General features: G+C 39.1%; 2 protein-coding genes, 2 long non-coding RNA genes and 1 pseudogene across 6 annotated transcripts; 2 read left to right on the top strand and 3 right to left on the bottom strand.

The window, feature by feature from the left end:
* The first annotated feature begins 7,540 nt into the window (after positions 1-7,540).
* Positions 7,541-17,495, top strand: LOC118562154 (annotated as a pseudogene).
* Positions 17,496-20,488: 2,993 nt separating this feature from the next.
* On the top strand, positions 20,489-22,681 carry LOC105925074. Of its 3 annotated transcripts, none has more exons than XR_004930466.1 (4): positions 20,489-20,757; positions 21,246-21,440; positions 21,536-21,606; positions 21,690-22,681. It is a non-coding gene; the product is annotated as an uncharacterized LOC105925074 (long non-coding RNA). The 3 variants fall into 3 exon arrangements; XR_004930467.1 differs by lacking the exon at positions 20,489-20,757 and adding an exon at positions 20,765-20,991; XR_004930465.1 differs by lacking the exon at positions 20,489-20,757 and having other exon boundaries at positions 20,765-21,440; positions 21,690-22,680.
* A 543-nt stretch (positions 22,682-23,224) lies between these two features.
* On the bottom strand, positions 23,225-25,559 carry LOC110368415. The gene is made up of 3 exons (XM_036134399.1): positions 25,341-25,559; positions 24,476-24,492; positions 23,225-24,083 (listed from the first exon to the last, which is right to left on the bottom strand). Exons 1-3 carry the CDS (start codon positions 25,524-25,526, stop codon positions 23,225-23,227), a joined length of 1,062 nt encoding a protein of 353 aa, XP_035990292.1. The 5' UTR covers positions 25,527-25,559.
* A 4,141-nt stretch (positions 25,560-29,700) lies between these two features.
* LOC118562164 lies at positions 29,701-30,909 on the bottom strand. Its single transcript, XR_004930477.1, has 4 exons — positions 30,762-30,909; positions 30,309-30,439; positions 30,046-30,165; positions 29,701-29,781 (listed from the first exon to the last, which is right to left on the bottom strand). It is a non-coding gene; the product is annotated as an uncharacterized LOC118562164 (long non-coding RNA).
* Positions 30,910-55,818: 24,909 nt separating this feature from the next.
* LOC118562144 (G2/M phase-specific E3 ubiquitin-protein ligase-like) lies at positions 55,819-58,956 on the bottom strand. The gene is made up of 5 exons (XM_036134398.1): positions 58,568-58,956; positions 58,259-58,437; positions 57,852-58,024; positions 56,158-56,372; positions 55,819-56,075 (listed from the first exon to the last, which is right to left on the bottom strand). The coding sequence occupies exons 1-5, from the start codon at positions 58,716-58,718 to the stop codon at positions 55,819-55,821; spliced, it is 975 nt and encodes a 324-aa protein (XP_035990291.1). The 5' UTR covers positions 58,719-58,956.
* Between the last annotated feature and the right edge of the window lie 6,494 nt (positions 58,957-65,450).

Below are 65,450 nucleotides of genomic sequence, written 5' to 3'. Positions count from 1 at the left end.
GTCAGATTTGAGCACTGACAGAGACAAAGGTTCAGATCTCATTTAGTTGCATCTGTTCACAAGCACTGATAGAGACAGCGCACAAGTTCAGATCTCATTTAGTTGTCATTTGTTCACAAGCACTGATAGAGACAGCGACACAAAAGTTCAGATCTCATTTAGTTGTATTTGTTCAACAAGCACTGGTAGTAAAAAAAACCATTCGGCAAATGAATTACTGACTTAAGTTCTTTTTTTTAAGCTCAACACATTAGTCATCAATAAATTGGAGACAATTTCAAATGTGAGCAACGTAATTTAAGCAAATATTAGCAATGCCTTATACTTTAAAGACCCTTCTATTCAGCTATAGTTTTGGAACACATACAAAATCAAATGTGCCATTACTTGGTCAGTATCAGGACCAAATGTTAACTATCCGCAATTACTTTAACTTAAATGTCTGAACAATATTTAAAGTTAAAAATACATTTTTTAAACCTCCCAAATATGTCGGTCAGTGTTTGTAATTGCTTCATCACGTAAACATTCAGAACATTGGAAAAAGGTCTTTGAGGTCTTTGCAATTCCACTCCAGTCAAGGGCCGTGGAACCTGAACATCGGGCACTGGCACTCCTTCAGGGTGGTGACCATGTGGACTTCCCAGTTAATGCCATAGTCCATGTCAACCTAAAAGAGATTTGCAAACAGTTTAAGAAGTATGTAACTGTCGATTGAGGGTCATGTTGTCGATAAAGAAGGATAGACAGACAGTGGAGGAAAATACTTTGCCGTTTGGCCTGTTCAGGTAGATCTTATCAAACAATCACTGATAAACCCTTAATTCTAATTGCAAGAACAAACATGTGCAAGTCTAGTGAAATTTAAGGACTAATTTTAACCAATGGTTTAAACAAATTTAAACATTAATCATTGTGCTTTGTAATAGTGCTGCAATGATTAATTCTGAATGATTCTGTGTTTGAGTCATTTTTAAAAAGAAAATTCTCTGATTCCAGCTTATTAAAAATGTGATTTTGGTTTCTTTCTTTTGCCATGACAGTAAAGTGAGTACCTTTCGGCTGTAGACAAAAAAATACATTTCAGGATGTCATCTTGGGCTTAGGGATAGTAAATGATAGATAGAGTATGTATGTCTTGAATGTAGTCTTTGTATGCACAAAGTGCGTACGAAAAAATTTCGTTAGCATACAGCTTGAAAAAATCACATTTATTATAATAATGATCATTACTTACAAGCCTAGTGTTCTGTTTGACACAGTATGTTGGACATCATCTTAATATTGGCCTTAGTCCAAAACTTTAGCAATATATTACATAAGAATATCTTCTTAATGCATTTAACATACTTACTCTTGGAAATTAATATTTAAAAAATCTGGGCCCATATTTATCAAGCTTGTCAGAATTACTCATACGAACACTAATAACAGTTGACTGTTATTAGTGTCAACAAAAAAATAAAATCTTGGCTCAAAGATGTGCTTAAAAGTTATCAACATCATATCCTAATTTGAGTTAAGTGTAGGACTAAATCTTAAGTGTCAGTCTTAGTACTGAGATCATGACACTTTGCTGCACCGCAAACAGGATTTGGATGACGATGTAGCCAAGGAACAATCACTGAACAGATTTCCTTATTTAAAAATATTATCTGATAAATTCCATTTAATGATGAAATAGCTAATAGGAGATAACTATGAAGGTTATTATTTTTCAAATCAGTTTGTGCTTTGTAAGTGTGGTTTTAAAGTTGTAGAGAGAGTTACATTCTAAGTTTTGTATTTGTAGAATAAAAAAGATTTTTTTGTTAAACAATGTTTTGTTAGTTAATAAAATGTTCTGTGTCAGCAAACAATGTAAATGTTCTTAATATTTTTGAACATTTAATGGTTACCTTTTTCTATCTCAGTTTTTTTTCTGGACTTGTTTTATTTTCTGCGCGTGTATATTTAATATGTACTTAGTGTGAAAATGTAAACCTCAGCAATTGAGATATAGAACTTTTTTCTTTTTTTTTTTGTCTTTTGCGGCTCTAGTGGCACACGTTTTATTGACAGTGAGCTGACAGGAAGAGGGTGGAAGAGGGAGGAAGACATGCGGTCGGAGTCGATCCCGGGCCGACCGCCTCGAGAAGTAAAGGCCTCCTAACATGGTTCACACTAACCGCTCCGCCATGGGGGGCGCGGCGTTGTGTTGCTTTTTTTAATTTGTACTTAACACGTAAGGGTTAGTAGCAACATTGACAGCAACTGAGGACAAAGTGACTAAATATGGAGATTTTGAAGGGCCTTTATTTTGAAATTCCACTTCAGGTGTGGATGAATTTGTTGAGCATCCTCTGGAGATGTTACTGCCAGGCTGAAGTGACAGTATCCCCTGAAATCGGACCGTTTAGTAGCAACATCGGCAGCAACTTAAGTGAAATTTACTTAACGTCGATATTTTGGAGGGCTTTAATTTAGAAATTCAACATCATGTAGATGGATTTTAATTAGTAAGATCTTGAGATCTTAATCTGTCGTCTGTAAGGGAAGGTATTCACTTGGAAAAACAAATTGTTTTTGTATCCCTGTGCAGATTTTCAGTTATCATCCAGGTCATTGCAACAGCAAGCCTGTTTAAGCTTTTCCTCCTGTTATTGTTTTAGTAGATATTCAGGCTAAACAGGGACTCTGACCAAAATATTTAGATACATTTCATAAATTCTCAGCACTTAAGACTAAAATGGCACTTGCTAAAGCTTGCTAAATAAACAGATCTGTGTGTGTTGTAAATACAGTTATGGGCCCTATATTTAATGGTTGTTCCAAGTCTAAAGTATAACTAAAGCTAATTTAATACCATGACCAAGATGAACGCAAATGTTGGTGGGTCAGCTCAATGCTCCACATGCCCCTTTAGTTCATGTACCTTGACCATCATTTCAATTAGGCCCTTTGAGTGTTCTGACATAAACCTTGAGATTTGTTTCTACTACAAACCTGGTAGGGATCTTCACACTCATGCTGGCTTTGGCAGGAGGTGTGGTGACTGATTCCTCTCCGTGTGCAGCCAATGGTGGTTCCAGCCATCTTTGAACAACTGCAGATGTCTGTCAAGTTGTGGAAGAAAGGCCCAGTGCAGTGCATACAACTGGATCTCATTGTCCGGTTTGAGTAGACCTTCTGCCTCTACATTGCAGAAGATGTTGTGTAGAACAGATCCCAAACCCCTCCAAAGACATCTCTCTACAATCTCTCTATCCTGGGACAAACAGAAAAATACAAAAACAAGAAATAAAGTCATCAATGACTTGGATGTATACATATTAAATATATGACATAAACATCTGCGCATGATGACCAAAATGGACATAGAAGAATAAAGTTTAGGACAAACTTACACCATTTAATGTCCACAAAATTAATTAAAATTACTGTATAGAACCCTTACCACACACTGATTGCACTGTTCCATCAATGAACGATGTTACAAAGTAATGTAACAGAACTACAACTGAAAAAAATAAGATAACCAAAGCAGAAGTTTTAAAAAGGCCAATAAGGAAAACAAGATTAAAAGTGGAACTTACTACAGTTTTACAAAGGAAATCACCTCTGTTTGTGTTGTGCTTCTTTCTGTGAGATGAGAATTCCTGTTTGGCCTCTGGTGGACACCATGAAATGGGCCACTTGGACATTCTCTCTCTCCTCCTTTATCAGAGCGAACACGTGATAGCACTCCATATACACCGACTGCTTCAAGAAAGCAGTTGCAGACCGTTGGCGCACAGTTATTGGTGGCGGCTTTCAGGTACACAATAAGACGGCTGAAGCCGTCAATGCTCATGAACCACAAATCGCCATCTGCAATATAAAAAAAAATGGAAAGTGTATTGTGATTTCAGAATAACGCAAAGTACTTCATAGTAACCTTCAAGAAACACCATTAATGGAAAAAGAAATTAGTGTGAAATCCGATCTCACAATGAGAAAGTGGCAGCATGAGTGATGATATTAAATAAATAATAGTTTTAATTCCATTGTGTAAACAGGTGAGCCCGCCTTCAAAGACAATCCGATGGTAAAATGTACATGAAACCAATATGCATTATTTTGAATTGTTTTATGATGTGTTATTTTACAACAGCTCATTATGACTTATAAGTTTATGTTTTCCATCGAAACAGAACATCTTCTGCGTCTTGCTGTGTGGAGTTGGACAGTGCGCATAGAAACCCCCTCCTGATCAACACGTCTCATTGACTCTTGCACTCGACTTCCTTGAAAAACAGGTAAATAGTGATTATAGATCACATATTTGTTAGTCTGTGGAGACATTGTCCATAGAACACAAATGAAAATGCTGTGTTAAGCAATGGGCCACATCAAATGTCACAATATGTTTGATAGAACAACTCATTGAAAGAGACTACATTGTGAAGATGATTTTTGTGCTTTAAAAGAAATATTGTACTGCACTTGTGATAAACAACTGTTTGTAATGTGGTCATGATGACCAAGCAGCTGTAATTTCGATATTACGTAATGCCTACAGTGTTATTAATGTTATAACAACACACACACTAGCCTTCTTACTTTGGATTTGTGTTTCTTCTTGAGCATTCAGATGGCCCAGCATCATCTTATATCCTTTATTAGGATGACATCTGAGGATCTCCTGTACCATTGCATCCAACCTCCTCGTTGTAAATGTTGCTGAACAGCAGGTCTGACACCCTTAAAAAAAAGCAATTTGGTCAACTGGAAATTTCGGCGACCACTTATTTATTTATCACTCTATTTCAGACCGGTTCTTACTGTTGTTATTGTCATACTATACTGTATATGTTATGTACTGTATACCAAACCCACCTACCTCATGTACATAACACCGCTCATAATAGTTATTTATTCCAGCATTCTTTGCACTCATCACACTGTGTACATGTATGCTTGTATGGTATGTGCTGTATATCACATCCATCTCTGACATGTACATAATAATAACGGTAATAATAATTAGACTCTCAAACAATAAACTATAATCTGTTTTTCACAGAGCACAATTGTGTAATGTGCAATGTAATCAGTAGCTTAAACTACTGTCAGTCAGCACACCACCAGACTCTCCAGTGTAACATTATAACTAAATAAAACTGTAACATGATCAACAGCCAAGCTGTAATAATTAACGTGATGGCAGCCTGTGGGACGTAGATGATTAGCCTTCATTAATCGATTACCACAAGTTTGGAAAGTCAACAAATGCTTATTCATCTTTTCATAGCGAAGGACAGTGTCAGAGCAAACCTCCCGTAGGTCGTAGCTGAAGCAACAAGCATGCTAACTTAGATAGCCAATGCTGAGCTAAACCTGTTTACTCACCACAGGTTACTAACCTTTTTTGCGTTCAGCCAAAGTTATGATGAATGGCGGAGCAGCTGCTCCTGCACCTCGAGTCCGACTCGAGTCTGAAGTCACTGTGCGCGACTTAACGTTACTTTCTATGCATTCTTGTTCAGTTCCATAACTATGTAAATTAACACAAGCTAGGAAGGGTTTGTCTTTTTCTCCTGTGTCATTCTTGTGAATTGATAACGTTACACCTGGTTCTATTGGCATCACATGTAATGGTACACTCACTATGTCATTCTCTGCCATCCGACGATGTACTGTTGTTTTGTGCTGACTCCAAAAACCTTGCAGTGGCACCAACAGGCAATCCCGCATGTAAAAGTCCTTCCAGGGCATCCAAGGCAGTATATAAGCAGGGCGACCAGCTATCCTAGGTGTTGTGATTAGAGTTAAAAGATGGCCGCTTCCTCCAGATTCTGAAAAACTACATTGTCGACATCTGTGTCCATGTGTGGCGCTAACTGAAACACACGTTCTGTCAGAGCGTCCAAACGAAAAATAATAAAGTCATACTTATAACGTTAGCATTGTTTTCAAAAACATTGCTAAATGTCTGCTCACTGACAACTTCGTCGTAGGTAGTGATAGAGATTGGGTTTACCGCCCTGCTGTTACATGTCTATTGAAAACCCATCTTTCCCAGTTCCGGATTTGGCCGCAAGTGAGAAGACATTAATCAAGAGGTAGAACAGTTTAAATGCATATTTAATTCATGGAAATTAAATATGGAGACAGAGTATACATTTACCAATCAAGATGATTTTTCCAAGATTTTAATTCTCAACAGTTGCCATCTTTGTTGTGACTGAGGCCGGTGCCATGTAGATTTGACGGATGCAGTAAAATGTTAACCAACCAATGGGCAGAAGTTTACCCCTTAAGACCAGCCCCCCCTCCTCATTTGCATAATGAGACAGAAATGCATACAGAAATGTAAAAATGACAGGCAGAAATGTAAATAGGACAGGCAAAATAAATAGCATGGAGGAAATAAATAGGGCAAAAAAATACAAAGAAAGAATAAACCAGACAAAATATTATAACATGCACATAAATAAATAATAAAAAATAAGTAATTAATAAATAAAGTAGCTAATTAAAAGAGATATATACATTTATGTCTGACTGTATAATTTAATTTCTACCTACATTTATTTGTGTATTGTATTTTTGGTGCCAATTAATCATATGCATATTTATTTATTAAGCATTTATTTATTTCTGTGTTTATTTTTAATTATGGAAGACTTGGTCCTCCATACATACATAGATAGATAATCCGTCAAAAAAACACTCCATACCAGTAAGTGGCGGTAATGCTGCTAAAAGTTTGTTGCCAACCGCCATTAAACCCCAGAAGAAGAAGAAGAAGAACACAAGAAGAAGAAGAAGAAGAAGAAGAAGAAGAAGAAAACACGTTACAGAGAAGTCATTCAGATAGTAGACCAGATATTTTAATAGAATCCAACAAACATTGTTCAGAATTCAAATGATGGGAATTACAGTTATATTTTTGTGGGTACCAGCACATATGGTAAAAGGAAATGAAAAGGCAGATAAGGTTGCAAAGGAGGCTACAATTAGAGAAAACATTGATATCTCAATTAAAGTTAGTATGATTGAAGTAAAGAGCATTATTAAACAGAAGATGAAGGAAAGGTGGCAAAAGCAATGGGAGGAAGAGAGGAAAGGACGGTGGCTGTACATGATTCAGAGGAGAGTGGGAGAAATGAGTTGTGCAGGGAGGAGCAGAAGGGAAGAAACAATCATATCAAGACTTAGATTTGGGCACACTGGATTAAATGGAACATTATTCAAAATAGGGAAGCATAACACTGGAAGATGTGAGTATTGTGGGGAACAAGAACAGTTGAGCATATTATGATATACTGTAGAAATATGAAGAAGAAAGAAGGGAAATGGTTAAAAATTTAAAAAGGAAAAGAATAAAATTTGATTTAATAGAAATGCTTAGAAGTAATTCAAGAGATGAGTGTTATGGGATTATGTTTCATTATCTTAGACTAAGTAATTAATTTTGATAGGATTTAATTTTTATTTATTTATTTATTTATTATTTGGGGTGTTTGTTTTATTTTGGTAGGTTGGTTTATTTTTTTAGGTAGTATAAGTCATTCTGATCCACACTCCAAACCAGTTGGTGGCGGTAATGCACCGTTTCGTTGCGTGCCAACCGCCAGAAAAAACCATAAAGAAGAAGAAGAAGAAGAAAACACGAGTTTGATACGTCTGATGAAGTTAACTCGACTCTTCTAATGTTGGTGAATATTTGCAGCCATATTTCGACTTGAATTTCTTTCCCTGATGGTTTTTATGAGATTTCTGGTTTCTGCCGGCTTAGCGAACAACTCCTCAGCTGCCATGTGCTGGCAACAGACAGTGCTAACGCAACCTTTTCGGTCTGGGTTAGCTTTCCTTCTCGGCCACAGGTTCTGATGTTTAAGCTACGGCTGGACCTTTTCTCTTACGTTGATCAAACTCGTGTCAGATACGGGTGGTCCCTAACAGAACAACGTGGCGGGAGATCCTAAGGCCCAGGAGGGAAGGCGGAAGTGAAACCTCGCTACACTCAGATGATCTTTTCGGGTATCGACTTTTCGTGAGAGCTGTCGGTGGAGTTGGAATCGGCGGTTGGCATAAGCTGGTTTGTGACTGGGTCAGAATGGCTATTCGGGAAGTAGAGGAAGACATAAGTTGACCGATCAGGGAGGAGAGCTCTGTGCTTCAGGTGCCTGCGGACGATGATTTGTGCCTTCCTCCGGTTTGTGCTCATGTCTGGCTCGGCCATGATCTCTGTAGCTGTCAGGGTTGTTTTTGATGTCGTGAACCAACAAGTCAGCTGCTCCGGGTTTTACAGTGAAGCATTCCATCAACAGTTGCCTTCATGTTCAGATTGTGCTTTGGGAAAAACTGCTGTATCCGCCTCCAGTTCTGCTGCTTGCTAGAGAACGGCACTCATTTGTGATACGAATGCATTGAAAAGTCTTGGGGGTAATAATGAGAAAAATGGGAAAGAAGGGACTCCATAAAACTGTGTAGATTCTTTGGGTAAAAACGACAGTTCCATTCCTTGGAGCCACTTGATAACTTCTCTGCGCAGCGCTGAGTTAGACATTGTTTCTCAGATGGAGATGAAATTAAATTCTTAAATTCTCCGGTTAATTTCTAAAATTTCCATTGAGTCAGGAAGAGGGTTGTGGAAATACAGCAGGTTAAAACAGTTAACAACATAAGTTATGCAGAAGCAGTGAAGAAAAAGTACAAGGACAAAAAGGATAGGTGGATGCTGACAATGTTATCCAGGTGTCGAGAATAGAACCAGGTCAACAGAGAAAACAAATCCAGAACTGTCAGTGGATAAGGTTATTTTGTTTGTGGCATATGTGATCAACTGTTCTGATCAAGTTAAACACAAAACCGAGAAAATTAAAATAATAGTTAAGGGAGCTGAGATGTTTTTGGGCATAAAAGATATATCATGGGAGCATATCAAAACAAGACTTGAAGCAGATGGAAAAGCTGGAGGCCCAGGGGATAAGGCAAACTGATTATTGTACAATGGAATGCAAGAAGCTTAATAGCAATGGTCAGGAGTTTAAAGGATTTATTAAAGATTAAAAAATAAACCAGGTATTATATGTATTCAAGAAACATGGCTTAAATCAGAGTTAGAGTTTGTTATTATAGGATATGATAGCGTCTAGAGATAAGGGGAGGGTTGTGGAGGAGGATGTATAATATTTATAAAACAAGGAATGCAATATAGAGTTTTAGGGATAGAAAAAGAGTTGGAATATTTAATAATTGAAGTGTGGACTAAAGAAGGAAATATCAAAGTTTTACTTTTATAATCCATGTAAAAAATTGTCATTAGAGTTGCTGGAGCAATTGGTGATACAGTTAGTAGGGAAGGTGATTTGTATGAGATGAGGGAGGGAAAAAAACAGTAAGGGAGAATGAGGAGTTACAAGAAGAAGAAAATTAAAATGACTTATTAAACAACCCTTTTACAATGACAGAACTAAAACGCTCTCTCCAGAAATCCAAGATGTCAGCACCAGGAAACGACCATATTTGTTATGTAATGATAAATAAACTTAGTGAAATTCAAAGGATGTATTACTAGAATTATATAATAAAGTATGGGAGGATGGGAAACTGCCACAGAGCTGGAAGGAGGCTGCGGTGGTGCCAATACGCAAACCAGGAAAAGAATATACAAATCCAGAAATTATTGCTTTAACATCTAACGTATGCAAGATAATGGAGAAAATGATAAATGAAAGGTTAAGGTGCACTGGCAGATGTGAATACTGTGAGCAACAAGACAGTAGAACATGTTATGGTACACTGTATAAAAGAAAGGAGGGAAATTATTTAAAATCTAAAAATGGAAAGAATACAATTTGATTTAATAGAAGTACTTAGAAAAAACTCAAGAGATAAGTGTTACGTAATTGTTTTTATTATCTTAGATTAATTAATGTAATTGAGAGGTTTTGAATCTTTTTTGTTTTTGTTTTTTTTTTATTTGGTTGTGACTTGTTTTTTGTTTAGTATAAATAAGTAGTCATTCTGATCCACACTCCATACCAGTTGGTGGCGGTGATGCACACATTTCGTTGCGTGCCAACCGGCAAAAAAAATCCATAAAGAAGAAGAAGAAAGAACAACCTGGCACCGGCACATTTTCAGCTTCACTCAAATCTGTATTTATTCAGATTAGAAAATCTAGCTTTCCAAGAACGAGCCTGGCGCTCGCATGCTTTTTGTGACATCACACCAGGCGACCGATCCACCGTGTTGTTGTTTTTTTGTGCAATTGTTTCATGCTGGGTTTTTTTTATCTTGTTTTTTACTCCTTTGCATGTTTTTACGTCTAGCCAGTTTACTTGGATTGCTGCAGGACTGCAGCTAAATTTGTGGCAACACTGCACGGATTTTAGGAAAATCTAGCCAGAATAAAATGAATAGAAGCGGTTTGTAAAGAGACCAGGATAGACCGCAATTGCCAAATTTCACTTTCAAAGATCTTCAGAAAATCATTTTGAGCCAAAGATCGTCTAATAGCCATATGGTCTGTGTAAAGACGACTTTGAAAACTGGTTTCAGGCCGGAGGATGCTCACTGTAAAAACAGAAACTAAAGATGAGTAAAATTCCTTAATTTGAGCAAGGTATAAGATTATCTGCCAAGATAATTGGGATCTACTACACTTGAAACAAAATGATGGAGATGAGTTGTTCCTGTTTTAGGTGCAGAAATCTTATTCCATTAGCAGGTAATCTTATTAACCTGCTCAAACCAAGACCAATACAGACTCAAATTAAGGACAAATCTACTAATTTCAAGAAATTTTTACTCACCTTTAGTTTCTTTTTTTGCAGTGATTGGTTGCATAGCTGTCACCCTAAAATGGTAGTCTTTTCCTGATATGAAAGCACTAATGGAAAACAAAAACGAATTTAATGTCCCACAAAATATAAGGGGATAATGGTCTTAATATAAAATTAATAATTAAAGGACTTAACTTTGAGATAAGACCTTGTTGTTAGATGATCAGATGCATATAAGTCATAACAGTTTGATGTTTATCTGCCGTTTTAGTCACTCGTTTAAAGCCATGACGAGGTGGGCGAGGGCCAATATGTACACAAGCCAAACCAGCAGAGCAACTCCCTGGAATCAGCTTCGAGCGCTGGGAGAGAGGAGGCAGGAAGAGATGGCGCTCCCTCTACGGGGCCGTCGCAGCGAGATCAGAGGGACCCTTTGAGAAGGACCTGCGTTCTTCTGGGATAAGCCCACCGCAAAAAGAAAGGAGTACATCAGCGAGGATGTAAATGGATTCCTAGATTATCTGACCAGAGTGGACAGGCCCGTCCTGCTGGGAAGGAAGGAGAGACGGGGACAGAACGGGACCTAGGGACATGGTGGAGGTGGCCATGAAAAAAGACCAAGACGGGAGGACAGGAGGGTGAAGAGGCAGGGGACAAGAAGAATAATATGGTGAGTTACACCGAAGTTGAAGGTTTTGAACCAAATAGTGCGTCTGTACTGTGGCTTGTAAAGTAGTGTGCTGCCTGTAAAACCTTTTCACTTTTTGTCACGTTACAAATGTCAGTGTATTTTGTTGGGATTTTATAGACCAGCACAAAGTGCACAGTTATAAAATAGAAGGAAAACGCTGATCTAATAAGCATGATATGCATTTGTATCAACCGCCTCTGAGGCAATACGTTGTAGGGTTGTCAAATAATGATAATTTATTCCTTCATTGTCCCACAACAATAAAGGAATTTCCCTTTTATTGTTGTGGGGACAATTTACTATTAGACCTCAAAAGCCCACTGAGCATTCAACTTGGGGGAATTTCACTTTCCAAACCTCACCTGTGAGGTTACTTCATCAGGATTGTGAGCTAGCGTTTAGTCAGTCAGACAGTCTGCGCTGCAAAAAGGGAACTAAAAGTCAGTCAGATTTTCTGGAAATGATTGTATTTGTCCTTGATTTGAGCAGGTAAATAAGAGTATTTGCCACTGAACTAAGAATTATGTACTTAAAATATGAACAACTCATCTACATCATATTTCATGTGCAGTAGATCTAATTATCTTATTTTAGGAGTAAAAATACACATTCAATTTAATTCCATTCCATTAAAGCTTTTACCGAGTTTATGGGGAATATTTGCAAGGTGCATTAGGAAAATCTTGGCTCGACGTTTTACCATTTAAAGTTAATTCTAAACTTTTTCACCACAGTTCTGTAATTAGATTGTTTCAGTACTAATGATCACATGGAGCCTTTTCATTTTCCTTGTACACAGAAAACACATTTCCCTAAGACTGACTTTTCATGTAAACCCGAGATGGTGGACTGTGAACTCTCTTACTATTTACAAACTATGAACCACATCTGAAGGGGGGAAAAGGATAAAGGTCACTTCAGCTTCTAGGCACAGACAGGTGCGCTGTATGTAATTCAGATCCCTGGGATTTAGCAAGGAGATCTGGTTAGCAGGTATGTCATATAACCTGTAAAATATTATTACGCTGAGATCAATGTCTGTGGTATTGTCCTTAGAAATGGCCCTTGTCAGGCCCACCATGGCTGAGGAAAAAAGTATACTTACAAAGCTCAATCAATCAATAAAATGTTAAACAGAAGAACAGTTCTCCTTCCTTTTTGCATTCTAGCCTATCATGTAGGTTAATACTACAGTCATTACAGCCTCCCAACCAATCATAAACGTAGACCCAGGAACGCTCCGCCTCCAAGGTCCGCCCCCCTTCAAAGATTTCAGAAATCACGTGTTATTTTTTCTTTTTTTTTAAAATTGCAGTTTTGGTAAAAAGTTGGTTGAATAGAGGGTTTGTTTCAATCCAGTGTACGTATGTTCTGTTTCTAAAAATAGGTCGCTAAGCAACGGCATAAATGGCCACGGCTGCACTTAAAATATGTTTTTAATTCTTTAATTTTCGATTTCGATCAATATGATTTCTATTCTATCGATATGCTTGCTTCTCTAGATTGCCCAGCCCTATGACAGTGGTAAAGACCCAAACCGTTAAACACATAGTAGCAAAACAAGCTGATTCTAATAGAAAATTGGTTATAAAGCAGCACAGGAAGAGCTTTATCAGAAATGGTAAGAAGTTTTATTCAAATAGGGGAATTCAGAGGAGCCCTCGCTGGCCAATTTCATCCGTGCTGACATGGCACAGAACTTTTACAGGAGCACAACTTTGTTAAATGCTATGTTGTTACTGTTTATTATGTCACTGAAAACAGTAAACGCATATATTTTTGGCAGTCTTTCAGAGGTGAGTTTAATGGCCGTATTTATGGGTACAAACAAGAATTATGACTTGTTCCCATCACTTTTAGCGTAAATCAGTTTAAAACAACAACCCACTGTATGTAAAGCAATTGGCTTTTATTTAGTTAAGCAAGTGTTTTTAAACCTTTTATTTGAAAACTATCCCTATGGGCTTTACATTCAGACTGTATTTCTGTTCTTCACATCTTTCTGTGTGCAACGGGGTGAACATACTACATTTTTCTGTCTCTAGCTCTTCTTTTATTTCTGTTTAGCTGCCATGAACACACCAACGATTCTTAATGATTGTTTACAATACTGCGCACAGCCTTTTTGGATGTGTGACATCACCTTTTTCTTCTCTGTTTACTGCAACTCTACTGGTTATGTTGAGTAGCTGCCCTCCTGTGTTTTTAGAGAATACTGCACCTGCATCCATGTCAAGTATAAAAACGTCTACAGCCTTTCCACGGGCTCGTGCCCAGTCTGCACAGTCCCTAGGCGACAACCCAACGTGCAAGTATAACTCAGGCTTTAACAAAAATAAAACATATTAACAATCGAAAGCAAACGGTATATAACATTTAAATATAACAATTAAAAAAACAATCTTAACACTTAAATGTTCGTGCACTTTATGTAGCAGCCTGAGACCGTTGTAGTGTAAATGACCTTCCTGAGAACATCTTCTGTTTGATTTGTATATTACCATATTTGTTTAGATCTAATCTTTTATAACTTGCTCCGGAATATAAGTCGCATCAGTCAAAAATGCGCCAATAAGAGAAAAAAAACATATATGTTGCACCACACTATAAATCACATTTATCTAGACATTTATTTCACAAAATCCAAGACTAAAAACTGACATTTAATCTGATAAGGCAACTTATTCAATTACACAACTGCATTCATAACATGGAGCATACCTGGGAGGTTGGTAATTTTATGCACAATTTTATGACAATTTTTGTAAGTAACTTTGTCCTCCCTCTCTGCTCCTCAGGTGTGCTTTAACTGCAGGAAGCCTGGTCACGGTCTGGCTGACTGTCCCGAAGCCGACAGAGATGAGGAGATGGGCCGAGGTATCTGCTTCCGCTGTGGCTCCACAGAACACGAGATCCATAAATGCAGAGCCAAAGTGGATCCCGCTCTGGGTGAGGCCCTCAGCTGGACTTAGGACGACTTTACATTTGCATGTATAGCTGTTGTAACTGTGCTATCTCCACTCAGGTGAATACCCATACGCCAAGTGCTTCATCTGTGGTCAGACTGGACACCTATCGCGCTCCTGCCCTGACAACCCCAAAGGACTCTATGCACAGGGTACACACACACACAACACACACACACACACACACACATTATTGCTTTGAATACAAAGTGAGGATCTTACCTTGACTTCCATTCAACAAAAGCTGTTGATTTGAATTACTTCTGCATTCCTTGCTGCAACACCTCCCACCCCTTCAATGTCTGTCAATAGAAGGTCCAGATCAACTCACAGCACTATTTTGTTCATGAAAAGATAATTTACTGCTCTGCATTATAATATTTGTATCTGTACATAGAACGGACGTCTTTCAACTGTCCAAAAGTTACAGCACCAAGTTTAACAGGAACACATACTTGCACATGTAAAAATAAGTAAAGAAATTAAACACTTATCATTTATCAGTTGTTGTTTTTTTTTATCTTTGCATGTTTTTGTGTCTGCAAATTGCATCATGCACAATGTGATTGTTACTTTTGGGCACTTGTTAAGATAAATTCTCATTGCCATTACAAGACAAAATAATCAAATGGAGCAATCTTCCAGTTATAGCAGCAATCAATCATACAATAGAAGAGATTCTGCATTTCTAGCTCAATGACCACAGTTTAGGGGTTGGTGATGTGCCTGTCTGCTGATTATGCAGGTATAAGTAGAGATTTTTCACACCTATACACTACATTTTTTACTATTTAGCTAATCGTTACTTCCATGCTGTTTTTTCTGATAAACTGAACTGATGACCTGTGTTTGCAGGAGGCTGTTGTCGGGTGTGTGGTTCGGTGGAACATTTCCAGAAGGACTGTCCAGAGCACCAGGCAGCGAGTGAGTGTGTTTTGCTGTTTAAACGAGCTGATGAACTACATTTAATGTATGAGGCAGCAACTGATCCTGAAAAAGTTTTCAGTCTCTGAAATCATGAGAAAGATTTCTATTTTTTTCCTTTTTCAAATGTTCCTGTAGTACACAGAAGAACAATTAAACACTGCAGAAGTTTTAAAGGCGTTTATTAATAAATACATTGTGTGTTTAAAAAAAGAGCGAGAATTTATTGTGTGGATCCCTCTGGTATGCTGGATATCAGCTTCTGCTCCAAACTCGGACCCATTCTTGTTATCCTAGTGCTTGGAGTTTATCACGGCTCATTGGCTCATTTCTTCTCACGCTTCTGAAGAACTGGGGCCTTGTGTGAAAGAGTATGCAGCTCTCATACTAAAGGTTGACTGTAGGGAGAGAGTTGGGGCACTCCAAAAAATTCTGATGTACAAAAACCGTGTGTAGACTGGTCACCGCATGCGTTGCCTTGATAAATGGACACAACTGCACATGTACCTGGGGCCGCCCTGTCCCCGCCCCTAAGTACATATGCAAATCAGTAAACATACCCACCACACAACCATGGCACCGAAGCTGTCAGCCAGAGACATTTTTAGTGAACGACAGGAAACCATCAGCTTCTTAGGTGAGACGAGGATGTTAAATAAAAATATGAGTCAGCGATCGTGCATGGAGCCTGCTTTTATTTCCTTCCAGACACAACTATAATAATGAGAACAATTTGTAAGTATTATGATAGTATAGTAGAATCCTGATTTGAACAGGGTTGTAGCAATATGAGTGCAGTCTGAGCTCTGATTGTGTTTGGAAATCGGCTCCTTGCTGCAAATTAGAGCCTCGGTTTAGATTAATTTTGTGTTTGAACAACACTAACGTTCTCCCTGGGGGCTGGCTTGGGACGGCTCAGGGATGTAAACTACCCAACCTGTCAGTCAGCTCCCTTTGAGAAGCTCTGGTTGCAAAGACCGCAGCAGAGTTAGAATTTGAAACACCACTGGGCCCAGTTAAAAAATAATTTCCCTGGACAATCTGAACCGGCTAATTAGCCACTCATCATCATCATCATGTACCAGCAGGTCAGCGGGATCTCTATAAACAAGCTCCCTTTGATGTACTCCAGCAGCGTCAACGCTGCCATTGTTCCTCAATTACAAGCTCTATTTATGGACATATGTGATTGTCTCCACTTTAGGAATCAAAACACCCAAATTAAGCTGATCCAACCCAGTGTCCTTCTTCAGTGAGAATGAAAAATCTCTTTAGCTGATTCACAAGCATTTAATGCACCTGGGAGCACAGACCGATGCACATTTACATCTATGTGTGTCAGAAACAGAGGATTATTCAGTTCACATCTGCCTGAAGTTGTTTCTATCATTTCTAGGTGTGTTACGTTATTGTATAAGGCTAAATGTGACTCCATTTCTTTGTACAGATTTATACTATAGAAACTCAAACAAATGAAAAAACATCCAGTTTAATGCTCTTTGGGTTAAATAAAACTGAATAGAGTTATATTTCAGACAAAGTGCTTCATCATGCTGAAAGATCCACAGATCGCCAATCTATACTTGAAGTGTTGATGAAAGAGATCTTTTTTTGAAGTATTGGTGACAAATGTTTTTTCATTCAAAAATCGACGTCATACTATTTAAAACTTTCCTTAAAATTGTTCAGATTCTAATGAGAGTTAAGTCTCCCAAGAAGGGAGACTTCGACGAAGAATTACCTTGAAGTTATAGCAATACTTCTATTCAATTATTTTTTTTATCAGGAAAAAGCATAATATTCTGGGAAATGAGGTCTAATCAGAGCAATATGTCAACAAATGCCTGATTTATTGGCCATTAAGAAATACTTTTGTACAGTAGTGTTCTGCTGCTTTAAAAAATAGCAAATTCATCATGTTGGAATCATGAAAGTCTTCTAGGGTTTGAATGTGTAAAGAATGACACTGTGTCTAATCCTTCATATTTGTCTGTTTGATTCTTCCAGCTAACTCAATGACTCTGGGTTGGTTGTCGAACAACATGAGCGCAGACCTGGAGGACGTTCACATTCCAGTGAAAAAAGCCAAACCCAAGCAGCCCAAAGTGATAACCTTCTGATGGGACCTGGGAGCTCCTTGGAAAGCTGGACTGCATCAGCTGGGAGGACCGCGAAGAAAAGGACATCTGAGCCTTTAGAGGCACTGTAGTTTCTCTGTTTGTATTATGAGACAAGAGAAAGCTTGTTTAAAATGTTTGGCTATGGTGTTAGCTGACATATTGTGCTGGAGATTGATTATCATAAATAAAGCAGTGTCTGAATGCTAGCTGGAGATGTTTTCAACCAAATAATCAAGCACAGGGGTTCAAAGTCTTGGCACTGCGGGGCGTGCTCCGGAGGATTCTGTGTCCCGGAGGTTAGAGTTGTGATTCGCAGCCTGAGGTCCTTGCATCTATCCTATCTAGCTACTATCTATCCTCTCTCTCTCTCTCTCTCTCCTCTCTCTCCAGCCATCTCTCTCGTACTCTCTCTCTTCATCTCCTCTCCTCGTTCTCCTCTCTCTCCTACGTATCGTCCTCATGCGAGTCTCCTCCTCGTGCTCGTCTCTCTCCTCTCTCCGCTGCTTCAATCTCTCGCTCTCTACATCTCTCTATCTCTCATCGCTCTCGTCGCTCAGCGTCGTCGTCTCTGTCTCGTCTGCCTCTCTCTCTCTCTCTGTGTGTGTGAGAGAAAATTATCTGACTGGAGGTGTGTACAGATGGTGTTAATGTACATTTGCAAAGCCACTTACCGTATGCATCAGACTATAAGGCACACTTAAAATCCTTAAATGTTTTTCAAAAATTGATGATGCGGCTTAGAATCCAGTGCGCTATATATATATATATATATATATATATATATATATATTACACTACACTGTAGCGGAACATTACGGTACACTGTGTCGCTACCTGATCGGACCCCTGACCTGTCTACAAGACTGCCTGACTGTAATGTCTAAACTTGAAGTGCATTCATGTAAGGCAGCCACGCCCGGAGTACACCCTAGCAAGTTAATTCAATATAAAAAAAGTTCAGTTTATTTTTTCTTTATGTTAGAAACAGGGCAGTGTCGTCCAACTACTCTGTCCTCCCGGCAGAGACTGATAGCTCTCCCTCAGGAGAGGCCGATGTTAAAGAGGAATTACACCAGACGCGTTGCAAAGCGCAGCAAAGCAGCATACACACGTCCTACGCTTAGCTTTTCATTTTAATCAGTCAATAAATGTACACTAGAAGCATAATACGCACGATCAATGCGTGTTTTTACGCTACATGACGCCTAAATTACAGGTAAAAGCCAGTAAATTAGAATATTTTGAAAAACTTGATTTATTTCAGTAATTGCATTCAAAAGGTGTAACTTGTACATTATATTTATTCATTGCACACAGACTGATGCATTCAAATGTTTATTTCATTTAATTTTGATGATTTGAAGTGGCAACAAATGAAAATCCAAAATTCCGTGTGTCACAAAATTAGAATATTGTGTAAGGGTTAAATTTTGAAGACACCTGGTGCCACAAACTACTCAGCTGATTAACTCAAAACACCTGCAAAGGGCTTTAAATGGTCTCTCAGTCCAGTTCTGAAGCCTACACAAACAAGGGGAAGACTTCAGATTTGACAGCTGTCCAAAAGGCGACCATCAACACATTGCACAAGGAGGGAAAGACACAAAAGGTTATTGCTGAAGAGGCTGGCTGTTCTCAGAGCTCTGTGTCCAAACACATTAATAGAGAGGCAAAGGGAAGAAAAAACTGTGGTCAGAAAAAGTGTACAAGCGATAGGGATCACCGCGCCCTAGTCAAGATTGTGAAAAAAAAAACCATTCAAAAATGTGGGGGAGATTCACAAGGAGTGGACAGCTGCTGGAGTCAGTGCTTCAAGATCCACCACCAAGAGACGCTTGAAAGAAATGGGTTTCAACTGCCGCATACCTCGTGTCAAGCCACTGTTGACCAAGAAACAGCGCGAAAAGCGTCTCACCTGGGCTAAGGAAAAAAAGAGCTGGACTGCTGCTGAGTGGTCCAAAGTCATGTTTTCTGACGAAAGCAAATTTTGCATTTCCTTTGGAAATCGAGGTCCCAGAGTCTGGAGGAAGACAGGAGAGGCACAGGATCCACATTGCCTGAAGTCTAGTGTAAAGTTTCCACCATCAGTGATGGTTTGGGGTGCCATGTCATCTGCTGGTGTCGGTCCACACTGTTTCCTGAGATCCAGGGTCAACGCAGCCGTCTACCAGCAAGTTTTAGAGCGCTTCATGCTTCCTGCTGCTGACCTGCTCTATGGAGATGGAGATTTCAGGTTCCAACAGGACTTGGCGTCTGCACACAGCGCAAAATCTACCCGTGCCTGGTTTACGGACCATGGTATTTCTGTTCTAAATTGGCCAGCCAACTCCCCTGACCTTAGCCCCATAGAAAATCTGTGGGGTATTGTGAAAAGGAAGATGCAGAATGCCAGACCCAAAAACACAGAAGAGTTGAAGGCCACAATCAGAGCAACCTGGGCTCTCATAACACCTGAGCAGTGCCAGAAACTCATCGACTCCATGCCACGCCGCATTAATGCAGTAATTGAGGCAAAAGGAGCTCCAACCAAGTATTGAGTATTGTACATGCTCATATTTTTCATTTTCATACTTTTCAGTTGGCCAACATTTCTAAAAAATCCCTTTTTTGTATTAGCCTTAAGTAATATTCTAATTTTGTGACACACGGAATTTTGGATTTTCATTTGTTGCCACTTCAAATCATCAAAATTAAATGAAATAAACATTTGAATGCATCAGTCTGTGTGCAATGAATAAATATAATGTACAAGTTACAGCTTTTGAATGCAATTACTGAAATAAATCAAGTTTTTCAAAATATTCTAATTTACTGGCTTTTACCTGTAGACTGAAGTTCTAAATTCAGTTCTAAATTGAGTCTTTTTGTAAGTTAAGACATGTGGATGTATAATGTCAAGGTTATCCAAAACTTTTAACACCTGGGTGATTTAAAAGCTCTGGATTACACCAAAGGTCCAAAGACCATTTGAAAATTCAACCCTAAGATCTGAAGACAAAGCCGGAGGCTATCAAGAACACCAGGACCACCCTGAAAGAAAACCAGCCTGAGGTGCTAATACGCTCTATGCACCTCGCAGTTCCGCGTTCGCGTGTACTAGGCTACCAACTTCCGGTTCGACTTCCGGTTTATACACAGACAGATATGGCTCTCTTTTATAGTCAGTTGTCTTCAAGACTTACCTCGTCTGACGGTAAATGATGTAGATCGACTCATAAAAAAATCATGTGCTGCTCCCAACAGCAAGCGGGAAAAGGGATTTAAAATGTACATAGGCAGCTATATCGACAACTATGAGGGTAAGTAGTAACGTACTTACTATATTAAACACCTCAGGTGGTGTTCGGGTCATTTCGACCCGGTAAAAATGTATAATTAAACAATGTTAACGCATTGAACTGAAACTTAGTGACTTTGTTCACAAAGGGTATAACTACTTCTCAAATGTTTTTGAGGAAAACTGAAATTAAATGAAAATTTGATCAGTCTGTCATAGATCCATGAGGAAAAATGAAAAGCCACATGAATTGAGAGTAGGGTGACTAGGGTCAATGTTAGGGTAATGGTTAGGCTTGCTGATAAGTTGCCCATATCAGCTAATAAGTAGCATTATCTAAATGTGGTTTAGTCTCTGTCTACTGTTTATGGGCATGAATGAGTAGGCCTACATTTTAACATATGTGCCTCTCATCTAGAATACACTATGCTTTTATTAGTTATATTTTCCTCTTACTAACAGTTTAGCTCTTGAGAGATATTTGTCATGTAAGCTTCTATTTCTCCTTAGATGGTGTTAAAACACTAGAAACCTGTGATTTTGGCGAGTACCCACTGCTCCTGTGTGGCGGGGTGTGCCTTATGCAACCATTTGGTTGCACTACTGTATCAAACAGCCCACTTTTCTCAATTAAACATCCCTGCTGTACCCCCAGTGCACAGTTGCACAGACACTGAGCAGATCTGGCATAAACCAAGGACCTTGGTAAGTCATCTCTCTGTCATGTGAATTTTACTTATGCACGTGTGTTGCCATGTCAAAACATGTGATGCCATGTCAAAATGTGCCTTTGCTGTCAGGGTGTTAGGCCAGGTCCGGTGGGTGACATGGAGGTCCGCAAACCCAAAAATTCAACCGCGGTTTGTGTGAGGTGAGATTATATTACCTTTAGTTTATGTGTTAAATATGTACGCTGCATTTTAAACAAAAGTTTTTTCACTTTACCTTTATCAGAAGTTCTCTCTACAAAGCACTGGACGGGGAAATGCCAGATCTAGCCACATTAAGAGTGGCAGAGGTATACAAGCACTTTCCTCCTTTGCTTGCACCTCTAGTGACCACCATGGGCATGTCAGCAGAAGACCCATTAGTTTATTCAGCTTATGGGGCTGTCCAGGCAGGGAGTGTGCTGTCATTCCAGCTAAAACCACCAGAAATGCGGGAAATCATCAACATCCCAGGCGCCCCTGCCCAACCTTCTATTCCCATCCAAAGCTATAGGCTTGAGCCAACCACATGCGCTTATGTGTTCTCAGAGGAGGAACATGTATATATGAAATCGCTACAGGTGTCATTCAACATGGCCCACAGGGTTGAAGCTGCAACACGGGAGCAGAGCTCATGCCAGGAATGGCATCGACTGAGAAAGATGCGAGTCACATCTACACGCTTTCACGAGGCATGCCATGTTCGATGTCATACATCTGCTGAAAATCTGGCACAGAGAATTTTGAGGGGGACTGTCATGACAAAGAACGTGAGGAGAGGAATCGATATGGAGCTAGCTGCCGTGACAGAGTACTGCAGTTTAAAAAATGTGAATTATTCACCCTGCGGGTTCATTATACACCCTGATGCTCCATGGCTGGGTTGTTCTCCCGATGGAGTCGTTTTCGATCCTTCTGATAACCCACCGTATGGCCTGCTTGAAATAAAATGCTTCAACATCCAGAGTTATGTTGACTGTCCCTAACTGAAAATGTCGGATGGTTCTTTGAAGCTTAGGAGGCAGCACAAGTATTACTGGCAAGTGCAAGGTCAGATCCTCCTAACAGGTTTAGAGTGGTGTGATTTTGTTGTATGTGCGCAGGAGGACATGCTTGTTGAGCGTATATACAAAAATAGCGATGTAATGCGCACCATTAGAGACCGAGCAGATCTGTTTTTTTTTTACCACTACCTACAGAAGTGTTTGCATGTTTAGGTAATTTTTAGATAACCAGTGAAGTATTTCCCAATTTCTACAATTGTACAAATGTTGGTTTATTTAATGACTGTGTGTTACAGTGTAGCCACATACCACTGGTGGTCCAATCAATTATAATATACAGCATTATTGTTATTGTATTCTAATTTGTTATTTACACTTTAAAGAATATTTACATATATACACAAAATAATCATACACACACACACACACACACACACACACACACACATATATATATATATATATATATATATATATATATATATATATATATATATATATATATATAAATATATTACACATTAGAATATATACACCTATCATATCAAATTAGACATGTATATGTACATATATATATAGATATATATTGAGATTTGTACAGGCTAGTAAATAAATGTTATGCATTATGAAATTATAATAAAAAATGCATAAGGAAACACTGTCTTAGTTTTGTCTGTTGATCAGAGTTATGAACAGAGTGTGAAATCCATAGTTTTTACAAAAGTATACAATATTTACATTTACCTTAGCACATTAACAAGGATGAGGGTTTTTAGACTCAGTGGCTCCATGCCTTAACAAGTGGTCCACATTGGTAGTTCACAAGTAAACATGCCCCTGTAAACAGTTGGTTTATGCTACCAGAAATGGACAAGGGGATGACTGTATCAAACAACTTATGCTCCTTCACTCGGCGGATAAGACGTTCAACGTGTACCCTGAGCCTGGCCACAGACTGAGTGTGGGTCACTTCATGAGGTAGCATTTGTTTTCCCTTGGTCAGGAAAACAGGCCGGTGAATTTTGCATGGCACTAGGTTGTCAATTAAGAAGCCCTTATCCACCATGATGGCCATGTCAGGGGTAGGAAGGTTAATGATCCCTGACTGTTTGAACAACTCCCTGTCACTTATAGACCCTGCATTGAGTCGAGACACAAATGTTATTGCTCCATGAAGTGCCATTCCTTTTAAAGCCTTGAATGTGCAGTGAGACTTATAGTTTGAAAAAAACTCACTTTGTAATAACAAAGAGGAAGGTGTTTGGCAGCGGATCTCAGTACAATCCAGGATAACCTGCGTGTCTCGGAAAAGATGAAATTCCTCTGGCAAATGGGCTCGTACTCTCTCTTTCGGCATCCAAATGCACACTGACCCCAGGACAAAGTACAGGAAGTTGGCCCAGGTTGTTATGATGCGGCTCACCGTGGCCTGATGTACATTGAAGCGATGACCAAGGTCCTTTTGCTTGAGGCCCAAAGCAAGATGCATCATGAACAGGAAGAACTCGTCTATAGCAGGAAGTGCCCGAGTGTTTCCAGCCTCCTTGGTGACTTTGGAGTTGGTGACACGAATCATTCTGTGCGTTGTCGGTTCAATTAGTTCCCAGAAGGCCATCAGGTGGTTGTAGGTTGCAAATCTGTCAAGAAATAAACATGCATTGGTTCTCACATGGCATAAAAGGCTTACTCTTAGCTTTATAGATAGTATAGTAATTTCCAGTTTATGAAATAACAATGCTGAACCACAAGTAACTGATACAACAATCTTGTAATACTTCATGAGTCATAAAAATTATGGAATTCCCTATGTATGATTAAACTAACTCTGATTGCTGTTGAAGACAACAGATGTTATTCATACTTATAATTATGTTAGCCTATGTTGTTATTTTGGTCGGTGTAGCCTACTTTTACGTGCATCTAGCTTATACAACAACAGTAATATTTAATAACAACGTGGAATAGTGTTTTCAAGCCAAAGGCAATGCTATTACAAATGCTTATCACAGGCAATATAAGTTTAACTTACCTTGTATAAAAGCGTATGTCCTTCTCAACTGAAGCCTGGGAACAGATTAACAAATTACACTGGATGACCTCCAGCTCCAACACTTGGAGACAGTTTTGTTGGAAAAACACTGTTCGATTTTTTGTAACTCCAGTTCAGAAAAAACACCGGGGAAGCGGAGACTCATGCTGGAGACTCTGTGGAACAAATGGGGCAAATCACCATCACATCTTCTGGAGCTGTCTAGTGATTAAAGGTTTCTGGGAGCAAATGTGTTCCCACATTAATAACATATTTACTGAAAGAATCCCATGTAAATGTGAATCCCTATACGTAGGTAACATCTTATTTGACAACTGGACTCGGGAAGATAAAAAACTGCTGTTAATGCTTCTGGCAGCAAGCAAAAAGACAATCACTAGAAGATGGCTACAGCCTGAAACTCCTACAGTTGAAGATTGGATCAATATTGTGCAAGACATTTACATTCTGGAGAAGTTATCCTTTTCTGTTCAAGGTCGAAGGGAATCATTCTTCAAGATCTGGTCCAAATGGACAAACTATGTAAAATCAGTAATCCCCTTGGACTAAATATGTATGTCACATATAAATATTGTGCTGCTGTATATTTCACCTCGGTACTGGTTGAAGGCAAAATTATGTTCCTGACCGTGTTTTTCTCCTAACAGTAGAAAAATCAGACTGGACCCACCCCCCACTCACTCTTCTGTTATGGTTGTTCATTTATTACAACAAAAACCCTGGATTGGCTTGTTTTTCCTGCCTATACTTCCCTTGTTGTGGAAGCTGGTTTGTCATAAGTAATTGTAACCTGCCTTTCCAAATAAAAAAAAAATAAATAAATAAATAAATAAAAAAAGCGTATGTCCTCATCGGATCCAGCAAATCTCTGGAGACCGAAGCGAAGTGTGATCTTGGTCTGGTTCAACTCCTTCCGTAGATCTTCTAGCTCCCTCGTCAACTCCTCATTTTTATGCAATACCATTTCCACAGCTGCAGCTTCTGGAACTGAACAATAATCGTGTCTAGTTCTCTCCACGTCAAAGTCCATATCTTGCTCTACGTCCGAGTCAGGATCAGGGAGCAGTGGTCTCTGTCGCCGTTCCCAAACACTTGACCTTGGCGGCTGCACTTGGTAACGGTTCCACTCAAACAGTGTAGGGAAAGCCCCTTTTTTCAGACGTCTCAGTCTAGTCCCTTCCATAAAGTCATCGGGTTTGAAATGAACGCTACACACCTTTGTGTTTTTGTTGACTTGGAAGTCATCCCTCCTGATCTTAACAATCCATTTTTTTCTTAGATCCTCTTCCACGGGAAATGAATGAAAACTCACCGTCGAGTTGTATCTTGCCGACACAACGCACGACGGCACACAACAATGTTCCGATCTAGGTCGCATTAGTTTTTGATATCGGAACACCTTTTTCTCCATAGTTAAGCTGCAAAGATAAGAATAACTAGAATGTTGGTTGTTGTTAATTTTCGCGCGTCAGATCTTATATGGAACCGGAAACTGTTTGCCTAGTAGTAAGTGTAGTCGGAAACACGTCACAATCCCCGCTGCATAGAGCCTATTTACACCAAAACAAGATAAGATAAGATAGGCTTTATTGATCTCACAATGGAGAAATTCACTTGCCACATTGGTTAATACAAGAAGGTGCAGAGTAGGAAAGGTGCATTCAGTTATATACAGTGAATCTTCATATGTATATACAATGGATCAGAAGAATACAAAAAGAAATAGGAATGGGCATATGGTGTGTTATTTACATTCATAGTGATCTATATATATATATATAAACATATATACATACTTTTTTCATATATATATATATATATACGCCTACATACATACTTACACGTATATATGTGCATATACATACGTGCATACATTTGTACATATATACATACATACATACATGTGTACTGACATATGTTCAGGTGGTGATAGCAGTGATAAACGATGATGCTAATACACTATATATATATATATATATATATATATATATATGTGTGTGTGTGTGTGTGTATGCACTCACACACATAACCCCCCAGTTTGTTTCTAAATCAAAAACAAACTGTCAAACTAGTACAAAACAAACTGTCAAACAAATACAATTGATAGCTTGCAGTTGTCTACAGAGTAAGAACTGTCTTTGCACCACAATGTGCTTTTGGTGATCAGCGTTTTTAATTAATTTCAAGCTTTTTTATGCATCACAGAGCATCTAAAACTACAAGCTTAAGCAGGCTTATAAGAGCGAATGCGAAGTCATCACATCAGTGACTTAAGTAGGCACCATGCATATTTTTAATAAGAAATAGTACTATGAAGAAACTTTGTTTACAAAAAGTAATGTTTTCCTGACTTCATAACTTAAATAAGATGCACATTTCTGAACATATTTGCCAACCAAACACACGCAACGTAAACAACAACAGAGATCGCTGCCACAGGAAACTGCACTGTTTCAATCTTTAAATGAAGAAGTAAAAAGAAGCAAAAGAGCAGTATGAACAGGCATGGAATTAACCTTGGCACTAACAGCATCAAATATGTTTTAACTTACACTATAACAAAAATCTGAAGTCATTACAGACTAGCTTCTGGGACTCTCTTGTTGCAACGCTAATGCTAAAGTTAGCTAACTTATATGTGCGCAAATATTCCAACACTCGACAGCTAGAAATAATTAATACTTACGCTGCACACAAGCTACATAAGACCACCCAAAATATAGTCCTCTTTGCATTGGACAGATCATCATTTTATGTGATTTCACCCTACTCTGAGCTCACTCTCCCTGACGAGTCTTTGTTGGACACTGTGGTTAAAACATTAAAACAGAATCCTAACCTGAAACAATGTCTTTGAAATTATGTTAAAACAATTATATTATAAGTGAAAACGAAACAGTATATGTATGTACAGTATAAAAAAAACTACCTAGGCAGTTAACATTAGCTCAGCAGTGACCGACTGGTACTTTACTTATCTTCAAAGTTGTCAATGTAATTCAACATATAAAACTTGAAGCCTTTCTCTTTTCTACTCCGTGGAGCAGATGATAAGGTTCGTATAAAGCGGAGGACGTCGTTAGTTGTTACCTTTGGAAGGTCCTGAAGGCAGCATGTGTAGAACGCCATTGCTTGCTGTGGGTGAACAGCCGAACCGGAAGTATATTCTCTTACCCATTTCAGTTAGCGGAAGTTGCGTAACAACATCGTGCACATAGCCTATTTGTGGCAGCAGATAAATCATAAATCGGATTCTGTTCTTAGCAAAGTTCCATATTAGCAAAAGCAAAATAATGAAAAGGAAATCACTTTTTTGTCTCTATATAAATTACCTCAAACTTTATTTTGAAACAATCTGACTCTGGTAATAAAAAGGCTATAAAGACTGTAAGAGCCATAAATGAAAGATAATTTGATGTCCGTTTGTCTGGGTTTAAAACTTTTGTTAGGTTATTTGTTTGTGGAGGTATGGGTAAACAGGATGTGGGCGGAGATTGCTAATTGGGCATATTACTCACCTGTTAGAGTGTCACGGTAAGAGTGGGTGAGCGGGCTGCTGTATTTTTTGTTTACCGCTATGCAGATCGCTGGGATTAATCTTTGTCAAGAAATTTTTGGATACGTTATTTGTTTATTTTATTTTTGTCAATAAAGTTTACACATCAGCACTTTTGGATCTCAGCGGATTCTTCTTTTTGTCAACGAGCGCGTCAGACAAGGAACGGCCCGACCTCAGCTTCTCAGCAACTTTTTTTTGGTTTCCTGAAGTTGCTGCAATAAAGACTTTAAATATTGCACTTCCGGTGGTAACAGCAGCTAGTAGTGGCACTTCCGGTGGTAGTGGCAGCTAGTAGTGGCACTTCCACTGCCACCTTCATTGGCATGCAGCTGCCATGAAAGTGCCACGGCCGTTGCCGCACTCCTGTTGCTGTTTTTAGGCAAATGATGTATTATAGATGCCTGTTAGTCTATAACTACTTTCAAATAATCATGTTTTATTGATAATATTTACAGTAAACGTTTGTGGCACTTTTGCCACAGCCGGCAGCCACAAAATGTCCCAAAGCAGGAATTGCAGAGAACTGAACCCAAATGCAGTCGCTGGTAGAGACAGGTAGGTGAACAATAAACTTTATTTTCACTGGCAAACTGAACTCACAGACAACAAGAGAAACACAGGAACACCAGTCAAGATGAACAGGCTACAACACAGGACAAAACAAACAAGAATACATACCCAGCCATCACCGCATCTCAAGACGTCTTAAGATGTGTCTCAAGACACATTTGCTGAGATGTCTTGAGATGTCTTGGTAAGTCAAGACGTGTCTATAGACATGGTCTTAAGATGTCTTGAGATGACTTGAGATGTCTCAAGATGTCTTGGAAATACGAAGATGTCTTAAGATATCTGAAGACGTCTTAGAACTAAAATTTAGTAAAATATCACAATCCACTATTCCTTGATAATAGTTTACAAACTATTTGTTTATATAAAAGAATGACAAACCCTATATGACACACTGAGTATTTAATAATAAAACATAGGGAAATACAGTTCAATGTATTGCAATTATTGCACATACTGTACATGTTAAGAGGGTTGGGTTTGACATCAAGTTACCTGCGTGTGTGTGTGTGTGTGTGTGTGTGTGTGTGTGTGTGTGTGTGTGTGTGTGTGTGTGTGGGGGGGGGGGGTGGTAAGGTTACTCTGTATAAGAGTGTAGATATGCATTTCTAAGAAACAATTTGTTCCTTGGATTGTGAATTTTTTTTTCAACTAATTGACAATACTGTTCATTGGTGGCAGCAGGCTTTGTCCTGATCCCTAGGTTTTCAATTGGCTCCCAGAAACATTTGTGGTGGAGGAACAGGAGGGTGTCAGTGATGGCTGATGTTGGAAAAAAGATTTTTCCGCCTTCTTGATACTGTTTGCAGCCTGTCAGTGGGTCTTCTGTGCGTTGCAGCAAGAAAGTGGTACCCTTAAACAGGACCAGTGGAATATCTGGGGAGAAACATTGTGCATGTAGCTATGGGATACAAAAATGATCTCTAGTAAAACTGTAACTTAACCGAGTGTTATGCATTATGCTATGAGGTTTACATTGCCTGGTTTCTCTATAATCCTGTTTACACATTATATTCAAGATGTAACTACTTTACCAAAGATTGTAGCCCATATAGTTGTGATTTTCACTAGTTGCCTGTCACTGTCATTCACATGGGTTGGGTTGAAGGGGGCTATCTCCACAAATGAGCCAACTCTGAGAGTCTTTACATCAAATCTATGAATGAGATTAAATATTTTTAAAACACTTGCATTCATTAAAAAGGTATATTATAAAAGGCGTATTCCATTTATTTAAATAAATATCCAAGGGTATAATACACAAAATGATGCACAGCTTCTGGGAAATGCTATGCAGTATGTTGTGTTGCTGGTACTATTGCTGCTCTGCGCCATCCTTTTGTGAATTTGGCTGAAAAAATATTCTGAATTCAGTACATTACTACTGCTATTACACAAATGATAAACATTGATAACGTACTTATATTTTTGTGGGGACAGTGTGGTAGTTTGGTGTTTAATGCATCTCTCTGGTTGCCCAGAGAGAGGGTTGTTAATGACGTTGATCACATGTTTTCCCATGTTTTCCCATTATCCAAACCTTGGGAATAAAAGTAAATTATGTTAATGATGTTCCCATACGAGAAGACAGTGCTTACAGTACCTTTACCTCATAATGTATAATTAATATTTATTAATATGTATTTTCCTGTACTGGATTGAGATTAACTACAGGAGTCACACCTTTGGGCCAAGGAAGATCTCTTCCTGTGTCAGGACTCTATCCCCCATTCTCTCCATGAGGTCTGGCTGGCGCATCATTTTTGACACTTTCAGGTGGGATAGCTCTGGCATTTGGTTTCCAATGTGCAACCCTGTTAAGAAATTAATTACAATAAATAAAATAATGTTTTTACCTTTTTTTAGTCATCGTTGATGGAACATCAAAGAATATTTTAATGGCCTGTAAACCGGGGCGTAGCCTAGAAGCCTGGGGACAGATGTATTTTCTGCTGTTTCATCATTTGGTGTTGACAGTGTGCAAAGGGTATCCAACACAACAATCCTCTTCACCATTGATTTTTCAATACTGACACCATTTTTGTGAGCGATAACTGAAGTACAACAAAAATATCAAGACTGAGCTTCAAACACCTTCAGGACCTAGTATATGAAATGTACGGAAGTTTTACCTACCCAAGTCCTTGATCCTCTGGTGGTATCGCTCAAAGCGGTTGCAGTCACCAATCATAGGGTGGCCCAGCATATCAATTTGCTCCCCAATGTGATAGCCACAATGAATGTTGGCCCGGTTTGCCACATCTGCCTTCCAAATCTTAAAAAGATGTAAACAAAAAGTTTTTTAATCTATAATTGCAGGAGCACTCGGCCCGCACCCATAGGCTCAGAAGTATCCTGCAAGACCGCGAGAGTCGGTCTTGCTTTACGGCGAGAACTCCATGTGTTTTTGCCCTGCCATTCACTATATGCACGCCCGAAAGCAACAACAAAGAACCGCGTGTTAACGTCAAATAAACATGCAAGCATATCGAGTTTTATTATTATTATTATTATTATTTATTTATTTATGTTGGCGAGACGCTACCGCTGCGGCTGCGGCTTGGCGAGGCGGCGCGCCTGGCTTGACGGAGAAACCAGAACAGCTGAGCATCTTTACGACAGTGCACTTTTACTTTCGCCCTCTGGGGGGAGCCTCGCCGGAAAATCAACCCCGGTTGCATAGTATACCTTTAAAATGACAAAAGAAATATGAAAAATTTATGGTCGTCAAGTTGTAGTTACTCTCATATGACAGCAGATGGCAGTGAAAGCCCAAATTCATAAGATTAAATGTTTGAAGTCAATTTTTAAACGTCTGTCTACCACTTTTTTGTGATTAGAATCATCAGTGGCCGGTCTAAACATATTAAATTTCCAAGAATGCAAAGTGAGCATGAAACTATACCATTTTCCAGGGAATAAACAGTATTATGTGACGCTATCCCTGCGTTCAGCAGTTGTTGAGCACTATGTTTTCCACAGGTAACAACAACTACAAATGCAATAAAAGTATTGAAGGAGATTTTGTTTGTTTGGTTGTTATAATTAGAAAATGAAAAGACGAGTGTGTTTTTACACATTTTTTTAACTTACAGATTGGCCAGCATGGTGAAACAATATATAAGTGGGTTCAACTCATGTGGTGGTTTCTGGCAGGTGGTGGAAAGACACTGTATGCAGTTTCTCCCTGTGTTTACAAACGTAGGTGAGAAACTTGGGAGAAGCTGCATGCAGTCTCTCTTCACCATAAAATGGAGTCCACCTGGAAGCAACCGCAGGGAGGCTGAAGAGCAGACCATTTTCTGGTGGGATTGGTGGCTGGTTGCTATAGGGTAGTTCACGCGTGACGTCAGCCCTACACCCGGGCACTGTGGTTGGCAAAAAACAGAGCTGCTCTCGTCTACTACATGACAAAACGGGTGATTTAGAGCGTACTTTCAGTTCGTTTATTTTTGGAATCTAAGCAATGCCTACGACTTGTTGTGCTCCCGGTTGCACAGAGAGGCATTCCAAATCGTTGGATGTACGTTTCTGTCGTTTACCGAAGGAGGAAGGACGAAGAAAGAAATGGATATTTTCAATGAAAAGAGCGCAGGCAGACACTCCCAATGAACTGGGGGAGCCATCATACTACGACAGAATTTGCAGACTACACTTCATCTCCGGTAAATACAACTTAATTCTGCTCTAGTCATTGCTCTACTTAAATAGCGGCGGAGGGGAGGTGGCGATCGCTACACGGGCCGGAGAAGCGGTAGCAGCAGCAGCCGTTGTCTGAAGCAGCAGACAGCGGCTGCTTCAGACAACGGCGGCGGAGCAGGCAGCGGTTGCTCCGCCCGTTCACGGGCTGCGGCAGCAGAAGCCAGCGGCTGCTGTGTAAACACTACACGGGCCGGAGAAGCCGCCGCTGCGGCTACAGCAGCTAGCAGCAGCGGCTACAGCAGCTGCTGCTGCTGCTATTACGGCCCCATTCACGGGCGCTAGTACTTCTGTGTTTACGCTGTAATGTCGCCGACACCCCCACCCATTTTAACAAGACAAAAACACCAAAATAATCCGTAGTGAACAACCTACCGGGCAGGTCTTCCTCTGCTGAGACGCGGTTTGTGTGCGACTCCGCTTTGTGCTGTTACACAAACATGTGAACAACCATCCATCCATTTTCTGACCGCTTAATCCCTCATGGCGTTGCGGGGGTTGCTGGAGCCTTTTTCCCGATATAAAATAATTGTAGTCGTCCAGTGGTTTCATGCTTTCGTGCTCTCTCGTGTGTACTGGCCTGCGTGTTTATAAGGCAGCTGTATATGTCGCGGTACGGAACCCTTGGCCAGCATTTCACAGACTCGCTCCGTCCCTTCAGGCTTTTGCTGTGTGGATCTGGCAATCTGACACCATCAACCATCAACTTACTCTTAAAACGATCTTGTGATATGTTATCTAAAGAAGAAAAATACGTGGAGAACCTGTCAGTTTCTCTGTTTGCGTCCGCCATTGTGTTCGTCTTTTGCCAACCAGTCCGGCGCGCATGCGCGAAAAACCCGGATCAAAACAATAACAATGAACTGGTCTATTGAAGGTAATTTTACACAACTGTCCTTAATTTGCATTTGAATCAATGGTGAGTGACCTCTCCCTATCCTTCTACAGATGGAGAAGTAGACATCTCCTTTGAGCAAATACTTGTGTTTGTGTCAGGGGTGGATACTATTCCCCCGCTTGGGTTTTCACCAAACCCATCAGTTGAATTTTTTGACCAGGAACCAGGAGAGCAACGCCTGCCATACTCCCCTACCTGCAGCATCACCCTTTTCCTTCCAAGAGGAGTGGAGTGTGAGGAGCAATTTAAAGCCATGATGGAAATCAAGGGCTCACATGGCTTTGGAAAAGTCTGATAAAAAAAAAAACCCTGGTGATAATAAAAGTTTCAAAGGTTATCCGTTTTCTGACCTTTCTTATGGTTCTCTTAGATGTATACTGTAAACCAGTTTAAGGCTTTATATTATGGACTCATTGAACCATACTATACACAACTGCTGTGCACTTAAAGATGGCCCATTGTTTGAGATGCAACATATCCTGCTAAGGAATAAAATTGAAGCATGTGTGCAAATTAAGCATACTCTACAATATAACTGAGGCTGATCCACAGGTCATGAGCACCATAGCAAGAAAAAAACATCAAGTATGGAGCAGTGCAGATTTATTTTTGCTCACACAGCAACATGCTTTGCAAGTTTGCATCAGTCTGATTTTGGAGCAACACTGTGATGATAGACACAGATCCTTCTTGCATAGTAATACATTAAATATGTTAAATGGACTAAATCTAATAAGTTTTCTTGGACAAATTGTAACAATCATATTGGTGAAAAAAATAAATGAAGCTTTCAATTGCAACCTGAACAAAAATGGCCTTAAGAAAGCTGGTTGGTAGAACACATGATGTGAAGGACCTGGAGTGTGTTAGGAAAACAGTAATTAGTCCACTCAAGAGTAACTTTGTTCACTCAGCAACTTGCTTTGCACATTTGAAGTCCGACCAGTTATAAGCCATAGCCTTGATCTCCACTACAATAAATCAGTTCATAAACAAGTTAATGAATGATATGTTTATGATGTTTAAAATGGATATAAAGGAGGCAGAACTGAAATTCTCATTGAAACCACTGGACACAAAATAAAGTTATTTGGACAAATTGAAACATTGAAACTATAATTTCATCATCCATATAAAGTGTGTAAATTAAGCAGAGAAGTGTAATTAAGGTGTAATCTGGACAAAAATGGCCTCAAGGATGTGTTTGATAGGTGAGGAGCAGCAGAGCTGGTTGGAGGAACACAGGAGGGAAGATCTTTATGACCTGGGGTGTGTGAAGGATTAGGGAACCAAATATTTGAGCTAGTGCTTACTCCTTGTCAATTTGTAAAACTTAAATTAGTTGGAAATTGTATTTTTTTGAATATCAGCAAGCCATACAGTATTTGGTGTGACAATTTAATTCAGGATTCTGGCTTCTGGAGCTTTGTTAGACTAACATACAGTCTGCAAAATTAGGTTATAATACAAACAGTAGTACTGAGGCATTTAAAGAAAGACACGAAGATAATAAAACAGTACATACAGACAAAAAAAATTAAACATAGCGTCACATAATACTGTTTATTCCCTGGAAAATGGTATAGTTTCATGCTCACTTTGCATTCTTGGAAATTTAATATGTTTAGACCGGCCACTGATGATTCTAATCACAAAAAAGTGGTAGACAGACGTTTAAAAATTGACTTCAAACATTTAATCTTATGAATTTGGGCTTTCACTGCTATCTGCTGTCATATGAGAGTAACTACAACTTGACGACCATAATTTTTTCATACTTCTTTTGTCATTTTAAACATGAAACTACCAAAGCACAAGCCAAGTAGTAGAACTAAATGTTGAAAAGAAATTAAAAGCTAAATAAAATAAACCAGGTCACTTAATAAAGCTGCATTTTCTGTATGCTTTGTATTTTTATTCACATATTTTCAGAATTAATAATAACATTTCTGTTGAAGATTTCATCTATCTTCTGCACCAAGGGCATAAGTAGGGAGAACAAGCAGAGTGAGTTTTTTGTAATATCAGACTTTATTATTGAACTAAGCAGGATTTAGACAGGATTAGAAAGAAAGGTGCATCTTCTTTCTGACTTTCCCCAACGATCAGGGATCTCCTGGTTGTGTCTGGTGCTGCAGTGTTCTTATTGGGTAAAACACCTTTAAATCTAGTGGCTGAGCACATAAAAGACAACCTCCTGATGATATAATATGCAAAAAACACCACCAAACGTTATTAACGCCACCGCAAGATATGGGAACGAGTCAAGCAGTGAAGAAGAAAATCAAGGTTTGTGATATCTGTAACTAACTAACTGTCACTGTGTACACAGTTTGAAAAAAACGACACACAATTTTAAGTTATGAGTTAGCAGTAGGCTGCACTTCATGTTAGCTAACATTACAAATAACCTTAGGACAGAGAGTAGCGGCTACAGCTGATCAGCTGACATTGTCCATACGTAGGTAGGTAGCTCACCTGCATTATTACATTAAACTTCAACCTCAGAGCTGTCCTCAGATTGTCCTGACCTGTCCCTGAACATCACACAGGGACAACATTAAGCTGCGTGTGTGATTGCTAACTGAGTTTTATGTTGATAAAACGTGTTAATGTTTTCATCAGGCTGAGCTCCACAAATCATTTTATGCAATGCTATTTAAATACAATACTCATCATTTAGATATTACATTTTTTTTACCAATCTATATAATCTGATTGAATTTTACTCCCGAAAGTTCCTTGAGATAACATGTTTCCTGAATTGGCCCTATATAAATAAAATGAATTGAATTGAATATTGTAGTGACAGGACAGACCATTTAATATGTATGTGTCAAATATTGCATCTGAACCACTAGAGATCACTTGCTTACTCGCTACTTTTTCATAAGAGATGTAAATGCTTGTTTTTCCTACTGAAAAGTAATTAAGTAATTTTCCTCTGGGATCATTAAAGTATGTCTGATTCTGAACCAGAACAGTCTATATGAATCAGAGCATACTTTAATGCCATTTAAAAAAGTAAAGCATGGACCATGCCAGCTGAAATTCTTTGTAATTTAGGAGAAGACAGGAGCAGAAGGGGACGAGAGGAGAGGACGCCGGGAGACAAGGGGACAAATCCTGGTGCCAAATCTTGATAGGTTTGGCACCAACAAAGAGAGAGTTGTTCGAGGTGAGTGAAAGCGTTGAGTGAGTGATAAAAATAAATTGTGTTTTCAAATGAATATTTTCAGACCAACATATCTTGATTCTGACCTCTTTAGCAAACAGTTTTTATGTCACAGATGACAAAAAGTATTCAGCCTGCCCCAGTATTTTTGAAACTGCAGCCTTTTAAATTTGGGCATGTCATTCTTGCACAGGAGGTTGAAAAATATGTTGGGGTTTAAGCGATACTATGAAATGCATGTTAATATAGAAAATGGAATGGAGAGCTGTCATAGCTCCTGTATAGACTCTTGTCTTTGACTTATCGCATGAGGGTCAGCTGGACGAGAAGATGGGGCATGCTGTCCCTGTCTGGCATGTTCATGCCCCTGCCACCTCAATGCAAGGAATAGGATGATAGGTAAGAGAATAAAAGGAAAATAATGTATGACTTCTAGAGTATATGGTGTTTAAAACAGGGCTTTGAACCGGTTCAAGGAACGAAAACAAAAACCGGGAACTTTTTGTATTTTACAGGGAACAGAAACGAAACCGGAAACGTTATTATTTTTTATGTTCTGGAACTGGAACACTTATTTAAAAATAATGGTAACGGGTAATACCGGTTTATTTTGTTCCTCAAAGTTTTTGTTGCCTAATTAACTAAAAAAAAAAGTAATTATTTTCCTGCGCACGTTACCATGACGGCTGAGGTTCACTTCCTGTGTGACATCACATCACACATTCGCTGACTGAATGGAGAGAGAGCGGTGTCTCCACTAGAGCTACACATCTTAAATAAGAGGTAAATTACGATCCATCGTTAAGAAAAACGCTCATTCCAAACACAATATCAATAGCTATATTTGTCAAACGAAAGGAACGGAATTAACCGTTCGGGGAACAGTATTTTTTTGTTCTAACCGGTTCGGGAACGTCAATTTATTGGTGGAACTCATAACCGGAAACGTTAAAATTCAGTTTCTGTTCGGAACGAACCGATTGGGAAAAAAAAAACGGTTCAAAGCCCTGGTTTAAAACCCTCTGTATCGTTGTTTATTTGTTTTTTTTCAGCCAATGAGGGTGGACAGAAGAGGGCACTGGAGAAGAGCAAGGCTCTCTATCTACATAAAAGATACCCCTCCACAGAAGAGAAGACCGAACTGCTGGTAACAGGCCTGCAGATCAAAACCATTAATAAATGGTTCATTAACTATAAGTACAAAAAGTTAATAATGTAGTATTTGTATATAGGTGTTCTAATTGCAAAGCTCTGCACATTACATCTTTCTTTACCATGTCATGATCTTATGCTATATCTCTTCTGTATGCAGATAAGAGACTTGCTGTACTGTCATCACAAAGATTTATCAAAGTCTTGTGGTTCCCCCACATACTCAGGGGGTCCGTTCTTCGTACGTCGCTAGCAGGATTGCCCATGTCCTTAGCAGTGGGAGAGAGCTGAACGAGTCCTGCAAAGACACTGTGACCGTATACCTGCAAGCCTGGCTTAAGGCCCTAAAGGAGGGACAGGATACACAGGCTAAGGCTACCAAGGCAGTCCAGGACATGGAGGGTGCATAGTATCATCAAACGTTGTTTTGAGCACTGTGTGTGTACTTTGTTTGACATTGTTCATTTTATCAGATAGTTATTGGCATTTTTGCTGCATCATACATTAAAATAAATTGACATGTCTTTATGTTGTGTGATTTTTCCCACCCTATAAATTGCAAAAAAAATTCATTAATCTTATTATTGCCATTTTACTGTGTCAGTGTGTGTGTGAGTGGGTGAATGTGAAGCACTATAAAGTGTATTGGGTAATGTACAGTACCATTGAAAGCCTGTATGGCCTGCTACCTGGGGTTAGTATGGTACTATTATCAATATTACAGCTAAATGTGTTCCTTTCTTCTTCTTTTTTTTTTTTTTTTTTTTTTTGCATTGTAATACATTTAACCAGATGCCACAACCTAAGACTTTAAGTCTTCACTAATACTTTTTAGTATATTTGCTCCTGCAGGAGTTACTTCATCATATGAAATCTGGAGAAAAAACATTTTTACCATAGTCGTGTTTTGCAAATAAAATAAAAAAGTAGGTATTTTGCATCAAATGAATACAAAGGCAGAATCAGAAATAAGTGTAGGTTTGTGTGTATAACTGTAGCCACCAACTGCACACTGCGTGCAGAGTGTATGTGTAATTATTATTTAAAACTCCAATAACACTATATAAGATTTTACATGAAAATAAGTACGCAAAATTATAACCATAAAACTCCTGTTGAAACAAGATAGCTTAACAATGCTTTAATTTTAAGACAGGCTGCAAAGGGTTGTCTTAAGCCATCTTAAGATTTGAATGTCTTAAGACAAAAAAACGATGTCTTAAGACATCTCAAGACACTCAATGTCTTCAAGACACAAAATACTGTCTGAGAGCATCCCATTTCCTGCGATTGCATGTCTTAAGACATGGGTGCATGTCTTCAGATTTTTGTCTTAAGATGTCCTAAGACGTCTTAATGTGCACAAATGTCTTTAGACGTCTTGATTCTACTTATTGAGACATCTTGAGACGCTGTGATGGCTGGGTATTACAGAGATACATTCTGGGAAAGCGGTCAGTCTTAAGAACGCACAAGTCTGCTCCATAGACATTATATATGTAGATATCTCATTGGGTGGGGTCTGCCTATGCTGTGGATGAGTCAGAGCGTCCGCCATGTTGAATGTGGCAAATCTGCCGTTAGACTCAAACAGTATCAGAGGGACTTTAATCTCAGAATATACTTTATATTCGTAATAATTTTATTTTTGAAAGATTACGGGTTTATTTTTGTATCCCTTTCGCTTCATTCTCCTGACTTTATTCTCGTAAAGAATACAAATAATTAAAACATCTAACCTGGCCCTATTACTCCAGGACTGAAATAGTTCTGCAAACTGTGACTATTCTGGAAATGTTCCCCTTTAATTCTCATAATATGACATTTCTCTCATAATATTACCACTTTTGTCTTTTTTTTTACTTTATTGTCCTAGGACTTTTTTGTCATATTAGTAATTTTATCTCTTCAATACTTAAAAATCCATAGAAGAAAAAAGTCTGTTCCTAATATTATATTCATAACACATACATAACACACACACACACAAACACCACACACACATTCTGACATTTGTGGCTTATTTAGCTCCACCAAAAAAATCTTACCTTGTTAGGATCATGCTTTCTAGACACTCTAGGAACATTAAAATGACATACATAAATCAGAAAAAAATTTAACAAAATTATCATAACTTCAAATATTGAAAAAATAAAAACTTTTTTATATATTATTACTGCACTTGTTAGGTCCAATATAAACTTTACTTTAAACATGAATACTGCCAGATACTCAACTTCTGAAACTTCCTCTGCCCAACTAATGGTAGCATTTTCAAAATGGATAAGCTTTTGCGATGAATAGAGCAAAATTGACATCCAAAAATTGTACAAAAATTTGTCCAAGGACTGGGAAATGTGAAATGGTAATAATAATAGTGCGCAATACTCGATGTGCAATATCCACTGTGCATCATAATAACAATAATAATCTGAACTTTTTGTAAAATAATCCACTCTATATCATAATATCATAACAATGTGCAATTTTATTTTTACGAGCCCATTTACAACTGCTGATACTGGTGGTATTACCTGCTATTGTATGTCCCTGTTGTCTTTCTTCTTTTTGTATCTTGCTTGCTGCTGTAACATATGAATGTCCCCATAAAGGGACAATATAATTAATCTAATCCACGTAGCCCCCTCCTATGTCTTGCAGTAGCTGTTTTTTTTACCTTACTGAGTGCCGGTATGGGTGAAAATGAGGGGTAGGGTTAGGGTTAGTCTTTGTCTTGAAGCAGCTGTTTTTTGACCGTACTGAGTGCCGGTATGGGAGAAAATGAGGGTTAGGTTTAGGGTTAGTCTTTGTCTTGCAGCAGCTGTTTTTTGACCGTACTGAGTGCCGGTATGGGTGAAAATGAGGGTTAGGGTTAGGGTTAGTCTTTGTCTTGAAGCAGCTGTTTTTTGACCGTACTGAGTGCCGGTATGGGAGAAAATGAGGGTTAAGTTTAGGGTTAGTCTTTGTCTTGCAGCAGCTGTTTTTTGACCGTACTGAGTGCCGGTATGGGAGAAAATGAGGGGTAGGGTTAGGGTTAGTCTTTGTCTTGCAGCAGCTGTTTTTTTGTCCTTACTGGAACAAACAGACTGTACTTTAATCTACTTCAGTCAAAACTGTGTCACAAATTTGAGATGATTCTGTTATTTTTCCTATCTTCCTGGACCAAACCATTGCTCCTAGACTTCAGAAACATATATTTAAAAGGTAACAAAGGTATGGTGATGGAAAGTAAAAAAAAAAAAAAATCTGTTATCAGAACCTGGGTGATAGTTGTTATAGGGACTATTTGTATATCATACACATACACACACCGTTTTCCTGATGTTGATAGAACATTGGATGTGTGTGATACCTTATGGTCTCAATAAGAACCATCCTTGGTCCTAATTAGGACCTTTTAATTGATTTACATCTTATGGGGAAACTGCGGGAGGTATATACTTAGGGGGTTTGGTTGAGATTGGACCTGATAGAGCCATATGGAGAATAGGTATAGTCAAATTCTACATATTTTACAAGTTTTACACAGCTATTCAAGAATTTTTGTGTCCTATTACTAAAGCTAGAAAGCTATCCAAACATGCTAGGAACTTCCAACTTCACATCCTCTGAGTCTCAGGCAGAAAATTCTTTTTCATTTAGGGCCAATTTGGAATGTGTTTTTTAATTGGCAGGATCTCAAATATTTTACAGCACTAATGCTAGAGCTGGAGGCCTGAGCAAGGTTGACCCCTGCTCTACATACAGCACATGTAACCTTAGCAGTTCTTCAGGGTGGGGGATGGGTAGGTTCACTTAGGCTATTTCTCCACTGCTTTTTTTCTTCTAGCTAACTACTAGTTTCCAGCCATCTGTCATACTCCGTGGTCTAGGTGCAGGCCTGTTTTCCTTGCTCTCTCTTCTCTGCAGGGTTTGACGGGCAGGTGTGTTTCATCAGAGCTGATTGCCAGCCTTTATAAGGAGCTGGAACCAGGAGGAGGGCGTCAGAAAAAGCTACAGGATGCAATAACAGAAATAGAACAGTGGTCATATAAATGGGGTTTCAAATTCTCAGTAGATAAGACAAAGACAATGTTTTTTACAAAGAAAAGAATTAGTACAGAGATAAAACTAAAAATGTATAATCAAGAATTAGAAAGAGTAAAGCACTTTAAGTTTTTGGGGTTATGGTTTGATGAGGGGATAACATGGAGTGTACATATACAGAAAATACAGGACAAATGTAGGAAGGCGTTAAATGTTATGAGATGTTTGGTGGGAAGTGATTGGGGGGCTGATAGAAAAGCATTGAAGGCCATTTACTGTGGATTAATTAGGTCAGTACTGGATTATGGTTGTGTGGTGTATGGATCTGCATCGAGTTCATCTTTAAAAAAGTTAGACAACATACAGTTTCAGGCTTTGAGATTATGTACAGGGGCATTTAAAACAACTCCAACAGCAGCACTCCAGGTGGAAATGTGAGAACTGCCATTAGAGCTGAGAAGAACTCAGTTGTCTTTATTGGGCTAATTTAAAAGGTCATAGTGATAATCATCCAGCACAAAGCACTTTAAAGTCTTGTTGGGAAATGGAGAAAAGGGAGAGCTTTGGATGGACAGTTAAACAAAAAGCAACTGAGTTAGAATTAGTTGATTTAATTTTCAGTCCGACAGTACCAATGCCAGCAGTTCCACCTTGGATAGTACCTGAAACAAAAGTAGATTTTAAATTATTAAAAAAGAAAAACAAAGATAGGGAGTTTATTTTGAATTTAGATACAATACAGAAATATATTAACAGTTATTATAGTTTCATTCAGATATACACAGATGCATCAAAAAAGTTTAGTTAATAAGATAGGAGTATCAGCTATTGTTCCAGAGTTTAAAATTACAATAGGAAAGAGGATCAGTGATAACATATCAATATACACAGGAGAAATGGTAGCAATTTTGTTGGCAGTACAATGGGTAGAGGAAATAAGACCTCTCAGAGTAATAATTTGTTCAGATTTATCTTCATCATTAATCAGTTTACAGAGAAGTCATTCAGATAGTAGACCAGATATTTTAATAGAAATCCAGCAAACATTGTTCAGAATTCAAATGATGGGAATTACAGTTATATTTTTGTGGGGTACCAGCACATATGGGAATAAAAGGAAATGAAATGGCAGATAAGGTTGCAAAGGAGGCTACAATTAGAGAAAACATTGATATCTCAATTAAAGTTAGTAAGATGGAAGTAAAGAGCATTATTAAACAGAAGATGAAGGAAAGGTGGCAAAAGCAATGGGAGGAAGAGAGGAAAGGACGGTGGCTGTACATGATTCAGAGGAGAGTGGGAGAAATGAGTTGTGCAGGGAGGAGCAGAAGGGAAGAAACAATCATATCAAGACTTAAGATTTGGGCACACAGGATTAAATGGAACATTATTCAAAATAGGGAAGCATAACACTGGAAGATGTGAGTATTGTGGGGAACAAGAAACAGTTGAGCATATTATGATATACTGTAAGAAATATAAAGAAGAAAGATGGGAAATGGTTAAAAATTTAAAAACGAAAATAATAAAATTTGATTTAATAGAAATGCTTAGAAGTAATTCAAGAGATGAGTGCTATGGGATTATGTTTCATTATCTTAGATTAAGTAATTTAATTGATAGGATTTAATTTTTTAGTTTTTTTATTATTTTTTTTTTTTTTGGGGGGGTGTTTGTTTTGTTTTGGTAGTTTGGTTTAATTTATAAGTCATTCTGATCCACACTCCAAACCAGTTGGTGGCGGTAATGCACCGTTTCGTTGCGTGCCAACCGCCAGAAAAAAACATAAAGAAGAAGAAGGGCGTCAGTTCGTTTGCGCTCTTGCGTGGTACAGACCTACCCTATGTTCTCGCGTGATTTCCTGAAACCAGTTACTAACCTTGTTTTTGTTCTTGTTGCCTCCTTGCTCCAGAAACCCATTCATCTGACCTCAGCCTGGAAACCTCGTCACATTGTCAGAAGCCAACCTGGATCAGTCCACAAGAACCAAACTGAACCCACGGAACCCTGTTTGCCCTCCTGCCTGCGCTCACCTGCCTGTCCACCCTCCAGCCAGCCACAACACCGAGAAGGAACCAGGACTTGCACCGACAACCCGGACGTATGCTCAGTACCTCTCCTCTGCACCAAACCCAAGCTACCGCCTAAGTGAGTTCCCGACCACGTCTCATCTTCTCAATAAACCAAGCTCAAGTTGTTCACCACCTTCTCCATCTTTCTGGCAGAACCCGTGAGACCTTCAAACCTCAGAAAGAACCATCCATCTCCAACCATACAATAAACCTTTTAAAATCTACCTTTTCGTCAGTCATTGCGTTCTTCAGAGTCACATTTACATAGATATGACACCATCAGGTAGTGGCTTCTGGCTAACTGCTAGTTTCCAGTCATCAGCTTCACCTATTGGCTTCTAGCTAACTGCTAGTTTCCAGCCATCAGGTAGTGGCTTCCAGCTAACTGCTAGCCTCCAGCCACCGGCTTCATCTATTGGCTGACAGCTAACTGCTAGTTTCCAGCCACCGGCTTCATCTATTGGCTTCTAGCTAACTGCTAGTTTCCAGCCATCAGGTAGTGGCTTCTAGCTAACTGCTAGCTTCCAGCCACCGGCTTCATCTATTGGCTTCTAGCTAATGGCTAGTTTCCAGCCATCAGGTAGTGGCTTCTAGCTAACTGCTAGCTTCCAGCCATCAGGTAGTGGCTTCTAGCTAACTGCTAGCTTCCAGCCATCAGCTTCACCTATTGGCTGACAGCTAACTGCTAGCTTCCAGCCACCAGCTTCATCTATTGGCTTCTAGCTAACTGCTAGCTTCCAGCCATCAGGTAGTGGCTTCTAGCTAACTGCTAGCTTCCAGCCACCCGCTTCATCTATTGGCTTCTAGCTAACTGCTAGTTTCCAGCCATCAGGTAGTGGCTTCTAGCTAACTGCTAGCTTCCAGCCACTGGCTTCATCTATTGGCTGACAGCTAACTGCTAGTTTCCAGCTATCAGCTAGTGGCTTCTAGCTAACTGCTAGTTTCCAGCCATCAGCTTAATAAAGTGAAAGCTTGGGATTGTTTAAGAATAAATATAGCATAAATCAAAAATATGCTGTCTTTAAACAAAGTATAATTTGCTACACTTGTGGCAAATGCTAAAAATAAATAAATTTCTGTCTGAAAGGATTGCTAATTATGAGCAGAGTGTAGCCGTCTATCTGGTTATCATAACTTATCAGGTTTGGACTGGCATGTACGTTTCCAGCATGTGGTTGATTTATCCTACGGGGAACAGCTGGCGAGGGACTACACGATGCCATACTGAGCTATCTTACGTTTCACTGGTTGAGTAGTGTTAGCTGCTGCAAGTCCCTCCTGAACCCCTAGTAAATATTTGGGTGATGATACTTGAGATGGTGAAATAGTTTAGACAGATTTCCACCTTTCGGACCACTTTACGTCATTTTTAATCAAAAAATAATTCCACACCACTTGGAAATTGATTCTTAAGCTGTAAAGCAACGTTTGCCTTCACCTGTACAACTTGAGTATTACTGTATGACTCACAAGAGCGTAATCCTCTGCGTGGTGGAATGGCATATTTATGACAGAAATTAGCATATCATGACATAGTTTTTTCCCGTGCAATTTGTTTTACCAGTATATTCATAAACAATATAATATGGCCCAGCCCCAATTAATGCTCCCCAATTTTTTTTCTAGCAGCACCATAGGATAGCTATTGGAAATGCTATCCAGCATCCACAGATGCGGGCCAGTCAGATTAACTAACCTATAGATCCCTTTCTCTGAAAGAGGATGGAGAGTCTTAAGGTCTTATGAGGTTTATGTTATACCAGAAAACACAATCCACAATGTTTATGAGCATAAATAAGATTTTAGTTAGCACATGAGTATATAAAGTTAATAAAGATGCCATATAATGTTTAAGTTTATAAATTACTTAATTTTTGAAAGAGGTAAAAAAAAATTGTGGTGCACTTACAATTACACCATTTAAACAAATGTGCTATATGAAGCAAAATAATGTAAAACATGATACTGAGCAATTACACAAGTTGGCCAGATTTCATACAGTGGGCAAAAACTTTAAGACTTGTAATTACACATGTTGGCCATAGGTGGGACAGTGAGCAAAACATTTTAGTTGCCACACACACTTGCAATTACACGAGTTGGTCAGTGGCAGCATGTGAGCAAAACCCTCATTCATCTAAAATACCTCCTCATTAGGTTCAGGAAGATTTTCCTAGATTTTACCACTAGGGCTACTCTATCCACCCTCCTTATTGGGACCATGATTTTGGTCCTAACTTTTCCTCCTGTCCTAATATGGAAGGTGATTTGCTTACGAATAGTCTCGAGGGTGGTAATACAGGAACACACACGCGCACACACACACACACATATATATATATATATATATATATATATATATATATAATTAGTGCTGTCAGTTAAACGCGTTATTAACGGCGTTAACGCAAACCCATTTTAACGCCGACAATTTTTCTGTCGCCGTTAACGCACGTCGCGTCAAAACACACACACCGTTCCCTAATGTTTTTTCCCTCGCCGCACTCTCCGGACTGTGTTTCTTTTACCCTTGGCGCTTTCCATAGTTTCAAGAGTGCTAGAAAACTGTAGCAAAACACACCCGCCCCGAAGGGTTTCTTTTACCCTCGGAAACATGCGACTTTGGGCTTCTTTTTTCTAAAAGCGCTTCTAAATTTCATGAGTCACGGGTTGCATTTTTTTTTGGGCACGTTTCTGAAAGTGAAATCGCTTATTTGGGCTCTAAAATAAGTGACGAAACAGCGGTTATTATGAGACCTGCCTGCACTGCCCACACTCTGTATCCAGCTGAAATATCCCTCCGCCATAGGAGCCGACGGCAGTAAAGGCAGAGAGAGCAACTCTGCACGTATTTTCTGCAGTTTACGGTGTAATAACCGGTGATAGGTAAGAAAAATGTTTAACATTTGTTGACATAAGTACTGTCAAACGCATGTCTTCCTTTATAATAGCAGCAGGTTTCCTTTCTTGAGTATGATGTGCTTTGATCTCTCATAGGTCTCCATCAAAAATGTCCCTTGTTTGGGACATTTTTATGGCGCACACAACTTATTGATTGTGGCATCAGTAAATATGTTATCGGCCTTATGACCTCTAGAAGAAAGCTGGAAATGTGCATTTACCTGAATTACTTAAGCTTTGTAAACAGAAAAGGCCAGGATGGAATGATCAGACTGTGAAACAGCCCTCTGTATTTCCATTGGCATTAAAACTAATAGTAACCAAATAAATATATCAGACTTTATTTGTAGATAGCAGCAATGCTGTTTCTTCCCATTCAGAAATCGACACCTTTGTTAACGGTGTGACTTCCTCATTGCGTTCTGCATTAGACAATATAGCCCCCTTGAAAAAGAAGGGGATTATTCACAGGAAGCTGGCTCCCTGGTTTAATTCAGAGCTGCGTTCCTTGAAGCACAATGTTAGGAAATTAGAGAGAAAATGGCGCTCTACACACCAAGAGGAATCCTACCTAATCTGGAGGGACAGTCTATTGTTGTATAACAAGACCCTTCGCAGAGTTAGAGCAGCATATTTTTCATCATTAATTGAGGAGAATAAAAATAATCCTAGATTTCTCTTCAGTACAGTTGTCAAACTTACTCAGAGTCATAGCTCCATTGATCCATCCATTCCCTTAACTCTTAGCAGTAATAACTTTATGGGATTCTACATAAATAAAATTGATGCCATTAAAAATAAAATAATTGGCATCCTCCAAAACATGATTACCTCGTCCTCAGTAAGTGAGAGACCGTTGGAGGAATCTTTAGAACCTGCACAGTGTCTGAAGTGTTTAGAAGCAATAGAGCTTTCTGAACTATCTAAAATTCTAGCTTCATCTAAACCTACCTGTATGTTAGACCCAATCCCAACCAAGTTGTTTAAGGAGATATTCCCTTTGATCAGTGGCACTATTATCAAACAGCATAGGATTAATTTCCACTGTTATACTGATGACACTCAGCTATATTTATCCATAAATCCTGATGAATCCAATCAATTACTTCAACTACAGGCATGTCTTGATGACATCAAAAGATGGATGACTTTAAATTTCCTGCATTTAAATTCTGACAAGACAGACGTTGTAATCTTTGGTCCAGAGTCCTCAAAAAATAAACTTTTTTATCAATCACTTAATCTGGATGGGATTAACTTGGCCTCTGGTAATAAAGTAAAAAATCTTGGTGTTATTTTCGACCAAGACATGTCATTTAAATCCCATATTAAACAGGTTTCCCGAGTTTCCTTTTTTCACATCAGGAATGTTATGCCATAATATCGCCATGATGAATAGTTGATCTCAGATTGGATCCTGAACAGTAAGGAAGAGGTGACAAAAAGAATTCTGTCCTGCTGCAGACATGGCCGGAAGGACGGCCTCTCTCCCTCTCTCTCTCCTCCTGAAGGGCCCTTTTTCCCTGCAATTTTGGCAACTTTATGTTGCAACCTCTTAGCCACCGAGTTGCTGCAGCGACCCCATGCGCCTGGAGGGAGAATTGCATTAACAAAGGGTTTAAATGATTTTACAGGACAAACCGGTCCTCAGAATATTGTTTCAACAAATAATGTTTTGTTCAACTTGGGCTTTGCATTGTGAATGGATTGAAATACATGGCAAATGTTTTAACTCCATTCCATGTTTTTGTTAATCAGATAATCAAAGTATTCTGATTATAACCAACCACTATTGTTTTGTCTTGTTTGTTTTTGCTTGTAAATAGTTCCTTAGCTTAGCTTCTTTCTATCTTCATTTTGCTTAGTAGTTTAGTTAAGTTTCACTAGCCTAGTAGAGAGGATTTATTAATCGAAATATTGTGTTAATTCAGGTAAACAGCATTACATAGTGATGTTCTCTGGATGTTCATTTTATTTCTGTTATTAAATTCTTGGACTTGAAAAGAAGTTGTCACTTCTTTTTATTCTATGTGTGTGCAGGTTTTGCTGTTAAAAAGATCGCCAGTGCTCGAATTCATCCCTTTAAACCATTGTCCTGACATCAGCTTAAGAGCTGATCATCACCAGACAATACTTAACAGACAGAGAGTTATTTATGAAACATTAAATAACTTTAAACAGTGTATAATTGCACAACAGCCAAAATTAGAAACATTCTGTCCAGGAGCGATGCTGAAAAACTAGTCCATGCATTTGTTACTTCAAGGCTGGACAATTGTAATTATTTGCTATTAGGAAGTCCACAAAATGCAGTTCAAAATCTTCAGCTGATGAAAATCAACAAGCGAGATCATAATTCTCCAATTTTAGCTTCCCTTCATTGGCTTCCTGTTAAATCAAGAATAGAATTTAAAATTTTACTTCTAACGTATAAAGCCCTTAATAATCAAGCTCCATCATATATCAGAGCTCTGATTACCCCGTATGTTCCTAACAGAGCACTTCGCTCTCAGACTGCAGGTCTGCTGGTGTTTCCTAGAGTCTCTAAAAGTAGAATGGGAGGCAGATCCTTTAGCTATCAGGCCCCTCTCCTGTGGAACCAACTCCCAGTTTTGGTCCGTGAGGCAGACACCCTGTCTACTTTTAAGACTAATCTTAAAACTTTCCTTTTTGACAAAACTTATAACTAGAGTGGCTCATGTTACTCTGAGCTACCTTTATAGTTTTACTGCTATAGGCTTAGGCTACTGGAGGATATCAGAATCTAATTTTCTCACTCTATAGAGTTCTACTGTTCTTCAATTATGCATTATGTGTTGTCATTTCTGCTTTAACTTTCTGTTCTCTCTCTTTTATCTTCATAGTAGGTACACCTGGTCTGGCGTTCTGTTAACTGTGACATCATCCAGAGAAGACGGCTCACCCGCTACTACCATCTAATGTAGAACAGATTACTGGATCAATGTGTGCTTCTGTGCTTTTTTGTCTCTCTTGTTGTGTCTCTGCTCTGTCTTCTGTAACCCCCAGTCGGTCGAGGCAGATGACCGTTCATACTGAGCCCGGTTCTGCCGGAGGTTTTCCTTCCCGTTAATGGGGAGTTTTTCTTCCCACTGTCGCTTCATGCTTGCTCAGTATGAGGGATTGCAGCAAAGCCATGTACAATGCAGACGACTCTCCCTGTGGCTCTACGGTTCCCCAGGAGTGAATGCTGCTTGTCGGGACTTTGATGAAATCAACTGGTTTCCTTATATAGGACATTTTTGACCAATCTGTATAATCTGACCCAATCTGTATAATATGATTGAACTTGATTTTGTAAAATGTCTTGAGATGACATGTTTCATGATTTGGCGCTATATAAATAAAATTGAATTGAATTGAATTAAAGTAATTTGCTCATAAAAGAAGGAGAAAACAGCATGTATGAATTTACTTTAGGATGGGTTTTGTCCTAAAATACATGCACTTACCAAGTATAGCGTCAAGCTTTGTGGTATCCAGTTATGGCTTCGACTCCACATGAGCCCCTGACTGCCTCCCGGTCAAACTTGAGTTGGACAGTGTTTCTCTACCATACACGAGCACCACCAGATCCCCAATGTACAGTGCTGAGCTTGTGGTACGTAGAGACTTCAGCTTTCGGCTTGGGACATTTACATCATAACCTGGCACAAGGGGCACCTGCGAAGATTTGAATGTTATTCACAAAATATTTACTGTAAAATTGCTTAAAATATTTGTTCATCTACTGTATCTATTTGACACCGGGAGAAAACTTATCCAGAACAAACAAATCAGGAAGCCATGAAAATTTCAAAAAAAATTAAAACAACTCCATTAAACAAACAATTAAAGCAATTAAAGATAGTTTACTGAACATAAGTGGCCTTATCTTCCAAGATTTCAAATGAGTATAGGTAAACCGTGTGGACAGTTAATAAACCGGGAAATTGTATGCCAAACGCTTTCATACATGTGTCAATAACAAACAATCTCCATGCATTTTGAGGTAGATACTGTATCATCATGGTCAGGCAAAACTTGAGGAGAAGTGGGTGGAGAAACCGGTGACTCTGCAGATGGTATGGTTGTTGAACAGGTGGGTACAGCAGTTGATATCTGAACGGTGATTCTTTCAACTACGTCTTTCAGCTGTGTCACTACTGCTGGAAGCTCTAAAAAGAACTTAAAAGAAGGTAACAAATGTTGGTGTCATTAGTGTGTTTTGATACCATTTTAGAAATTTCCATTTGTCATTTGTGATATGAAGAGTGGGATAAAGGCTGGGGTTGATTAATGGGGCTATCAGAAAGGAGGCAGCATGCACAACGCTGTGCTCTATTTTCAATGGCATGCGCCACACAAGGGCGCAAAAGTGCTGCAGCGAGTAAAGCGAAAGGAAGCTAGCGCACAAGCTGCAGTCAAAGTTAAGCAAAGTCAGTAGAACGAAATGTGCAAACACCAGAAAGCAAAATACAGAATGTAGTGCTGTGTATTGACAGAAAACTGTCAAACTCTAAGCCTAAGGCCAGCCTGTAACAGCTATGAAAAGGGACCCTGCTTAAAAGCCTGAACTGCCCGACCTGCTCCATAAACCTGAGGGTTTCCTGCACCCACAGCTTCTTCTTCCTAGCTGCTGTCTTCCTCTGAACTACCAGGGCTAGTGCTAGCGCTAGATTCTCTGCTCAGGAGAGATGCATATTTCTCTATATTTCATATATTGTAAGGTGTATGCAACGAAATTTCACTAAAATTTGTCTAAGTCAAAGTCTTAATATTTTCTGCTGTTAACAACACCATCAATCCAGCACACCCAACGCCAAACAGAGATGAGATCCAACTGCGCCGTGCTGCACTGAACCCCGCGGTACGTGAAACGCAAAACGCATCCTGTCTGAAAGGCCCTTAAGGAGGAACAGAAAGTAGGAGGAGATTGGATCTGCTAAAAGATATAAGTAGAAGACTTAGGGTCCTTTTCCTTATTTGGCTTTAAAATAAAAAGAGTCAAGAGGAGCCAGTTGAGGTGGCTCGGGCATCTGGTTAGGATGCCTCCTGGACGCCTCCCTGGTGAGGTGTTCCAGGCACGTCCCAGCGGGAGGAGGCCCAGGGGAAGACCCAGGACACGCTGGAGGGACTATGTCTCTGCCGGGGAAAGCCTTGGGATTCCCCTGGAGGAGCTGGCCCAAGTGGCTGGGGAGATGGACGTCTGGGCCTCCCTACTGAAGCTGCTACCCCCGCGACCCGACCCCGGATAAGAGGAAGAAGATGGGTGGATGGATGGCTTTAAAAAAAAGTGTTAATTTGTTTTGCTTGAACTAAAGTATAAACAAATACCTCTCATGGCTTCTAGCATCTCTTTCACATGGGTTTCTTTCAGGGTCTTGTTTTCTCTCTGGAGCTTTTTAATTTTCTGCTGTGCCGCACTCCAGTTTCTGGGTAGCTGCTCCTCATCTGATGACACCTCATTTGAGTTACTTAACTAAACCAAAACATATATAACATATCAGCATTCTACATTTAGTAAATTTCACACCATAGCTATTACATTGGCCTAAAGTACACCAAATAAAATACAGTCAATATTATTATTATTATATTATTATTTTACCTCTGAATCTTTTTTGTTTGCCAACTGCTTCTTCAGCTCCTCAATCATATGGTTTGCTGAGTCTTTTTCTGGATCGGTTGCTTTCTTGGTTTTCTATGACAATTTTAATTCAGTTTTGTATTGTAATAACAGGTATGTCTAGCATCACTATTAATGAGTTACAGAAGTGACAGAATTAGTCCTTGATGTTCCAAAACAAGTAGCGTAGCGAAATACAGTTTCTGTTGTCTTTTATTTGGCATTTTGTAAAATCCCATTGAATTCTGTTGGAAGACTCTGATATTACTGCACCACCGTCTATGCTTCAGGTTCAAATACGAATCATACATTGCGCAGATATATTTGCTTTTAATAGTCAACAAACTCCACTAACTACTCGCTGAGTTGCACAGTTTTGAAAACGAACGTTAAGGGTTGTTTTAGGACATGTTTGAGTAGCCTACTACAGTATGCCCATTGTCAGCCACCCTGAAAAACGAGTCAGAAAAGTCGAGACAGGACCAATCGTCAAAATTTCGGTGTTCACCACTCTAGTTCATCCAAAACAAAGCAGAAAAGGGCCTTAAAGGGCTAAAAAACGGAATTTTCCTTTAACCTCTAAACCTCAGTTACCTTCACACAACTTGCTGACACTTGTTGACAGCTTGATTCGTGGTCCTGGCTTGACCTCCGACTTGTGCAACTTGGCCATGAGCACCTTTTTTGGCTCTTGCCTTTCCTTAAGTAGGCCACCAGAGCATTGGATGAATAGCACTCTGGTGACCCACACCTTCTAAACAGTTCCTCCCTAGTCACTGTATATGTGCAATATCAGTGGAGATTTTAAGCAGGCATATTGAGTTAAAACAATCTTCAACCTTGGAGAAATGTCAGTAGGTAACACTTTAGGTACAGGACAACACATAAAGGAGACCTTAAAAGGGTTCTACATAAGTCATTCCCAACAGCTTCTTAAATACATGACTCTGTATTCCCAGCTTTGGCCCAGTAAATCTAGGTGGAAGCTCATATTCAAGGTGGCATTAACAAATGGCGATCAAATGACTGTATGTTACTGTACAGTCAATCAGCTTAATGCTACCCACACCCTTTTCTGTGATTGGACCTATCTGAGGCAAAGATTTGAACTTCCATTCCATCCCTGCTTGCAGAGCAAAATCAAATAGCATGCTTGGGGGGAGGGGGGCGCAATGTGTAGACAGTTATTGTTTGGAACTATTTATTCATTAGAAATAATTATGTAAATGTATGAAATATTGATAGTGATGACATTCAATATTACCTTTTGGCCTTGGTCCCATCAGATATTCGGAGAACACTCTCCACTTTGAATAATACTATAGAAGTGAAAACATATTGTTGTTATTTTAATGTGACCTCATTTCATGCCCAAAACTATGCTGACCATAATACAGTATCTTCCTACCTTGTTCCCCCTCTGTGGCCGCTGATTCTAGGCCACCATCTAATGTATTTAAGACAAATCAGAGAACAGCATTCAAGGAACAGTTTTATATGGGGTTCCGTTTGTACCAAAAATAAGCAGATGTAATTTGTCTAGATGTTGTGTTGTTGTTGCATATGTGTTGTCTGCATATGTAGAAGTTGCACACGTATTTGTTGTATATGTAGATGTTGCATATGTCTATGTTGCACATGTCTGTTGTATATGTCTATGTTGCACATGTCTATGTTGCATATGTCTATGTTGCACATGTCTATGTTATATATATCTATGTTGCAGATGTAATATGTCTAGATGTTGTGTTGTTGTTGCATATGTGTTGTCTGCATATGTAGAAGTTGCACATGTATTTGTTGTATATGTAGATGTAGCATATGTCTATGTTGCACATGTCTGTTGTATATGTCTATGTTGCACATGTCTGTTGTATATGTCTATGTTGCACATGTCTATGTTGCATATGTCTATGTTGCACATGTCTATGTTGCATATGTCTATGTTGCACATGTCTATGTTATGTATATCTATGTTGCACATGTAGCCGTTGCATATGTCTAGGTTGCACATGTCTATCTGCTATTGTGTTGCTAAGTCACTGTGATCTTGCCAGTTCATGTGCAGTAAACTAACCTACACCTTGCAGTTGTTTTATGATGTTGCCACCTGTTGTTGGTTCACGTAATTGTCTGCACGTCTGTAGCTTCCGTCATTGGTTAATGTCATTGCTCTCAGCTGTTGGTATATGCTGTTGGTCCTTGTCGTTGGTTCATGTCGTTGGTCTTTGTCGTTGGTCTTTGTTGCCTGTTCCCCTCGCCATTACAAACAGTGGAACTTTATTTTCTGTTGTCTAAGTGTTTGTTTAAAAAAATACAAAAATGTTGGTTTATCATTATCAATAGCTCCAAAATGTTTAGATTTCCACGAATCTCGTGGTATTTACTTCAGGCATTAATTAGGACAGCAAAGCAGGAAGGAGGGGGCCTGGCGCAAATAGCTTTGGGATAATAATGAGGGGGGAGAGGTACATTTATAGGCTTAAAACTTTAAAATAAAACCAAAGGGCTCCGCCTATGGCCCGTGAATAAATGTGTGCTCGCACTGGCAGGATTCAAAGTGCTTTACATGGTATCTACTGTCTGGATCGCCGGGTTGTTTAATCGTAGCCTAACCAAAACTTTTTTCAGACACTAGGGGGCGTAATAAGACAATGGACGCTAACTTGGTGCAGTTTTGTCAAGATCATTTATATTATCAACTGACAATAAATAATTATCCTTGGAGGACTAACATTTAAAATGAGAAAAATGCCTCCCATAAATCATGAAAAGGGTTAACTCAAATAAAAGGCCACAATAATATTGCATTTGGACGTTTGCATTTGATGAATATTATCAAAATGCCACCTTTTTAATCAGAGGCTCTGGGATCTCCCTACCACGTTTTAGGATAAATAACATCTGATTTCATACAAAGCATTCAAGCTTTTGAACAAAGTCAGGATTTGCAAAAAGTAAATCTTCCCTTTCACTTTAATATAGTCAGTTGTAATTTTTAATGCTTGATAAAAATTTACTTTTAAAATTCAAGTTCTGAAAAAAAGATAACAGGCAATTTCACAAAAATAAATTTATTTTCAATAAACACATGGTACAAAACCATACCATAAATCCACTCCCATAAGTTAAATTATGTCAAAAGAAAAGAGCAAGTAATGCTTATTGCTCACATTTCCAACTCTCTCCCATTCTAATTTGAGGCTTGGCCAAACTAGCTTGTTCACTAGTGACACACTTTTAACAGAATAATCTCGTGGGACGCAATGATGACGATTGGGGCTGAACATGCCACTATGTTTTGTTGCTTCCTGTTCGATGGTTTTATAGTAATGTATCCCCACTTTGATCCTTTAAAAACTGATAATACTATTGACCTAGGATACGCTGGAGGGACAACAACATAGGTAGGAGAATGTCACGGTAATATTGTTAGAATTTACCTTTAATACCATTTTAGAAAAAGTCAGAGCCTGATTTTCTGAACAAATCTTTTAACTTTATTTTCGAACAAATGATATACTTTGGCCTATAAGGCAAACTTCAAAATTAAAGAAACACACACACACACACACACACACACACACACACACACACACACACACACACACACACACACACACACACACACACACACACACACACTAAACAAAACCAAAAGTTGGAGACTGCAAAATGCTTGACTCCATGTAATCTACAAAGTCGTCAAACGTCTCATGAATCGGAAGCCTCAAAATAACGCTGCACGTGTTGGCTTCCGGATAGCGCCGCCGGGAACCATCTTCGAGAGGGGTGTGTAGAAACTCAATTTGAGGCTTGTGGGGGAAGCCAAGTGGAGGGATTTGTTCCACTCCAGAAACAAAAATCAATATTTTTTGAAGAGTGACTGCTCTTGTACCATCTAAGAAGAAAAAAAAACAATTTTTGATTACTTTTGTTGAAAGTTTGTATATAACCAAGTAATTATGTATATCCCAACATACCGCCAACTTCAATAAGCCAGTCCCTCCAAAAGGTGAGTGTCAGATTTTCCCTTCTCCGGGCATTGCTGCCAGGTGGAGAGAAGACTGTCTCAAAAAGGGTCATCATGCTCTGGACTGTGAGCTGGGCATGTCCAGAAACAAAGATGGGGCGAAGGATGTCAGGGTGGGCCCTCATTGCCTCAGCGACCTTGAGGCAATCCAATCCCTCAATGAGCCTGTCAGGAAAGAATATTTTGACATGTATAAAAGCTATTAAAAATTGGTTTGCACAACAATTTAACTGTAAAGACTGGCCCATAAGTATATTTCAAACCCCAGGCATATTTGGACATAAACATTAACAATACTTCACTTTCCATTAAAACACCCAATATTTAAATACAAGGCATTGGTTTCCGTGGTTTAACCAAAGTCTGGGGCTTTAAAGCTTGATGCATTACCATTCACTGGGGGCGATTTATGTAACGCAGCCCAATTGCGTATAGAGAAGTTGTGAGGAAAAATGTATTATCACTCCAGTCAGCATGGGTCAAGAAAGCACAGGTCAAACAGATAAAGGCAGACTGAGAGCTGAATCTGTCTCCTGCTACTCATCCAGACGTTGGAGAAACAGGACGGAGAACATCTGCTAAAGGTTTTAACCATCCTTAGCCCCTTTTACACTGGTGCTACCCTATTCCTGCCTGTCGACACCATTCTATTCTACTGCTGTTGATACAAATAAATTAAAATAAACCACCTCTGTTCACGCAGGGACTGCAGTGGGACGGCACAGGGTGGGGCCGAGCCAATCTATATGGTCCAAAGTTTTCCTCACAGAGCTTACATTTAGAGGTTTGAATAGTTTTTTGTAAATTGGCAAAAATCTCCAGGGTTAAATTTTTCTTCAGAACAATACCACAGATTTTGCTGCCAGCTAAGTTATTGTTATAGAATAAACACACAGCACAGATTTTACTTTCTCTACTCCTACTGCAGAAGCAGAGCCAGCCATGTTCTGATCTGATTTGGTTTATTAAATACAGTATGCATATTTAAGACACAACATGACAGTCTAAGTCTAGAGAGCTGACGTCTCCCTTCCCCACACACACCCTTCAGACATGAACAGGGAAAGTCAAAAGTCTGTTTAATCCTTAGTGCTAACATATCAGCCTAAAACAGAACTGTGGCAGAATATAGGTTGAAAGATCTAGTCTAAAGAACACGTAAATGCCACAATTAATAACTTCAATGTATTGTGTCCCTAGCCAAACATTAAGACATTTTTATTGCACATTAATTGTCTGTTGACAACCTAATAATAATAATAATAATAATAATAATAGTTACTTTATTGATCTCACAATGGAGAAATTCAGCTCTGCATTTAACCCATCCCCTTGGGGAACAGTGGGCTGCCATGTGCGGCGCCCGGGGAGCAATCAGGGGTTAATGGTCTTGCTCAGGGACCCAGAGTGCCGTCACTGGGGATTGAACTGGGTACTTGCATCCTTCTCTGTATGCAAGTGCGCTGCTCTAACCACTAGACCACTCCCCCACAAAGGAGTATGGTGTGCATACAACCTAGTCTGTATGCACACCACTGTATAACGAGTACTAGTCAAAAATACCAACAACAAAGACAAGCCAATACTTTTTTAACAGTGGATCTCTGTTGACACAAAATATTCAGTACATGGGATTCTACTTACTGGTCCAGTGCAGGTTTAACGCGCCCCTCAACATGGGCCCTTGCTGCCTCCTCAATAAGAGCCTGCCGGCTCTCCATGTTTAGGAGAGACATTGCACAGCCCAGGGTACATAGTGCCGGCCAGGCTTCCCCAACAGCACGCTGGGCTTCATCAAAGGTTTCTGCAGCCTTTATCTGTGTTAATGAAAACACAAACACACACACATATACATATCAATACACACACACACACACACACACACATATATATATATATATATATATATATATATATATATATATATATATATATATATATACAGAGAGAGAGAGAGAGATATAGATATATGTGTGTATATATATACAGAGAGAGAGAGAGAGATATAGATATATGTGTGTGTGTGTGTACACAAAAATTGTGTAACCCACTTTATCAAGGTGCTGACGCAGTTCCCAATCGCCAACCTCCTCCAATGAGACTGGGCCTGTTTGTTGCCGACATAGCTGCGTATACAGCCTTTGAGATAAAAAAGAGGGCCGTACTCCTCCTTGGAGAAGGGCCAGGGACAGCATTTGGCCAATGATTTTATAGTCACCAAACTCTACGCCTGCAACATAGACAAATCAAAAAACAAAAATGTCTTATCATCAAAGTAATGCTGCCAGAATAAATGAAACACCTAATGGCTCCTACAGCCTAAGAACTTCATGTTTAAACAGTTATTAATTGCTACCTACCCCGGTGTACCAGTGACAGATTTTTGCTGCCCTCTGGCCCTTCAAAGTAGCGGCTATCTCGTAGTGCTGCAACTAGGAGTCGCAGGAATTCGCGGCTGGGACCACCGTCGTCCACAGCCCCCTCACTCTGTCCCTCGCCATCAACAAACATTATATTTAAATGATGAAGGGGATTGAAGTGTGCTCTTCGAAAAGCTCTAAAAGAACCTTCCAGTAGGAACTCGCGGCACACATTTATGCAGTTGTGGATGGGGGCTGACCCTCTCTGAACACCTTGTTCTAAACTTTCAAGCACCGTCTTTAAATCGGGAGACCTGTTTGAAACAAATCTTAAATTAATTTTTATTTTGAGGTGTGGAGAATATACAATACAAGGGTCATCTCGGCAAAGGTATCTGATAAAAACTAATGAGATGGGTAAGTCAATCAAAAAACATCTATTAATATTTGGAATAAATTCAACTGTGCATAAAACTTACTGGCTTGTTCCTTCATTTTCGGTGACAAGTTCTAACACTTCCACCGTGTCCTGCTCCCAGACGTGCTGCTGAGCACTATAATACCAGATATTTGTAGCTTTAAGGATGTTAACATAATACTCAGAATATATTTCTGTCAAATTACATACCTTGTAACACCCTGAGGTGCCCCAACAGCTTCAACCTCAACAGCAAGGTGCTGCTCTGAGTACTCATTGTGACTACAAGAAAACACAATATTAAAAGTAGGGCTGTGCATAAAAATCGATATAAAGATTAATATCGATATTTTTAAAAACGATTTAATATCGATATTCTGGCTTTCAATATCGATATACCTCCCAACCTCTAGGGGGCGTTATTACAGCGCAACCATTACAGTTCACAGCGAAGGAGAGCAAGTGAGACGAATTTGTGGAACGGCCGACAGGATTTTAGAAGCTCCTTTGTCCCTAAAATCAGATGTTTGGGCACATTTTTGGTTTCTGTGACACGTTAAATGCATTGAAGCAAATGCACTTTATTTTCCTGTTAATATGTCTGTGATCAATAAATAGAACATAAACATAATATTTGGCTGATTTTGGTGATTGAATCACTGAGCATTAAATCAAAGTAATAAATATCGATATTGGAATCAAATCAAGCTGAGCTATGTATCGAGAATCGTATCGTATCGTGAGCTGTGTATCGAGAATCGTATCGAATCGGCTCATCCTAGATGATACCCAGCGCTAATTAAAAGCTATAAAAAGTAGAATTAAAGCATACAATGATCAGAAAAGTGATAGATATTGGGTTTGAACACCTTACTGTAATGTTGGCATTACAGAAAGTTAATGAGAAAACCAAACACTTACAAACAATTGAAGGAAATATTTCTAAAAGGGTATATTGGAGGAATTTTGTAAACATGGCAAAACAGTTGTCATAAGTTTGTTCACTTATCTGTAATGGGCACTTCTGCTAGTCTTTCGGAGGCTTCTTTGCTGTTTATATCAAAACAGCATAGAAGCCTCCGAAAGACTAGCAGAAGTGCCCACTTTTATGCTGTTTATTTCTATATTGTAATTGTATTGTATCGACTGAAATTAAGAATTTTGATATTATTGAGTTGTATTGCAAAAATAAAAAGAGAATTTGAAAAAACCTTTTGGAAACAGCAAAGAAAATACAGAAAGACATAAATACAAAAATATAATTCAAATTCAATTAAACTCAAATTCAAAAATACTTAATTTATTCCAAAGGTGAAATAAGTAATAACCAAGACTTAACACGTCAGGATCAGGATACTTACTTCATCAAAGCGGAAGCTGCTTCAACCTCATCCTCAATAACAGTTATTGACAGCCTGCAAAAATAACAAAACAGATTAACATTTAAAAAAGCATTTTGTCCTTGTGTCTGTTACTAAAGTTAACCCAATAAACACTTACTGTTGCACAGGTGACATTTGGTGCTGAAAAGGTAGGAAAAAAATAATTAAAGTATTATAGAAAAGATTGGATTATCAGGACAGTAGTGGCAATTTTTAATGCTTGTTTTACAAACATTAACTGACCTGCAAAGACTGTTGGATAGCCATGGCTAGGTCCTCATCCAAGTCTTCTCTGTGAAACCCACACCCGCAAAAACAGTATGGGTCACTAAGAAAAAATAGTTTAACTTAAACGTTATTCTTCAAGATTTTGACATGAGCATGGGCCATACGTGTCATTTCTTGATTCCTCTTGTGTACTGTAGAAAGAAGAAAACCAAAGGAAAGTTAAAGAGTCCGTTAAACTGTATTACTCTAATGAACAGTTTATCATTTGCACAATTACCAGTTATCTTCTAATGTAATGCTCTATGTTTTGGAAAAATTAATTGTCATTTTTACCATTCTTGGATATGGTCAGCTAAGTCACAAAGAGGGATTAAGGACTGGCAGGAGAGACACCTTTCCATCACTTTTGGGGCCTAAGCACATTGTATAAAAAAAAAAAAAACAAGTTGAATGTCCATACAATAAAAAACAGGCACACGTTTTGGTAATGGTTGAGACCTACATCATCAACTGGCGGTGGCATCAGAGTAAGGCTTTGCTGGAGAGGAATTATATACAAGGGAGCCCTTGTTGAAGCCGACCTTACATAATTCAGGCTGTATCCCAATGGTGGTATGGGAAGCTCCTCTAACATCTTTCCCCTGGTGCCACGGGCCACGACAAACCCACCAGCATCTCTAAGAGGTGGGAACGCAGAGAGGAGATGCTCACTGACGAAAGAATGGTCTCCTTCATTGTGTGGGAAAAATACATTTTTTTTCCCCAATCCACAAGATGTATAGTAGCGAGACTCTTCCATTGTGGGCATAACATTTGATTGTGTCTCAGGCAAACAAATGAAGGTGTGTGACCAGGGGGTCTCCCGTTTCCTCTTCCTAACCCCACTGGCTACTCCTCCATGATGAGGCCGAAACAGCCTTGACAAGTGGGCCTGAACGTTGTCAGAACGGGGCTGATAAACGGTGTGCCGAGGTGTAACAGCTTGGAAGTGAGAAGCTGGGGCAGGTGGGATATGACAAGATGGACCAGGCGTGGTATGGCTTGATTCAGCGGGTGGGGTGTTATAGGGTGATGCATGCTGCAGCCGTGATGAAGATGGCATTCGGGAGGAAAGTCTTTGGAAGACAGTGGGAGAAGGCTGGACTGCTGTTGTTGTAGCAGGTAAGCTGGACTGTGGTGGAGCAGATGGAGTGTGTTCCATTCTGTCCAGCAGCAGAGCCGTAGTGCGCTGCATTTGCCGAAGCAACTCTCGCATTTCTTCAGGACTGTTAAAAGGGAAGATAAAGATTAAGTAAATGGAGCAGTACATCTTAGAAAGCTGTCAACAATCTATAAACTGTATATTTGTTACTTACACTTGTCTTTGACTTCCTCTGTCCATTTTGGCAATCTGTGACAAAAAGTCAAACCAGAATTAGCAGAATTCCACAGTGCAACATATTTAATAACATAAAGGACAAAATTATCCTGACCTCAACATTGTTTCTAGTCAAGGTAATACATTATTTCACATGGGGTCTATCCATGGGCGTAGGTTTGATTTCAACTTTGGTAGGGACACTACTGGTCTCAAGTTTCATTGGTTTGATGTCATTGGTCCTATGCAGTATGCATGCCCCTATTTTTTTATACTTGACATGAGCATCAGGGGACATTTCGTTTAAAGAGAAAAGCAGTATTTTTTGCTACATTAATACAAATTTTATAAGCACTATATATATTGTATATAAATAAAAAGCTGCTCCTTAATTTGTAATTAAAATAAATTAGACATCACCTGAAGCTCTGAAGGGCCAGCTGCTTCACATCCAAGCTGCCCTGCATCATTATTACTGGATATCTGTGTTTCCTATAATCATATAATGTTACTATTATACAAGTGTGTTTTTAGTATTAAAGGATTAAATGTAACACAACCTTTTATATCATCCTATGATACTTACTGTCTGAGTGTTAAAATAGCTCCTTATGTCTCTTTTCATTTTTGGTGGCATCATCTACAATCACAACACTAAGCATGAGCCTAAGTTTATTCAAATATAAAATCGCTTTTAACAATTATTAAAATAAGATATAACACTATCTTATCCGTAATGTAATAATCTCCAAAATAAACAGCCAGATTCAAGCATTTTTACCGGACACTAATATTTGTACTAATTTACTTATGGACTGTGTGGAAATCTATGTAAAATCAAACCAATGTGTTCCTCTGTTTGTACTTTATCCTATTTCCAAAAGTAGAAATAATTAAATAGCACTATTATTATGTTGAACCCTAATTATGCCTAATTATGCTTTCTAAATAAAAAATAGCAATGTTTAGGCACCATCTCGTATTGTTATACTCTATAAAGAAATAGGGGACACCACTAAAATTCCAAAGGAGACAGACTTTACATTACCATTTCATTGTATTCAGTATAAACCCGACAACCTGGCTCATGGCAATGTAAAAGATTCTGTCTGTCTTTCACTACTCTGAACACATCTTTTAAACACTTTTACATTTCAGAAAACACATTTACAAATGACAAAACCAAACAGAAAGGGATGGACGATATTCGAAGTTTTCCCGGAAGTGATAACGGGAGCCTTCATGATGAACCAAGACGGACGCCAGTCGAGTTGCGTTTTGCCCGTTTTGCGGGACTCATGTGAGCAGATTAACTCGTTTTTGTTTTTCTTGTGGTCGGTCCTTGGAGTTTTTAAATTCCACAGAATGGACCGAAGAACTGGATATGCTGCAGCAGTGCATACGTTATTTTAACGAGGGTCACTCTTACGCTATAATCGTAGACATGATGTCATGTTTACATGGTGTGCACATCAGCTTGAGGTCTCTGAAAAGCAAACTGAATGATGCCGGCTTTTATCGCAGAAAGGATTTCTGTTCAACAAACGTAATAATTAGAGCAATAAGACGGGAGCTCCGTGGACCCGGACAGCTGTTTGGATACCGCCCGATGTGGCAGATACTTAAACAAAAGTACAATCTGCGAGTGAAGAGGAATCATGTAATGAATTTGCTACGGGAGCTCAATCGTCAAGGATGCGAATGGAGAGCACGCAGAAGGTTTATAAGGAGAACCTACCACTCTATGGGAGCGAACTATATGTGGCATGTGGATGGTTATGATAAACTCAAGCCATTCGGTTTGGCAATTTCAGGGTGTATCAATGGCTTTTCTCGTAAAGTACTGGGGCTTATATGTGGATCAACAAATAATGACCCAGCTTTGATCGCTCACTATTTCCTGTCATGTGTTGGGAACCTCGGTGTCATCCCAATGAGACTAAGAACTGATTGCGGGACGGAGAATGGGACTATGGCTGCAATTCAGTGCACCCTACGCCACCATCACAATGACTACTACTCTGGAGCAGCCAGCCACATGTATGGCTCATCCACAACCAACCAGAGGATTGAGTCCTGGTGGTCCATATTCAGAAAACGAAGGCAAGTGGTCTTCATAGAGTATTTTAATTAGGAGTAACAATTCAAACATGGATGTGCTTAGAATCACAACACAATTTTATCTATTTACATAGGTCTCGGTTCTGGATGGAGCTATTTGCAGACCTTAGAGATGCCGGATACTTCAACGGGAGTCACAAGCATCAGTGTCTGCTCAGATATTGCTTTGGTGACGTTATTCAGAGGGACCTAAATGAGTGTGTGAGACTGTGGAACAGTCACAGGATACGCCCCTCCAGAACAGCATCATGTCCAGGAGGAGTACCCAATGAGCTCTATTACTTACCACACAGGTAATAAGTTTGGTGATGGCATTTATTTTCCATTTATCATAAATTCAAATAACTCATATCTTCTGTTTATAGGTTTGGCTCGAGAGATTGTGGATTTAAAATTGTACAGACTGAACTGGATCCCTTTCCCGAGACTCACCTGACAACACCTCCATGTGGGGACCCAGGGACCGCGGAACGCATTTCAAATTGGTCGGGCCCATCAGGCATTACTCACAATACCACTACCCATCACATACGCACGCGCGCAACCGCATACACATTAATATGGCAAGCTGAAAGGGCCAATTATCACCCGTACAATAACGCGCAGTTCCAACCGGTATTTTACGCGAGCGCGCGTTTTTTACGTCACCGCGCGTTTCCAGCCAGAACGCGCGCTGACGTAAAAAACGCGTGCTCGCGTAAAATACGTGCGGTGGAGTTAATAACGTTTGGTGGCGTTTTTTGCATATTATATTATCAGGAGGTTGTCTTTTATATGCTCAGCCACTAGATTTAAAGGTGTTTTACCCAATAAGAGCACTGCAGCACCAGACACAACCAGGAGATTCCTGATCGTTGGGGAAAGGCAGAAAGAAGATGCACCTTTCTTTCTAATCTAAAATGACAATCTAGTCTAAATCCTGCTTAGTTCAATAATAAAGTCTGATATTACACAAAACTCACTCTGCTTGTTCTTCCTACTTATGCCCTTGGTGCAGAAGATAAATGAAATATTTAACAGAAATGTTATTATTAATTCTGAAAATATTATGTGAATATAAATACAAAGCATACAGAAAATGCAGCTTTAAGTGACCTGGTTTATTTTATTTAGCTTTTATTTCTTTTCAACATTTAGTTCTACTACTTGGCTTGTGCTTTGGTAGTTTCATGTTTAAAATGACAAAATAAATATGAAGAGCTTATGGTCGTCAAGTTGTAGTTACTCTCATATGACAGCAGATAGCAGTGAAAGCCCAAATTCATGAGATTAAATGTTTGAACTCAATTTTTAAACGTCTGTCTACAAGTTTTTGGTGATTTCAATCATCAGTGGCCGGTCTAAACATATTAAATTTCCAAGAATGCAAAGTGAGCA

Source organism: Fundulus heteroclitus, unplaced genomic scaffold, assembly GCF_011125445.2.
Source record: "Fundulus heteroclitus isolate FHET01 unplaced genomic scaffold, MU-UCD_Fhet_4.1 scaffold_81, whole genome shotgun sequence".
In the NCBI taxonomy this organism is placed as follows: Eukaryota; Metazoa; Chordata; class Actinopteri; order Cyprinodontiformes; family Fundulidae; genus Fundulus; species Fundulus heteroclitus.
The sequence above is the reverse complement of the archived record's forward strand: the minus strand, read 5'-3'. Positions and strand labels throughout refer to the sequence as shown.

Excerpts from the sequence above, each read along its gene's own strand:
- LOC118562144 (XM_036134398.1), bottom strand. The coding sequence starts at position 58,718 with ATGTTTGTTGATGGCGAGGGACAGAGTGAGGGGGCTGTGGACGACGGT. Across the intron at positions 58,438-58,567 it reads TCTGTCACTGGTACACCGGG|GCGTAGAGTTTGGTGACTAT; the intron begins GTAGGTAGCAAT and ends TCTATGTTGCAG. Across the intron at positions 56,373-57,851 it reads GTTAAACCTGCACTGGACCA|GCTCATTGAGGGATTGGATT; the intron begins GTAAGTAGAATC and ends CTTTCCTGACAG.
- LOC110368415 (XM_036134399.1), bottom strand. The coding sequence starts at position 25,526 with ATGGACTTTGACGTGGAGAGAACTAGACACGATTATTGTTCAGTTCCA.